This window comes from Glycine soja, chromosome 11, assembly GCF_004193775.1.
Source record: "Glycine soja cultivar W05 chromosome 11, ASM419377v2, whole genome shotgun sequence".
Classification (NCBI taxonomy): Eukaryota; Viridiplantae; Streptophyta; class Magnoliopsida; order Fabales; family Fabaceae; genus Glycine; species Glycine soja.
Window position 1 is genome coordinate 12,807,405 of NC_041012.1, and position 68,101 is coordinate 12,875,505.

The 68,101-nt window shown below is 40.7% G+C and overlaps 1 non-coding gene across 1 annotated transcript; it reads right to left on the bottom strand.

The window, feature by feature from the left end:
* Window positions 1–47,927: 47,927 nt before the first annotated feature.
* On the bottom strand, window positions 47,928–48,034 carry LOC114377696. Its single transcript, XR_003659135.1, has one exon. It is a non-coding gene; the product is annotated as a small nucleolar RNA R71 (small nucleolar RNA).
* Window positions 48,035–68,101: the final 20,067 nt, after the last annotated feature.

The following is a 68,101-nucleotide window of genomic DNA, read 5'->3' on the forward strand; positions in this document are numbered from 1 at the left end:
GATGCTGCCAGTGGTGGAGCCCTTGGAGACATGACCCCTACTGAAGCCAAAAATTTAGTTGAGAAGATGGCTTCCAACTCCCAGCAATTTAGTGCCAGAAATGATGCTATTGTCATTAGAGGAATGCATGAAGTAGCCACAAATTCATCTTCATCAGCCGAGACTAAGAAGCTTGAAGGTAAACTATATGCCTTGGTTAACCTGGTAACCCAGCTGGCCTTGAATAAAAAATCTGCACCTGTCGCCAGACTCTGTGGTTTATGCTCCTCTGCCGACCACCACATAGACCTTTGCCCTTTTATGCAACAATCTGAAGCAATTGAACAGCCTGAAGCTTATGCTGGAAAAATCTACAATAGACCTCCTCAACCTCAGCAGCAAAATTAGCCACAACAGAACAATTATGACCTCTCCAGCAACAGGTACAATCCCGGGTGGAGGAATCATCCTAACCTTAGATGGTCGAATCCTTCACAACAACAACAACAATAACCTTATTTTCAAAATGTTGCTGGCCCAAGCAGACTATACGTTCCTCCACCAATCCAGCAGCACAACAACAACAACAGCAACAACCCCAGAAACAACAAACAGTTGAGGCTCCTCCGCAACCTTCCCTTGAATAACTTGTGAGGCAAATGACTATGCAAAACATGCAGTTTGAACAAGAGACCAGAGCCTCCATTCAGAGCTTAACTAATTAGATTTGGCTACTGTCGCAACCTACCCTTCGGCGGGAGGGCGACGCGTGACTCGCGGGATGCATGTTCCACGAAAGGAATACGCGCGGAGTCGCCACCAACGTTTATTTGAGGAAAACGTCGGAAAAACCAGAAAAGACGCGATCTACGAACTTTTAAGTGAAAGGTTCGGGAGTTGTATTTACGCACGGGGAAGGTATTAGCACCCCACACGTCCGCCCCAAGGGACGACAGCCTTTAATCGAATGTGCAAACATGACTTTGATTTTTTATGTTCCCTTTTTATGTCCTTATATCCTTTATACCCTTTTTATATTTTTCTTTTTTGTGGTCGACAAGGGTGTTTCCCTTTGCTCCTACGTATTCCTCAATTTGGGATGAGAAAATCAGACCTACGTAGTTCTTTTGGAACAAAGTGTTTGGTTAAGTTGTTTTTTTTATCTTTTTGCAAGATATATTTTGATTGAAAAAAGGTCATTTGAGGTGTTGGACCATTAAATGATCTTTTGATTTTGAAAGGAGAGAAACGTTAAGGTGTTGGACCATTAACGATCTCTCGGGGTGGTCGACAAAAGTGAGGCTTTTGCTCCTACGTATCCTCAATTGCGATGAGGAAATCAGACCTACGTAGTTCTTGCAAAAGCGGTAAAGTCACATGTTGATTTTATGCTTTTGAACGGTCCATGTTAATCGATAAAAGCAAAGAGGACCGTTTAAGGCGTTGGACCTTAAAACGGTTTTTAGTGATTTTCGGACAAAACTTGATTTGTGAGTCTATTTTAGTCTTAGTTTCACTTTGGTTATTAATCAATTCATTCAAGGAAACTTCCAAAGAAAAACGTCTGATTGATTTTTTTAATTTATTTTATTCAAAGATATTTTGATTATTTTATTATTATTTTTCAAGATATTTTGATTATTTTATTATTATTTTACTTTTTTTGGTTTAACCGAGGTTATAGCGTGAACGATCGGTTAGATTTCGTTTTAACAGTGATTAAACGAGATTACAACACAAATGATCGGTTGAAATTCATTTTATCATTTATTAGACGAGAAAACGGCTTAAATAAATGGTTAAAGCACGTTAAAAACGGAAGAAAAGAAAACTGAAAGTAAACGAAATTAAAGTGAAAGTAGACAAAACAAGAAATGAATTGAAAGTCTCGAATTCGAAAACTTACCCGTTGAAGAACGAAGAACGAACGAAGAACGGATGAAGAACGGTGAAGAACGATGAAGAATTTCCACAGAATCGCTTACGGAAGCGTTTCGGAAGCGCCTCGGCTTAGATTTTCTTCACGGAAACGATTTTTCCAAGCAAATTCGAAAGAGAGAGAAGTGCCAAAGGGGCTGAATATTTTGAAACAGCTCCCCCCTCCCCTATTTATAGAAAAAAAGGGAGGTGCTTGCCGCCCAAAGACTTAATGAAGAAGATTTCTAAGCGCACCCGAATTACTAAGTTCACCCCCCTTTTCGTATTTTACGGAAAAGTTACGGAAGCCTTACGGAACTGTTTTCGAATTTGATTTTCATCTTTTTTCTCTTCCCTTTCACCAATTTTAAGTGGAATATGCTTACCCAAGGTTTTCGGAAATTTTACGGAAGTATTACGGAAGCCGCGGAAGCCCCGAAAACCATTTTTCAAAAACGTGGAGGAGCTTGCCGCCCAGTTGCTTCCTCCTTAAGCAACCCAACTTCCAAAATGTTCTAGAAGGGCCTAGATTTGAATTGCTATTTACACCCCTATCTTGATAAGTTCACCCCCTTACCTTTTTTGGTGATTCTTTTTTTCGTAAAGTTACGGAAACTTACGAATCTCGTAACGATACTTGTTTTCTTTTCGTAATGTTACGGAACCTTGCGGATTACATAATCATCCCCCTTTTGACTTACGGAATGTTACGGAACCTCACTTAATTATGCAACGATGCTTCCATTTGATTTCCGGTGTGTCACGGAAACTTACGGATTGTGCATCAATATATTTTTTTTGGTTTTTCGGCATGTCCTGGAATTTCACAAATTGCCCAATGATGGATGTCAAGCACCTCACAAGGACCAAAGAAAGGTCGCATGTCATCAAGCAAAGGTCCCCGGACGAAATTAGGGTATGACAGTTGCCCCTCTTTACTTGTCTTTTATTGGAGATAAAAGGAAAGTAAAGATAAGACACTAATTTCGTTCCTCTCGATCTGACGAGAGTCGCGGGTGACCATAAAATCTCCACATGCAAATGACTTGTTGTTCCCGGATTTTCACAAATTGCCTAATGATGGGTGCCAAGCACCTCACAAGGACCAAAGAAAGGTCGCATGTCATCAAGCAAAGGTACCCGGACGAAAATTAGTGTATGACACTAATTTCGATCCTCTCGGTTGACGAGAGTCGCGGGTGACCATGAAATTTCCGCATGTAAATGACTTGTTGTTCCCGGAGGAACAAAAGGTGCAGAAGACTATGTCAGCCTCTGCATGCTATCAAGCGTTCTGTCTTACAGATAGCAAAAGAATGTTTATACGGATAACCACTCGGGTATTTCCGCGTATCATCGGGCCCGCCGCCTCTGGATGACAAAAGGGTGCGGATAACCGTAAGGTATCTCCGCGTATCATCGGGCCCGCCGCCTCTGGATGATACAAGGGTGCAGAATGACCAAACTTGGTCTCTGCTTGTCATCGGGCCCGCCGCCTCTGGATGACAAAAGGGTGCGGATAACCGTAAGGTATCTCCGCGTATCATCGGGCCCGCCGCCTCTGGATGATACAAGGGTGCAGAATGACCAAACTTGGTCTCTGCTTGTCATCGGGCCCGCCGCCTCTGGATGACAAAAGGGTGCGGATAACCGTAAGGTATCTCCACGTATCATCGGGCCCGCCGCCTCTGGATGATACAAGGGTGCAGAATGACCAAATTTGGTCTCTGCTTGTCATCGGGCCCGCCGCCTCTGGATGACAAAAGGGTGCGGATAACCGTAAGGTATCTCCGTGTATCATCGGGCCGCCGCCTCTGGATGATACAAGGGTGCAGAATGACCAAACTTGGTCTCTGCTTGTCATCGGGCCTGCCGCCTCTGGATGACAAAAGGGTGCGGATAACCGTAAGGTATCTCCGCGTATCATCGGGCCCGCCGCCTCTAGATGATACACGGGTGCAGAATGACCAAACTTGGTCTCTGCTTGTCATCGGGCCTGCCGCCTCTGGATGACAAAAGGGTGCGGATAACCGTAAGGTATCTCCGCGTATCATCGGGCCTGCCGCCTCTGGATGATACAAGGGTGCAGAATGACCAAACTTGGTCTCTGCTTGTCATCGGGCCCGCCGCCTCTGGATGACAAAAGGGTGCGGATAACCGTAAGGTATCTCCGCGTATCATCGGGCCCGCCGCCTCTGGATGATACAAGGGTGCACGTCACATGACCTCAGGGTCAGTATGACAAAGATTATGGGGCGGCCGACAAAAGCAAGGCTCTTGCTCCTACGTATCCTCCAATGAGGAACTCAGACCTACGTAGTTCTGGATAACTTGTGAGACTTGAAAAAGTCTCGGTGTTTTCTCCACTAAAATGCAAACATGCTTTAGCAAAGAGACAAATATTCCAACTGATTTAGAGCAGCATATGCTTTTTTGAGTGAAAAACAATGCGTCTACCGGGGAAGGAGAGTCTGCTGATGAAATCTCCCGTAACCATAAATGAGATTTTGGATGTTAGCATTTCGTTTCTAAATGACCATTTAGAGGAAACACTGGGTTCGACAAAAATAGAAGAAATCCACTCAAAGTGTATCAATCTCGCACAGGTAAGTGTTTCATCCTAATTCCGAACAATAGATATGTCATGACTTGACTTTGCAAATTATTTCCTATCAAATCAAAAATTACATGCGTGATCATGGATCAAATAGGACTTCCCTTGGGAATGGGTTCTTTTGGTGGTTTTTTTTTTCGGCTTTTGTGTGTTTTTGCCCCTTTTCCTTTTCTGTTTTGGTTTTGCGCGTGGCGAACAAGTCACCGACGCACAGGATTTTGGTTGGTAATCAAAGGGAGAAGACCACTTTAGGTCATGGTTTCCTTTTCTTTCTTTTGTTCATTTGGTGACAATTCTGTATTGTTCAGATATTGTCTGGTCAAAAGACCTTTCTGCACATTTCTTCTAGTTTCTTTGATCAAGAACTTTCTTTCCTTCCTTTTTTTACTTTCTCCCATTCTTTGGTTGGGAATTTTCTTTCTTTTCTTTTTGCTTTCTCCCACTCTTTGATTGGGAATTTCCTTTCTTTTCTTTTTGCTTTCTCCCACTCTTTGATTGGGAATTTCCTTTCTTTTCTTTTTGCTTTCTCTTTGATTGGAAATTTTCCTTCTTTCCTTTTTTGCTTCCGAGGGTAAGGATTATAGTGAGTCATGATTTTGGCTCAAGGTTTGTAGAATGGCTAGACATGATACATGTCGGGGTTTGGTTTGGCTCAAGGATAAAAGGGGTGCCCCACATTATTTCCATGACACAAATGCAAAAATGATGATTTGGAAACTTTATGCAAAACTGGTCATGCATGCACCTATGCGGACACTCAAGTGTCAAATTTTTATGGTCATGTGATGCTAGGGCTCAGGATTCATTTCCTCTATTTTAGTCAACCCAATGTTTCCAAAATATGTTCTTTTATCCATTTGTGCATTCATCCAAGTCCATTTCGGGCGTCCGGGAAAATTTCACAGCATTCACCCTTCAGGTGTACACACATTTTTTTCCAAAAACTAGTTATGATCAATGAATTTTTTTTCAAAGAAAAGTTGGAAATCATCTCTTTTCAAAAGCATGTCGGTTTTTCAGCTAGACAACTTATTTTTCTTTTTTCTCCTTCTTTTTTTTATCATTATCATTTGTTTATTTCTTTTTCTTGTTTGTTTTTTTTCCCTTTTTTTTCATGAGGTATTTTGCTACCTAAACATGTGTATATTTTTGTGAGGTATTTTTGCTATATACATGCATATCCAAGGTATCTTGCTACCTAAACATACATATATATGTTTTGTAAGGTATTTTTGCTGTATACATGCATATCCAAGGTATCTTTCTACCTAAACATACATATATATATTTTGTGAAGTATTTTTTGTTTACATACATGCATATCTAAGGTATCTTTCTACCTAAACATACATATATATATTTTGTGAAGTGTTTTTTGTTTACATACATGCATATCTAAGGTATTTTCACTACCTAAACATACATATATATGTTTTGTAAGGTATGACTACCTTCCGAGCTTGCGCTTGTTTTATTTAAATTCCCAGGATCATGAGCAACTAGGTGCGTCCTACTATAAAAAGTGATCAAATAGCAGGCAGAAATTTAAAAGGTACTAGGTTGCCTCCTAGTAGCGCTTCTTTAACGTCTTGAGCTGGACGCGTTATGACTTGTCAGTCACTGACCTAGTACTTTGCTTACCTTTGGCTTTGGACTTGGTCGCTTATTGGTCGGCCATGGGTCGTAAGGAACGCTCTAACCTTTTTGTGGATGAGCTGAGGTGAACTCTAGAGGTGATGGCGGTGCGTCTGTTGCCCGCTGCCGGCCATCCCCAGGCTGCTGTGGTGTTTCGCCCTGCGCCTGCCTGGAGACGCAGTACTTCTTGATGAAAGCTCGATTAGTAGGGGGCCTGATGCCCTTGCTGGAGGTGACAGGTACTCTGTAGAACTGACAGAGACCCGTAATTAGAGCTTGACAACTCCAAGACCCTGTTGGACTTCTTCGGGTCCACTGGGTGTCTTGCAAGCAAACAATAGATGAAATCAGAAATCAGAAATCAGTTGGGGGAGGTGCATACTTATCTATGATGATGTGACCTTGCTGGGGGGGTACGGGCACCCTGTAGGATTGATAGAGGCCCGTAACCAGAGCTGGAAACCCCAGGGCCCTGTTGGACTTTTCCGGGTCCACTGGGTGTCTTTGTGGGTGCGATCCCTGCAAACAATAGATGGTATCAGAAATCAGTTGAACCATATGCATACTTACCCATGTCGGGACGACACAGACCAACTGATACTTTTGCAGGGGGAGATTGGCATTGCGGTCGCTGGGCAGAATGTTGCTAAGTAGCAATGTCATCTATATCTGTGTAAGAGTGGTCATGTTGGTGCGCATGATCCGCACTCGTCTCTTTGCAGCGGCACGGGTGAAATCTTGCCCCGGTATGCATAGTAGCTGTGTGATAGCCTCCCTCTCTGGTTGTGCTCGCGCAGTTGGCCGTCCTCCAATATCAGGGGGTGGCCCAGGGACCGTTAAAAGGAAACTACTGGTCCCTTAACCGGGAGTGCAAGTCTCGGTTAAACATTTAAGGACAGAGGACCTTAAATTCTTTTAAGGTGTGGATGTCGAGCACACTGAAAATGAGGACACGTAGCCCTCTAAAGGTGAGGGCGTGCAGCCCTCTCAAGGCGAGGAGGTGTAGTCCTCTGGAGGTGAGGGCGTGCAGCCCTCTGCTGGCGAGGACGTGTAGTCCTTTCAAGGTGAGGGCGTGTAGCCCTCTGACGGTGAGGGTAACTAGTACCCAAGGTGAGGACGTGTAGCCCTCTCAAGGCGAGGACATGTAGTCCTCTGGAGGTGAGGGCGTGCAACCCTCTGATGGTGAGGACGTGTAGTCCTCTCAAGGCGAGGACGTGTAGTCCTCTCAACGGTGAGGGTAACTAGTACCCAAGGTGAGGGCGTGTAGCCCTCTCAAGGCGAGGACATGTAGTCCTCTAGAGGTGAGGGCGTGCAGCCCTCTGATGGTGAGGACGTGTAGTCCTCTCAAGGCGAGGACGTGTAGTCCTCTCAACGGTGAGGGTAACTAGTACCCAAGATGAGGGCGTGTAGCCCTCTCAAGGCGAGGACATGTAGTCCTCTGAAAGTGAGGGCGTGCAGCCCTCTGTTGGCGAGGACGTGTAGTCCTCTAAAAGTGATAGGTACAAGTACCCAAGGGTCCACCCTTATGAGAAAGCAAGAGATCGACTCATCGAGAGGGCTGGTCATCCCAAATCCACAAGATTTGGACATTAGATGTAGGAAATCTATGCAGTTAACATGATTTTTAGGGATGCAGATGCATGCAACCTTTGTCGTGAAATTTGGTAAATGCGGACTTCATATGAAACAATGCAATGTAATGGAAAGTTGTACAATGACATTCTTTCCCTATTTTGTGATTTTGATTTTGATTTGATTTTTTTTGGAAAACATAGATTGACTGTCCTTTTGAAAGAGGTGATAATTCATGCGACCTTATCCTATCTTTTGCAAATCTCTCCGGGAACTCCCTCAAAGTGTATGTTCTTTTTGATTTAGTCACTTGACCATTTTGGAGTGACGGCAATGGAGCCATTTGATGTTTAATCAATCCATCGAAATCCTAAGGTTTGTCCCCCCTTTTTTTGTTGAAAACATCGATGGGTGAGAACTTTTGATCGGCCCCTATGTTAACTTGAGGCTCATGGACGGTGCCCCTCATTGCCCCAGTGTAAGGCTTTGAGGTACCAATCGTTGCCTTTCGTCATGACCTTGTAGGAGGGAACCTATTGGGTGAGAACTTCTAATCTGCCCCTAGGTTCGCTTGAGGTTTTTGCATGGTGCCTTTCGTTGCCCCAGTGTAGGGCTTAGAGGTACCAAGTGTTGTCTTGTTTTCACGACCTCGTAGTGAGGAAGAATGAAAGAAGCAGTTGATTCTTGCAAAAAGAATTTTCCAAGGACGGGAAATAGTTGAAGGATCTTTCAGTTGATGGATTAAGTCAAATGACTCCTATGTAGAAGCAAGATGTTTTGATGTCTTGATGATGCTAAAGGATCAAATGCTTCTAAGTTTTATTCAAGACAAGAATCCAAGAAAATCAAGATATATGATCAAGTTGATTTCTAGAATCTTTTGGAAGAAGTTTCCAAATTGAAAAAACAAAAGGTTTGACCAAAGAATTCTATCATTTCAAATTGAGATTTGCTCTCCGGTAATCGATTACCAGCAGCTGAAAATGTTTATAACAGTCACTAGAAATTTGAATTCAAAATTTATAATGTGTAATCGATTACACATGGATGGTAATTGATTACCAGCAATTTATTCAAATTTTAAAGCCTGTGATCTATTACACAAGTCTTGTAATCGATTACCAGAGGAGATTTTCAGAAAATAATTTCCAAGAGTCACATCTATTCAAATGGTTTATGAATGGCCATCAAAGGTGACTTGGAAACACGAATTTAAAGAGAGTTTTCATTGCCCACAAAGTTTATCCTCTCAAAAGATTAAGAGTTTTTCTGAACTGAACTGTCTTATCCTCTCAAAAAGATTCCTTGGTCAACCACTTGCATATTCAATAAGGAATTTTGATTGGTCTTCATTGTACAATCTATCCCTTTTAAGAGAGATTTCTTCTTCTCTTCTTCTTACTTCTGAAAAGGGATTAAGAGACTGAGAGTCTCTTATTGTAGAGGATTCTTGAACACAAGGGAAGGGTTGTCCTTGTGTGGTTCAGACTTTGTAAAAGGAGTTTTACAAAGAGAGTGGAAAATCTCAAGTGGGTTTCTTGAGGACTGGACGTAGGCGCGGGAAGTGGCCGAACCAGTATAAATCAAGTTTGCATTCTTCTCTTCCTTTAAACTTCTTTTATTGCTATTTATCTTTTGCTTTAAAGAAGTTTATTTTGATTTGTCTTTTGAGTAATTCATGTTAAGGGTGCATTGTTAATCCAAAAAGAAAGAGTGATAGTTCAATTGGGGAATAGTCTTTGCATCTTAATTCAACCCCCCTTTTTCTTAAGGTAACTGAGGCCATTTGTCCAACATCCTATTCTTGACAACTCGCTTCTCTAAGAAGACAAACTTTCTGGAATGATAAAATGAAGTCACATGAACGTCTATATTTTTACTTGAAAACACAGTCAATCAAATGCCTTTTTATTTTTTTTTTTTATTTTGAAACTTATTTTTTTATTTTGAAACTTATTTGTTTTGAACTTTACTCGTTGTTTTATGGCACCCGCACCAACATGCAAGACGAGTAATCTCTGATTGAACAGTCTTGGAAGTCAACACTCAGGAGCGCAGGTCGCTTGAGCAAATAGACCAATGGCTTGCACCCACATTCCGGTGAAAGTTGAATAAGCAAACATGCGTTTGTGAGAGGATGAGGGACAAGGATGTCCATTTTATCCATATCATTTAGCATTGTAACTGTGGTTTATAATAATGGCATAAACTTGAAAATCCTGATGAGTCATAACAACAGCTTCCAGAATTGCCCCATGTATGGTGTTGCTTGTCAATGTTATGATTCAACAAGCGATTCTCCTCAAATTTCAGCCAGCCCGTATCAATTAGACTTCACACTTTATGCTTCGGGGTCATACAATGCTCAATGGAATGCCCCAGGGCTCCTCCACGATAAGCACACGTTGCGTTCGAGTCGTATCCTCAGAAAAATGGAGGTTGAGGAACCTTGGTTGGGGTTATGGCTACCATTGAATTATTGAGTGGATATGGGATCAAGTTTAGCATATGACAACGGAATTTGGGGTGAACCCTACAGGCTTTTTGCTGCAAAATTCCTTTTTGTTGGTGTTTTTTTGGTTTGTGCTAAAGGTGGTCTTCGTCATTGGAAGTGCGGTAGACAGGCTTTGTGGTTGATTTAGGGATGGCCTTTGTGGATAACTGGGTGGTGGGTAAGGAGGTGGTTTGTTATTGACTGAGTAATGACATTGTTGGGTTTGGTGGGAAACTTGGCCGTATAGGAATGGCAGTCACAGCATGGGTTTCTCCCTCATCCTCACCCTCTTTATTTGCCCCAGTTTTCTCATTCGTCTAAGCAGGATGATTAAATTTGCCTCTTTTCAGATCCACTTCGATCCTTTCACTGGCGAAGACCAAATCCGCAAAGCTTTGAGGGTGCGTAGCCCACCATCTTTTCATAGTAGAGTATCGATAATGTGTCTACCATCACGATTATCGTCTCCCTTTCCATCATTGGGGGTACCACTTGGGCCGCCAGATCCCTCCACCTTTTGGGCGTGTTCTTTGAAAGATCCGTCCCCCTTTTTGCAAATGTTCTATAGTTGCATCCTATCCAGAACCATATCAAAATTGTACTAATACTGCCTAACAAAGGCAACCATTAGGTCCTTCCAAGAATGGACTCGGGAAGGTTCCAAGTTAGTGTACCAGGTAACAGCTACCCCAGTAAGACTTTCATGGAAGGAATGTATCAACAATTCCTCATCTTTTGCGTATTCCCCCATCTTCTGATAATACATCTTTAGATGGTTCTTGGGACAAGTAGTCCCCTTGTACTTGTCAAAGTCCAACACCTTGAACTTGGGAGGGGTGATGATATTGGGTACTAGGAACAACTCTTTTAGGTTAGCAAAGGCATAATCTTCACCTCCTTCAATGGCCCTGAGCCTTTCCTCTAGATGATCCAACTTTCCCATTCCTGCCATAGTCATGAGGGTTTTTAACCGCTGTGGAACGTGAGGGTTGTGGTTGTGGATGATATTGAGGGCCCTCCAAAGTGTTTTGCAGGGGTATACCACCAACTGCTTGCCCTTCAGCAGCATATCCGAGGCAAGGCTCGAAGTTGGCTAGATCGTGGTGGGGAATTTCATGTGTCTCCTCCATGGGTCGAGAGACATGTGCATGATCAGATTGAGGTTGTTGGCTCTTAATGAGTATGGGAGTGGAGTTATTGACATCCTCATTGGGAATGTACACCACATTGGGTGGTGTATAGTTTGGGAGGCAAACCATATGGCGGGAAGGCGTGCTTGTTTTGAATTTGCACATCATGGGGTCATCCGTACTTCCCAAATCTTTGCCTACCATATTTGAGGTTGGATGATTCATTTGCTTGAGGCCAGATGGGAGCATCGGGTTCACCTTAGCGACAGCGCTAGTAGCGGCAACTATAACCGCATTGGCTTCCATTATCTTCTTCATGCTCATCATGGCCTCCATCATTGTGGCCATTTTCTCTTTAATGGCCTCCATGTCGGCCTTCATCTTCTCTTGTATCTCCTCTACTTCACCCATTACTCTAGCTCTAGCACAAGTTCGGTGAGGACGCCGTAAAGCATGTTTTTTTTTTTTGATAACAATGATTAAGTTCATTTTATTTTATTTTATTTTATTTTTCAAGGAAAGAATGTAATGAGCAATGCAACCAATGAAAAGCATGGATGTATGCGAATGATGTACAGTTGAAGTATTGCGAATTTTTACGCAGGATATGGGGTTGAATCAATTTAGATTTTCAACATGGTCCATGACATCTTTGTCAAGGTGAAACTGGAAGTAACAAGGACATCAACAATCCTAAATATGTTTGGCAGTAGACGAAGCAGTGATGTGACTCGATTCATCTTTTGCCCCAATTTTGCAAGACGGTTACTTCCATATTTTGACTTGATGAACCTTTTTATAAAAGCATGAGCTTGGTTCAACCCTATAATCCAAGGAATGGCAATTCTGATCGCCAATACTTCAACAACATCTCATAGGGATGAATGACTCGGGCATACTTTAAGCTATGCATGGAAAATGTAATTATGAAATTGAGATGCCCGAAGAAACACCATTTCCTAGTTAACCATGCATTAGGTACCATGTTCAATTATTTTGTTTTGTTGTTGTGTGTTTTTTTTTTTTAGAAATGGGTTTATGATCCCAACATGGTTGGCTCATGGTGCCTAACACATGCAACTAAGAATGTAGTGTGAAGTTTCACGCTTCCCCTTTTTTGTTTTTGTAGAGGAAAACACAAGGATGAGCAAACATGAAAACAAATGGTATGCAATTTTGCAGATCAAAAAGTTTGTTGAACGCATATGCATGATGATGCCATGACTCATGCAAAATGTGAGGCTGGAATATGATAACGGACAAATGCAGGAACGATATGCTCATTATGATGTTATGAAGAGATGCTTATGCGATGCATGATATGAATGCATTTTACGGACACGGGAGCCCGGAAAATTATCTCTTCTTACTTGCGCATTTGGGGGCGCAGTGCCCCATGTGTACAATTAAGAAGGTGATATGGACCTTCCGGCTTCCCGTGACAAAGGACGAGACCAACATACAATGCATGCTAGAGATAAAATGCGGGAGTGACTTGATTCGCACTGATTTTTGGAGTAAAAACATGGGATAAACTCATTTTTTTCAAAAAGTTATAACTAGTCAAGATCTGAGCGACAATACAAACTTCCTAGCGGTTTCTAATCATATTGTCCATTAAGTCTATCATATGTTGACAATAGCTGAGAAGTCCGTGGATCTCCTCGGGGGCGGAGTAGGTGTCCGCCATTGCTTTGGCCTTGGCTAGCAATCGGGGAAGTTCTTGACTCCTGTTCAAAGTAAGAGCAAATCGGTCCGTCCACATTGTTGCCTCTTGGTGCAATGAATCAATTACCCTTTCCCTTTTCGACGCACGAGCGGTGACCTTGTAGCGGATAGACGGGCCTACCTTCTTGGAGAAAAAAGGTGTGAAACCAGCCACACATAGAGAGCCAGTGCACAACAAACAATTCTTGCACTGCTCTTTTCACATCCCCGGTCGAACGTGTCATACATGGCCAAAATGGCGACGACCGAGCTTTCCTTGCCATGATGAAAGGCGAGGAAAGCGTCAATCGCTGCTAGGTCCACTAACCCTTCCATATTCGGAAAGAGGACAACTCCAAAGATCAAAAGCGCCAAGATGTCAATAAAAGAAAGCCCATTCGCCTTGATTTTCCAAGGTCTTTGCCCTTTCCTCCAAACACTTCCTTGGTACTCCGACTACTCCATTTCTGTTTTGCTTTACACGGTCCAACTCTTGTGCTGAGATTTTCACTACCTTGGCAACTCTTGTCGTGGAGGGATAGAACCCAGAGAAAATATATGGCTTCCTTCCTCCCAGTGGGCATCCCCGGATTTCTTCAAACTCTTTCACAGTCGGCACTAGCTGGAAGTCCTCAAATGTGAAGCACCTTAGGGGCTGGTCATAATACTGGGAAAGGGATGCAATCGATTCCATGGAGACTTTTACCCTAGCCAGGTCCCAAATCTTACCATAGGCTTGCGGAAGGCTTGCCGTTGAAGTTGACCCATTAATTGCCCAACCTCTCGTAAACTAGTGACCTCTAAGCTCTTGATTTTGACTTGATAGAACCTCTTTTTAAACGAAGGCTTTTGACTTGATCCCATGTTTTACTAAAGTGAAATAAAATCTAGTGCGAATCAAAACTCCGACATCTATCATGGGTGGAATGGATGAATGCATGAAGAAATGCATATGACACAGATGCAATTTACGAATATGGGAGCCCGAGAAACTGTCTCCTTCTTAGATACAACGTCTAGGGGTAGCAAAGTGCCCCAACGTATGTATTTAAAACGGTGACACGGACCCTTCGTTGGTTTGTTTATAGAGGGGATCAAGACAGAACCCATGTGCGATGCATATGCGAAAGGCGCAACACGGGAATGTACATAGTATGACAATACTCACTGAATATAAGTAAAAGGGTATATGACACTTATGCATGGCAGTGTGAAAAATGGCACGCAGCGTGTTTGCTCCGTGCCCCTATTTAAGGGACCTATAAGGGAGAGAGCTAACTAGGCTTTTAGTAATAACCCCCAAGGTAGTCATATCTCTTTTGATAGTTTCTAGAGGTATCATTCTCTTCGAAAAACATATTGCAGCAGTAGGGACTACTAGCAACAATAAGTTTTCAAAGAAAAAAGCTCTAGATGAGGGTTCACTGTAATCAAGCAAGTCGGAGACCTAGCATGACCACAGATTCACCTCCGCTCCTTATGTTCCCATGAACCCGGGTATAGGGCCCTTTTTCACTCACAGTGTGTGCAAATAGTGTTGGTGTTTGTGTGCATCAAATGAATAAATATTTACCCCATGCATACATTTTAAAACGCACTAAAAGCAACAAAGAGTTTATATACATAAGAACATAATGAAGGAAAACCAACAAAGGGATAAGTCACGGTAAAACATTGCACAAGATTAAATGGCCTAACTCTCTAAAAAACAGTCCCCAGTGGAGTCGCCAACTGTCGCAACCTACCCTTCGGCGGGAGGGCGACGCGTGACTCGCGGGATGCGTGTTCCACGAAAGGAATACGCGCGGAGTCGCCACCAACGTTTATTTGAGGAAAACGTCGGAAAAACCAGAAAAGACGCGATCTACGAACTTTTAAGTGAAAGGTTCGGGAGTTGTATTTACGCACGGGGAAGGTATTAGCACCCCACACGTCCGCCCCAAGGGACGGCAGCCTTTAATCGAATGTGCAAACATGACTTTGATTTTTTATGTTCCCTTTTTATGTCCTTATATCCTTTATACCCTTTTTATATTTTTCTTTTTTGTGGTCGACAAGGGTGTTTCCCTTTGCTCCTACGTATTCCTCAATTTGGGATGAGAAAATCAGACCTACGTAGTTCTTTTGGAACAAAGTGTTTGGTTAAGTTGTTTTTTTTTATCTTTTTGCAAGATATATTTTGATTGAAAAAAGGTCATTTGAGGTGTTGGACCATTAAATGATCTTTTGATTTTGAAAGGAGAGAAACGTTAAGGTGTTGGACCATTAACGATCTCTCGGGGTGGTCGACAAAAGTGGGGCTTTTGCTCCTACGTATCCTCAATTGCGATGAGGAAATCAGACCTACGTAGTTCTTGCAAAAGCGGTAAAGTCACATGTTGATTTTATGCTTTTGAACGGTCCATGTTAATCGATAAAAGCAAAGAGGACCGTTTAAGGCGTTGGACCTTAAAACGGTTTTTAGTGATTTTCGGACAAAACTTGATTTGTGAGTCTATTTTAGTCTTAGTTTCACTTTGGTTATTAATCAATTCATTCAAGGAAACTTCCAAAGAAAAACGTCTGATTGATTTTTTTAATTTATTTTATTCAAAGATATTTTGATTATTTTATTATTATTTTTCAAGATATTTTGATTATTTTATTATTATTTTACTTTTTTTGGTTTAACCGAGGTTATAGCGTGAACGATCGGTTAGATTTCGTTTTAACAGTGATTAAACGAGATTACAACACAAATGATCGGTTGAAATTCATTTTATCATTTATTAGACGAGAAAACGGCTTAAATAAATGGTTAAAGCACGTTAAAAACGGAAGAAAAGAAAACTGAAAGTAAACGAAATTAAAGTGAAAGTAGACAAAACAAGAAATGAATTGAAAGTCTCGAATTCGAAAACTTACCCGTTGAAGAACGAAGAACGAACGAAGAACGGATGAAGAACGGTGAAGAACGATGAAGAATTTCCACAGAATCGCTTACGGAAGCGTTTCGGAAGCGCCTCGGCTTAGATTTTCTTCACGGAAACGATTTTTCCAAGCAAATTCGAAAGAGAGAGAAGTGCCAAAGGGGCTGAATATTTTGAAACAGCTCCCCCCTCCCCTATTTATAGAAAAAAAGGGAGGTGCTTGCCGCCCAAAGACTTAATGAAGAAGATTTCTAAGCGCACCCGAATTACTAAGTTCACCCCCCTTTTCGTATTTTATGGAAAAGTTACGGAAGCCTTACGGAACTGTTTTCGAATTTGATTTTCATCTTTTTTCTCTTCCCTTTCACCAATTTTAAGTGGAATATGCTTACCCAAGGTTTTCGGAAATTTTACGGAAGTATTACGGAAGCCGCGGAAGCCCCGAAAACCATTTTTCAAAAACGTGGAGGAGCTTGCCGCCCAGTTGCTTCCTCCTTAAGCAACCCAACTTCCAAAATGTTCTAGAAGGGCCTAGATTTGAATTGCTATTTACACCCCTATCTTGATAAGTTCACCCCCTTACCTTTTTTGGTGATTCTTTTTTTCGTAAAGTTACGGAAACTTACGAATCTCGTAACGATACTTGTTTTCTTTTCGTAATGTTACGGAACCTTGCGGATTACATAATCATCCCCCTTTTGACTTACGGAATGTTACGGAACCTCACTTAATTATGCAACGATGCTTCCATTTGATTTCCGGTGTGTCACGGAAACTTACGGATTGTGCATCAATATATTTTTTTTGGTTTTTCGGCATGTCCTGGAATTTCACAAATTGCCCAATGATGGATGTCAAGCACCTCACAAGGACCAAAGAAAGGTCGCATGTCATCAAGCAAAGGTCCCCGGACGAAATTAGGGTATGACAGCTACACAGTTAAATCAACAACAGTCCTAGAATTTTGACAGATTACCTTCTCAATCTATCCAAAATCCCAAAAATATGAGTGTCATTACATTGAGGTTGGGAAAGCAGTGTCAAGGACCTCAACCAGTAGCATCTTCCTTATCCGCAAATGAACCTGCCCAACCTCACTCTACTCCAGAAAAAGATGATGACAAAAATTTAAAGAGTAAGTTACCTAACAATTTCTATGTAGGTGAATCTTCCACTGGTAATTCTGATTTATAGAAGCAGCATATCCCTCTTCCATTCCCTCCAAGAGCAATTTCCAACAAAAAAATGGAAGAGGCAGAGAAGGAGATATTGGAAACATTTAGAAAAGTAGAGGTAAACATACCTCTGCTGGATGCAATAAAGCAAATTCCAAGATATGCTAAATTCTTGAAGGAGTTGTGCACTAATAAGCGGAAGCTTAAAGGAAGTGAAAGAATTAGTATGGGCAGAAATGTCTTCGCATTGATTAGTAAATTTGTTCCCCAAATCGCTGAAAAATGTAAAGATCCAGGTACATTCAACATACCTTGTATTATAGGGAACAGTAAGTTTGACAATGCCATGCTAGATTTAGGAGCTTCTGTTAGTGTTATGCCTTTGTCTATTTTTAATTCTCTATCTCTTGGTCATTTGCAGTCAACTGATGTGGTAATTCATTTAGCTAATAGAAGTGTTGCCTATCCTGCTGGTTTCATAGAGGATGTCTTAGTTAGAGTTGGTGAACTGATTTTCCTTATTGATTTTTATATTTTAAATATGGAGGAAGGATTTTCTCAAGGATCAGTTCCCATCATTCTAGGAAGACCTTTTATGAAAACTGCTAGAACTAAGATAGATGTTTATGTAGGCTCACTATCTATGGAGTTTGGTGATATAACTATTCATTTTAGTATTCTTGATGCTATGAAACACCCCTTTGAAGATCTTTCTGTATTTCGTGCTGAAATAATTGACCATATTGTTGATGAATACATGACTGATCTTTATTCTAATTTGCATGCCTGTCACTCTTCATGCATTGAATCTGAACTTGTACTTGATCATATGTCTGAATTTGATGCTGAGAGTGAATCTGAAATTGATATTGATTACATGTCTAGTGATGTTTTACCTCTTGAGATTGATTTTCTAGAGTCAGATAGAACTAACCATGTTTCAAGAAGTACACATACCTCTGACTTTCTTTATGAGGTACAGGCTGAGAAACCATCTCTTTCTACCATTATCCAGCAACCCACACCAGAATTGAAGCCTCTGCCATCAAATTTAAAATATGCTTACTTGGATGATAGCAAAAGTTTTCCAGTAATTATATCTGCCTCCCTTGCTTATGAGCAAGAGGAGAAGCTGTTATCAGTTCTCAAGAAGCATAAGAAGGCTATAGGTTGGACCCTGGCGGACATTCCTGGTATTAGCTCATCCACATGTATGCATCGGATAAATTTAGAGGATGGGGCTATACCAGTAAGACAGCCACAGAGAAGACTTAACCCGGTGATTCTTGATGTAGTAAAGAAGGAGGTAACCAAGCTTTTGGAAGCTGGAATCATTTATCCTATCTCCGACAGCCAATGGGTGAGTCCCGTCCAGGTAGTTCCGAAGAAAACCGGCCTCACTGTGATAAAAAATGAGAAGGAGGAGCTGATTCCTACTCGGGTGTAGAACAGTTGGAGAGTCTGCATCGACTATAGGAGGCTGAACCAGGTTACCAAAAAGGACCATTTTCCCCTGTCATTCATTGACCAGATGCTTGAACGCCTGGCAGGTAAATCTCACTACTGTTTCCTTGATGGTTTTTCTTGTTATATGCAAATCACTATTGCTCCTGAGGATCAGGAAAAGACCACATTCACCTGCCCCTTTGACACTTTTTCCTATAGGAGGATGCCTTTCGGCCTGTGCAATGCCCCTGGTACCTTCCAGCGGTGCATGATCAGTATTTTTAGTGATTTTTTAGAAAATTGCATAGAGGTGTTTATGGATGATTTCACTGTATATGGATCCTCTTTTGATATTTGTTTGGATAGTTTGGAAAAGGTTTTGAATAGATGCACTAACACTAACCTTGTTCTAAATTTTGAAAAATGTCATTTTATGGTTGAGCAAGGTATAGTTTTATGCCACATTATTTCCAATAAGGGCATTGAAGTAGATCCTGCAAAAATTTCTGTTATTTCACAATTGCTTTACCCCTCTTGCGTGCGAGAGGTGCGATCTTTTCTTGGTCATGTAGAATTCTACAGGCGCTTTATAAGATATTTTAGCAAAGTAGCCCTTCCACTATCCAACTTGTTGCAAAAGGAGGTGGAGTTTGACTTTAATGATAAATGCAAAGAGGCTTTTGATTGCCTAAAAAGAATACTGACTACCACCCCCATCATTCAAGCACCCGACTGGACAGCCCCTTTTGAGCTTATGTGTGATGCATCAAATTATGCATTGGGGGCTGTCTTTGCTGAGAAAATTGATAAATTGCCTAGAGTGATATATTATGCTTCTAGGACTTTTGATGTTGCCCAAGCGAATTATACTACTACTGAGAAAGAGCTACTAGCCATAGTTTTTTCTCTTGAAAAATTTTGTTCTTATTTGCTTGGTACTCGCATTATTGTTTATACTGACCATGCAGCTTTAAAGTACTTGTTGAAGAAGGCTGATTCAAAGCCTAGATTGATCCGATGGATGCTCTGGCTCCAAGAGTTTGACTTGGAGATCCGTGATAAGAGCGGAGCACAAAATTTAGTTGTTGATCATATGAGTCGGATCTAACGTGTGTCTGATGAGGATTCACCCATTCGGGATTATTTCCCGGATGATCATTTGTATATATTGTATAGTATTTCTGATTCTCTTTCTACTCCCTGGTTTGCTAACATTGTCAATTATTTAGTTGCTTCTGTTTTTCCTCCCTTAGCATCTAAGGCTCAAAAAGATAAAATTAAAAGTGATGCTAAGCATTTTATTTGGGATGACCCTACTTGTGGAAATTGTGCAGTGATCAAGTCATTAGATGATGCATTCCAGATCATGAGACTGACTCAGTCCTGCAGTTCTGTCATTCTTCCGCACCGGGAGGTCATCTGGGTGTTCAAAGGACATCTCGCAAAGTGCTTGACTGTGGATTTTATTGGCCCACCATCTTTAAAGATGCGTGGAAGATTTGTAGCACTTCTGAGCAATGTCAGAGAGCAGGAAGTGCACTTACATGGCGACAACAAATGCCTCAGCAACCTATGCTATTCTGTGAGGTGTTTGATGTCTGGGGCATAGATTTCATGGGCCCTTTTCCTGTCTCTTTTGGTTATGTTTACATTCTCCTTGCAGTTGATTATGTTTCAAAATGGGTGGAAGCCAAGCCCACTAGAACTAATGATGCTAAGGTTGTTGCAGATTTTGTCAGATCTAATATGTTTTGCAGGTTTGGAGTACCTAAAGCAATCATTAGTGATCAAGGAACCCATTTTTGTAACAAATCAATGCATGCCTTGCTTAAAAAGTACGAGGTTGTACACAGGGTATCCACACCATACCACCCCCAAACCAATGGACAGGCAGAAATTTCTAACAAGGAGATCAAGAGAATTTTAGAGAAGATTGTACAGCCAAGCAAGAAAGATTGGAGTACCAGGCTTGATGATGCTCTTTGGGCACATAGGACTGCCTACAAAGCACCCATAGGAATGTCTCCTTATTAGGTTGTCTTAGGAAAGGCATGTCATCTTCTAGTGGAGATTGAGCACAAAGCATACTGGGCAGTGAAGACCTGCAACTTCTCTATGGATCAAGTTGGTGAGGAGAGAAAGTTGCAAATGAGTGAGTTAGATGAGATCTGCCTAGAAGCGTATGAGAATGCCAAGTTCTACAAAGAAAAGACCAAGAAGTTCCATGATAGCATGATAATTAAGAAGGACTTCATGGTTGAGCAAAAAGTGTTATTGTATAATTCTAGGCTTGGACTCATGAGTGGTAAGTTGAGGTCTAAGTGGATTGGTCCTTTTGTTGTTACTAATGTGTTTCCTTATGGTACAGTTGAGATCAAAAGCGACTCCACAAACAAGAGCTTCAAGGTCAATGGACACCGACTTAAGCCATTCCTCGCAAACCCTTCTTTAGTGGACGTAGTGGTGGAAGAGACTTCCTTACTCCACCCTACTCTTCCTCCACCATGACTTAGGGAGTGTTTCTTTTCCTATCTCCTTCTTTACTTTTATTACATTTGTCCGATTCTATTTGATGGTTTAATTGCTTTTAATCTTTTACTTGTGCTACATTGAGGACAATGTGTTGTTTAAGTATGGGGGGAGTGTTCTTTGGTTTTGCTAGTTTTGTTAGTTTTGTTAATTTTGTTAGTTGTGTTAAATTTGTTAATTTTGTTAGTTTTGTTGGGTTTCTAGTTTAATATTTTAGGTCAATTCTGTTTGCATGTACAACTTTGCATATTTTTCTTTGAATTATAGGATATGTTCAAGTAATGGGTAATTGTTTTGAAAATAATAGTCGCTTGACATTTTGTGATTTGAAGTCCTTGTTTTTCCTCTACATGTCATGATAGTTTTGAAAGCTCAATTTGGAAGTAATAAGTTTACCTATGTGAGAATTTGAGCCATCATCATAATCATTTGGTGTGTTTTGCCCCATTGATTGCTTGCACAATAGCCTTGGCTTGATTCTTGTTGATGCTTCCTAATTCACATGCATATTTGGAAATGATTTAGGCAATTTTGTTCTTATAAGCCTCTAGCCAAATGGACTTACCTTGAATTAATCCCTTTGATAGCCCTTTGAGCCTATGTTTCCCTTTCTTTGTTTTGAAGCTCATTACAAGCCTTAAGTGAAAAACCATGATCTCACCTTAACCTTAAGGAATTTTGGATCTTTGGAATTGTTTTGGGAATAAGTGTGGGGGGTTTTGTTGGATAACATATTTCGTTGGCTATGCTTCATGATGTATTTTGGGCCATACTTGATGTACATTGTATACTGGTTAAATGTTGGACATGCTAAATGATATGCTATTTCTCAAATGCTACAGTTAAAAAAAATAACAAAAAAAACAAAAATAAAATTAGTTGAATCAATTCGAAAAAAAGAAAATGAAAAGCAATAAAGTTGAGTGAATAAGATCTTAAATGGAAAAAGAATGATGAGACTCTTGGCTCTACTCTTTGCGTTTAAATTTTATCTTTAGGTTTTCTTATTTTTTTCTTAATATGCACTTATTCCCCATTGCTCCTCTATTCCTTTGGGATTTAGCTACTTATTCCATATTTTTCCCTACCTTGTCCTTGGCCCCATTACAACCTTAAAAGACCTTTTGATCCTCATGTGCTTGTGTTTATGGGTTGATTGTCAATTTTAGAATCTTGCCAAGTTTATGTGGTGTTGGTTTTCATGGGTGCTTTGAGGGTAAATAGTAGCCTAGACACTTGAGAGAAAGAGTGAATATCTTGTGAGGCTTTATCACTTTTCATTCTTGAGCTGATTAACTATTTTTCCATGATTGGGTTGCTTGGATGAATTTCATGAATGTATTGACTCTTTGGATCTCTTCATGTTAGATGTTACCCATTTTTTTTTCATTCCTTGAGATTCATTGAGAAATATGTAATTGTTGTTGTGTCTGTTTGTTTCTCTTTAATGTCTCTGAATTTGTCCCTTGCTTTGTTTTTTTTATTTTGCCCAGGAGTGCAAAAGGCTAAGTGTGAGGGGATTTGATGTGTCATCATTTTCTCATATTTCTTAACCCTTTTTGTCACCATTTTAATTACTGATTAACCTTAATTGTCAAATTAATTATGCAGTTTTATCATTTGGGCCTACTGGATTAATTTTGTGTTTTTAATTTAATTTCAGGAGAATTATAAGCAATTGGGCTTAAATCCAGAATTGGGCTTGGACTTGAAGAGAGCAGACAATTTTATTCTACCAAATTTTATCTTATGTAGATTTTATCTTATCTAGATATTATTTAGATTTGATCTCATCTAGATATTATTTCATCTAGATCTTATCTTATTTTATCTAGATTTTATTTTATTTTTGGGCTTGGATTTAAAACAGATTTGTAAGCGTTGGGGCTGAAAACTATATAACAACACCAAGGTTCTAGTTTAGGCTCTCTTCTCTCTCTCCTCTCCTCTCTCTCTTTTTCGTTTTAGTTTTAGAGTGCTACTCTCAATTCGTTTTAGTTTCTTTTTCGTTTTGGAGAATAATTCTAGTTTTCTTTGTTTCTACTACAATTTCATTTTCTATTGATTAATGGAAGGCTAAGTCTCCAGCGTTGTTTTCTCTTGAGGATCAAGCACAACTCTCTTTGGGGTTCTATTATTACTATTAAATTCTGATCAGTTTTTCCTCTTCACCAATTACTCTGTATTTGTTGCTATTAATTCATGCATGCTTAGCGCTTGATTAATTGTCTCTGCGTTTAATTTACGTTCATGCTTAATGATCGTTTATGATTAATTGGTGTATGTGTTACTTAATCACATAATGAATGACTTATGTTAAATTTTGCTTAGTAATTTAATTTAGGGTTGGATTAAGTGGTTGAACTGATAAAGGATAACCTCTCGTAACCTAGGATAAGAGACTTGCTTGTGAATCAAGGGGAAGCAATGTGTTTTAATTCTGATATTTTCTAATTCACATATATTCGCTGTTTAATTTACAAAAGCAAACAACCCCCCCCCCAATTCGTTACTGTTTTATTACTATCTATTATGAACGTTTGGTTGACCATTGCTCGTTGGGAGACGACCTAGGATCACTTCCTAGATACTGCATTTTTAATGTTTATTTGATTTGGATACGGCCTCGATCACTCTTGTTGTAAAGGAAATCTGAACACAAAGGAAGGAAAGTCCTTGTGTGGTTCAGTACTTGTAAAGAATTTACAAAGATAGTGGATCTCTCAAGCGAGTTGCTTGGGGACTGGACGTAGGCACAAGGGTGTGGCCGAACCAGTATAAATCCGGTTTTGCATTCTCTCTTCCCTTTATCTCTTATATTTACTGTTGTTTATTAGCCTCATTTCAGTTTCCTCATTTGATTCATCATCTAAGTAATTTGTTATAAAGGGAACTTAGAACTTGCATAAAAATCTGAGTAGATTTTAATTGGGGGAATAGTTAGCATAATCTTAATTCAATCCCCCCTTCTTAAGATTTCTGAGGCCACTTGTCTAACATAAGGGTGTTTCCCTCACTCCTACATATCCTCAGGTGCGATGAGGAAATCAAACCTACGTAGTTCTTTAAGAAATAAACGCTGGTTAAATTGTTTTTTATCTTTTTTGAAAGATTGATTTTTAACCGAGCAAAAGTCGTTTAAGGCGTTGGACCTAGAAACGATCTTTTGATTTTTGAAAGGAGGAGAGAACCGTTAAGGCATTGGACCTTTGAACGGTCTCTTGATTTTTGAAAAGATGAGAAAGAGCCGTTTAGGCGTTGGACCTTGAAACGATCTTCCCAAGTTTGAAAGGCGAGAATCGTTAAGGCGTTGGACCTTTGAACGATCTCTTGATATTTTTATGAAATGAAGAAGTTTATGAGTTCGTTTTATTTGGTTTCGGCTCATTAATATTCAATCCTTTTTTAGAGATAACTTGCGGCGTTAATGATCAGTTAAAACTTATTTTACATTGATGAAAAGAGTTTACGACATAAACGATTGGTCGAAACTTATTTAAACAGTGGTTAAGTGAGATTACAAAACAAACAATCGGTTGAGATTCATTTAAACGGTGATTAAGTGAGATGACAACACAAACGAACTATCGCAACGTGCCCTTCACGGGCGAGCGAAGGCGAGGCTCACGGGTGCGCTTTCCAAAGGAGGAAAGGTGCGCGGAGTTGCCACCAACGTTTATTTGTGGAAAATGTCGGGAAAACCGAAGGAAACCGGTCAAAATGAAAATTCTAAGTTCGGGAGTTGTATTTACGCTTGAGGAAGGTATTAGCACCTCTCACGTTTGTCTCAAAGGACAACAGCCTATTTTTTAGAATTGTGGAAATTGTGTTACCTTAACTTTTATTTCTTTTTATTTTTTGAGGTCGACAAAAGCGGGGCTCTTGCTCCTACGTACCCTCCATCGAAGAGGAAATCTGACCTACGTAGTTCATTCTTAGGCGTGAATCAAGTGATTCTTTTTACTTGAAGGGTGATCATTTTAAGGCGTTGGACCTTAAAAGTGATCCTTTTACTTAGTAAGAAACTGAAATGATAAACTTTCAAAAACCTATTTTTGTGGACGAGCTTGACTAGGCGAGTTTGATTTTAGCCTTAGTTTCACTTTAGTTATTAATCAATTCAATTAAGAATGAGAAATCCCAAAGAGAAAACGTCCGATTGATTTTTCGCTTTACTTTACTAAAAGGTATTTTTTTATATTTATATTATTATTTTATCTCTTTTTTTATTTCCAACGTGGTTACGGCATGACCGAACGGTCGGAATTCATTTTAATCGAAATTAACGGATGATACAATTCAAACGATCGGTGGAAATTTATTTTATTTTTAGATTAAGCGAGGAATGACTTAAATAAATGGCTTAAGCACGTCAAAAGGGGGTATAAAAAGCAAATGAAAACGAGAATAAAAATACATGAAACAAAATGTGGACCACCACGGGTACATAGAATGAATTAAAAAGCTCGGTTTGAGGTACTTACCCGTTGAGGACTAAAGAAAACGAAGAACGAACGATGAATCTTGAAGAACGGTCGAGAATCTTCGCGTAATTACTCACAGAAACATTACGGAAGCGCCTCGGCTTGGATTTTCTTCACGGAAATAATTTTCCTCAGCAATTTCGAGAGAGGGAGAAGTGCCAAGAAGGCTGAACCCTTTTCTTCTTCACTCCTCCCCCTATTTATAGCAAAATAGGGGAGGAGCTTGCCACCCAGCTCGCCCAGGCGAGCAAGGTTGCTTCCTCCAGAAGCAACAGCCTTCTGGAGGAAGGATCTGGAAGGCCCAAGTGGGCCAGATTGCTATTCGTACCCCCCTTTTTACTAAATGCACCCCCCTTCTATTTTTTTTGGTAATTCTTTTTCCGTAACGTTACGAAACTTTACGAATTTCGTAACGATACTTATTTCCCTTCCGAAAGGTTACGAATCCTTACGGATTATGTATTTACTCTTTTTTAGCTTTCGAAGAAGTTACGGAAACTCGAATTGTGCAAAACACCTCTTTTCGATTTCCGCCACATTACGAAATTTCACGGATTGCGCAAGCCTGCTTCCTTTTGATTTCTGACACGTCTCGGGACTTCATTCATTGTGCAACAAAGGACACCAAGTGTCTCGAAGCGGCCAATCAAAGGTTGTATATCATCAAATAATAATCCCCGCACGAAATTAGGGTATGACATTTGCCCCTCTTTACTTACCTCTCATCGGAGATAAGAGGAAAGCAAAGATAGGACACTGATTTTGTCCGTCCTGCCCTTTCCGTGATGACGACTCTCGCTTTTACTCCTTCTTTTTTCTTCTGCACAAAACAAAACACAAACAACAACCAGAACAATGAATATAATATACATATACACATATACACATATACACATATTTGGCGAAGGAATCGATCCGGAAAACAACAGAAGAACGTGTTTCCCAGTCACCAGAGGCTTCGCGCTTGAAAATGGAGGACACATGAACAGCGCTAGGCAATGACATTCACGGGGCTCCGAAAAAAGGTGGAGAATGGAGGATTGCCTTGAGGGTTCACACTTAGGCAATCATGAAACACAGCTCCAAACTCGAAAGTGGAGGACACATGAACGAAAACGCAATTCATGGGGCTCCGAAAAAAGGTGAGAATGGAGGATTGCCTTGAGGGTCCTCACTTAGGCAATCATGAAACACAACTCCAAACTCGAAAGTGGAGGACACATGAACAGCGCTAGGCAATAACATTCATGGGGCTCCGAAAAAGGGTGAGAATGGAGGATTGCCTTGAGGGTCCTCAGTTAGGCAATCATGAAACACAGCTCCAAACTCGAAAGTGGAGGACACATGAACAGCCCTAGGCAATAACGTTCATGGGGCTTCGAAAAAGGGTGAGAATGGAGGATTACCTTGAGGGTCCTCACTTAGGCAATCATGAAACACATCTCCAAACTCGAAAGTGGAGGACACATGAACAGCCCTACGCAATAACATTCATGGGGCTCCGAAAAAGGGTGAGAATGGAGGATTTCCTTGAGGGTCCTCACTTAGGCAATCATGAAACACAACTCCAAACTCGAAAGTGGAGGACACATGAATAGCCCTAGGCAATAACATTCATGGGGCTCCGAAAAAGGGTGAGAATGGAGGATTGCCTTGAGGGTCCGCACTTAGGCAATCATGAAACACAGCTCCAAACTCGAAAGTGGAGGACACATGAACAGCGCTAGGCAATAACATTCATGGGGCTCCGAAAAAGGGTGAGAATGGAGGATTGCCTTGAGGGTCCGCACTTAGGCAATCATGAAACACAGCTCCAAACTCGAAAGTGGAGGACACATGAACAGCCCTAGGCAATAACGTTCATGAGGCTCCGAAAAAGGGTGAGAATGGAGGATTGCCTTGAGGGTCCGCACTTAGGCAATCATGAAACACAGCTCCAAACTCGAAAGTGGAGGACACATGAACAGCCCTAGGCAATAACGTTCATGGGGCTCCGAAAAGGGGTTGGTCGGCAGGACCGAACGATCCACTGGGTCTTTCCACCTACAAAAGCAAACATGCTTTTTGCAAAGAAAAATAAATCATTCACGAGAGCACCATATCTTAGAGAAACAATATACTTTTGCTAAGGGTAATCTTCCTTGTAATCGAGAATGAAGGGTAGGATGTCAACTTTTAGCTTTTAAATGAACATGCAGCTGAAACATCGGGCTAAGCTGAAAATAAATCACTCATAGTGTATAAAACTCCCAAGGCAAGTGTTTTATCCTATTCCCAAACCATAACTGCACCATGACTCTATTTTGCACACGATTTCCTATCGAATCAAAGATCAAACGTACGAACACGGACCAATAGGATTTTCTCGAGGGTGGTGTTTTTGGAGAGGAAGCTGGGTGTTTCGGTCTTTTCCTCTTTGTTCACGTGGGGTGGGATATTTCCAGTCGAAAAATGATTTCGAGTGGCAATCTGGCTTGAAGAATTTTTGCCCTCTTTCCTTCATTGATCGAGAATTGCTTCTTTTCCCTTTTCACTTCCTTTCGATCTTTGATCGGGAATCCTTCATTCCTTTCTTCTATTCTTTTCTTTATTTTCATTTTTCTTCTCCTTTTTTTTTCTTTTCATTTCTTCCTTTTATTTCTTTTCACTTTTCCTTCCCCCATCCCTTTCTTTGGGAAATCGGGTTTAGCATTCTATTTGCTCTCCCTTGAGGAGATTCTGCTGTCCTTTGCTTCAGGGGAAAGAATGAGGATTCCTTTTTTACAGGCCAAGGTTTAAAAAGGTCTAAGGTTGTGTTTCAATGGGGTCTTTTATCGTGGGAACCCAATCTTAATATCTGGGGCAAAACAAATTTGGGTGTCAAGGTGTCGGTCTCGGGCCGAACTCCCCTATCACTCCATAAGGCACGCGTGACAATGATGATTTGAAAACAACGTGCAAAATTAGTCATGGCTACATCCAGGTGGGCACTCATGCATCCTGTTTATGGCATTGTGATACTACGGTTGGGAATTTACACAAACAGACCCAACGTTTCCCAATTATGTTCTTTTATCAGTTCAATGAATTCATCCATTCTTATCTCGGTTTATTCTGGAAAATAAACTCTTAGCATCAGTCCCTTGTTTCCAGAAGATACGTTTGCTCTTTACGAATGATTTATACTTCTTAACTATAACATGTCGACCTTCACGGTCTTTCTTTCTCTTTACTTTTTGTTTTATTTTTATATATATTCACTAAAATTATACACCTGTGGTCCTTTATGAGGAAAACCTTCCTTTGTACATCTATATTTTTATACATGACAAACTTTTTCTGTACACGCATTGGAACCCTTCTCTTTACGTCACACGGCCTATATACAAACCTTATTTATATTCAAAGATTTTTCATTTTTCCCAACACACACTTATAGTTCACACAAAAGTTTCTTCATATACACTCGTTGCTCACCCACACAAGAATTTCTTTCCACGCATCATTTACACACAAAAACCTTCTATACACATTTTCCTTTTACATACATGTATAAATAAAACCTTTTCTTTTCTCTATAAACATGACTTTTATTCACAACACTTCTTTCTTTTTATTAGGATTTTTGGTTCATTTTATTTTTAGAACGACGTTCCTAAATGAAAACCTCTACACGGTTCTGGAATTTCAATGAACACTATTGACAACAACGAAACAAGTACCGACGTAACAACTCAAACGATATGTATGTACAAAACAAAAGTCAAAACATGAAACAAACGTTAGTCCCTTAGTCAAACAAAAATAAGATGATATGTAAACAGAAAAGAAAAGAAAACAAAAACAAATGGAAACAAAAAGAAATATGGATCAAGGAATCTCCCAATCATATGGCCCCGCTTCCTCCTAAGAAATCAAGTAAATTGGTCATCTCCTCGTCCTCGCGGGCCTAATCTGCCTCGTCGGGAGCCTCTGCTGGTGCCTCTCCTGCCCGGGCCTCAGGCCAATCTCCAGGCCATGCGACCTCTGCCCTGAACTGGTCCGGAGTAGGGCACGGAAAAGAAGTAAAACCCTGGCTCTGCAGGCTGAGGCTCATCTGATAAAGACAATCATGGGTCTGTACATGTGCCCGGTGGTTGGCCGCCTGCTGGCGAACCAAATGCCGCAAATACTGCTCCGTATCAAACAATCCGGTTGGACCGGCCTGATGAGGTGGCGGCGCGTCTGCGGCCTGCGGAGCATCCCCCTGGACCTGTCTCTGCGTGCAATACTTCTCAATAAAAGCTCGGGTGATGGGCGGCCGAATCACCTTGCTAGCTAGGTGCGACAGGGACTCCGAACGACTGGCAGAGTCCTGTGATCAAGGCAGGAAATCCCAGGGCCCTGTTGGACTTATCCGGGTCCAGAGGGTACCTATAGGCGCCATACCTGCAAATATATAGTTGGCATCAGCGATTAGCTGAGCCACGTGAATGCTCATCCGTGTCAGGATGGCGTACACCAGCTGACACTTCGGCAGGGGGAGGTCGTAATTGTGGTCGCTGGGCTGGATGTTGCTGAGCAGCAAAGTCATCCAGATCTGAGTCAGGGTGGTCATGTTGGTGCGCATGATCCGCACCCGTCTCCCGATAGCAGTCCGGGCAAAATCCTGCCCCGGTATACATAGCAACTGGGCGATGGCCTCCTCGTCGAACCCATCGGACCGGTTCCTCCTCTGGCCATACTCGCACTCCTGACCCTCTTCCAGCACTAAAGGATATCCTAGGAGCTGGCCGATAGCATCTGCATCAAACGGGATCCACTGACCCCTTACCCAAGACCTCATATGTCGCACGCCTTCCTCCGTAGGCCAAGCATTGGCATAAAATTCGAGGACTATGTCTGGATCAAACTTGGCCATAGGGGTAACCAGTGATGCCCACCGCCGGCGAACTATCTCTTCTTGGAAATCGGTATACTCGTCGTCCCTGAGCTGGACACGTCGCTCCCGGAGAAATGACCATCCCTTGATGGCCTCGAAGCGCTGCTGGTGTTCAGCGCTCCTAAAGCGGTGACTATCATATTCGGGAGCGGAACTAGTTCCTTCGGCCGCTTTATCCTTCCTGGACCTCTTTGAGGCAAGTTTCCTCGGGGCCATTTCCTGCGAGAACAAACATTTAGAAGTTAGTTTTACAAGATAACGCTTATCTTAACGCAAAAAGGTCGTGCTAATCCCTCTGATTTAGACCAAACTCATGTAATCCATTTATGCACACGTGTATGTGTAGAAAATATCCTATTACTCATGTCAACATGCAAGAACATCCAACATATTCTAACTGCCATACACCTATATACATTCTGAAAAAGAAAACACACTTTCATGCTCAAAGTGTTGCGTCAAACTTTACACCTAATTTATATCCTAAACATTTGCTATTTACAAACTACCTACATATGTTTGAAATATATATCATAAAAAAAAATTTATTGTTTCATTCACATTTATTCATATTGGCAAGCTATTTACATTATGCACACACTTGCATTCAAAAGGGAATTCCGTGCTATCATACATTCATTTAGGAAGACAATCATTCACACTTTGCTAGGAATTTCATGCTCCTTATATTTACCTATGTATACACACTATTGCAAGGTGTTTTCCACGCTGCCTCTATGTAAAGTATCAAACATGGGGCAGCCCAAATTCGAGCAAAAACTCTCACAAGCAAATCCTAATTTTCATGTTTTTCTAACTCTAAAACCAAATTTTGGATTCCTAGCCATAAGCATGTTTCCTTGCATTGAAGCTACAAGTTTGGGTTCCTAAGCTTGGAATTGCATTTGGGCACCTATTTTGAATCTCCTATGCTGTACCTACATATAAGAAACAGTCCCACTCTCCCCATTTTACAAAATCATATTCATACATCATTGGGGCATTTCATCGAGCACTTGGTGGGCGCACGTTTCGACATAAATTGCAAGAGAATGGGGACAATGTGGCATGCCCCATTGCTTCAGAATACAGCATAGGCCTAAGGCCTTCTCATTCAAATCCTCAACTCAAGAAACAAGCATAAAAACAAACCAAAACTGCCCCACAAATATAAGCACATTCTCACAATTTGGAGCACCAAAAGATGAAGAAAATATACCAATGGGAAGCTAAAAACATCAAGGATTGAATACTTACTTGTTGGAGTGAATTATAACACCAAAAATGAAAGCAAAAGGCAACCAAAAGTGGCTTGAGGGAGCAAGAACCGCAAGCCTTCGTGTTCTTTCTTTTGAATGAGGGGGGGGGGGAGTTTTTTGGATGCCAAAATGCTCCCCTCCATCGTTTTTATATTTTGAATGCAGGGGTTGCTCGCCCAGGCGAGCTAACCTGCCATTTTTTTTTTGAGGGGAACATTAACCATGTCCCCTCCTTCCTCATGGGTTAGCGTTTGCCCACTTGAACCTACTTAAATTAGAATTAGGCGTCGATTACTTATTTAAAACAAACAATAGTAAAAGAAACTGTGAGTGCAAAGGATACTGGGCTGCCTTGCAGCGACGTTCTCTGCTTGTTCAGCGCCGGGAAGGGGCAACGATCGGTCGGTCGTGACCCTATCCCCACTTGCATCCATCCCTATGTACCTGCAAGTAGGAAACAAAATCTGTGGCCACTCGTGTCCGGTCACCGTCTTACCTTGGTTGATTTCCGCAGCCAACTTGTCTTGACTTCTAACCGTGACCTAAGAAGGCCCTGCCCCTGTTACCACAAAATATGCATGTGTATGTGCATGTATGAATGTTCCTAATGCGATGACTTTCTTTTAGTGAGGGCTGGTTAGATTCCATTTTAAATAAGCGTTTAGGGCACCCCATACACCGAGCGAAGAGGGCTCAAGTTATAACAAATCTAAAACACAAGGTTTGAAGACAAAGGGAGTACTGAAACCTCGCCCATCTTTACTTCTTTTTTAAAAGAACGAGACTAATGTAGAGGAAGGGAATCCCTGGAGGAAACCAAGAAGAACAAAAACTCAGAATTAAAAGAAACTGCAACGGTCCCCTCGATTGCCCCAGACTTCAAGCGTAATATCGTTTAACTACATCGAAGTTCACGGGCGAAGGCAATTCCTCACCATCCATGCGGGTGAGTATCAGAGCACCCCCAGAAAAAGCTTTTTTCACCACGAAAGGTCCTTCATAATTCGGGGCCCACTTGCCTCGACTATCCTTAACAGCGTGGAACATCTTTTTCAGCACGAGGTCCCCCTCGTTGAACTTGCGCGGACGTGCCTTCTTGTCGAATGCGTTCTTTATCCTTCGTTGATACAAACGCCCATTTCTCATGGCTGCCAAACGCTTACCTTCAATGAGGTTGAGTTGGTCGTAGCGTGCTTGAGCCCATTCTGACTCTTCTAGGCCTGACTCCGCCATTATCCTCAGAGAAGGAACTTCCACCTCAAACGGGAGTACTGCTTCCATCCCATAAACTAAGGAATACGGTGTTGCCCCAGTAGAAGTTCGTACCGAGGTTCTATATCCGTGCAGGGCGAAAGGCAACATCTCATGCCAATCTTTGTATGACACTGTCATTTTTTGAACAATCTTCTTAATATTCTTATTCGCAGCCTCTACAGCCCCATTCATCTTTGGCCGATAAGGGGTAGAGTTATGATGCTGGATCTTGAAGTCTTCGCACATCTCCTGCATCATCTTATTGTTCAGATTGGTTCCATTGTCAGTAATGATCTTCCTGGGGAGTCCGTATCGACAAATCAACTCCTTCTTTATGAATCTAACTACCACATTCTTTGTGACATTAGTATAAGAAGCTGCTTCGACCCATTTGGTGAAGTAATCTATCGCCACAAGAATGAAGCGGTGACCATTCGACGCTTTGGGTTCGATGGCCCCAATGACGTCTATTCCCCACATGGAAAAGGGCCAAGGGGCGGACATAACATTCAGAGGATGTGGCGGAACATTGACATTGTCCGCGTATGCCTGACATTTATGACATTTCCTAACATGAGCACAGCAATCGCTTTCCATTGTGAGCCAATAATAACCGGCCCTAAGGATTTTTCTGGCCATAGCATGCCCATTGGCATGTGTCCCAAAGGAACCCTCGTGGATCTCCTCAATCATGAAGTTCGCCTCTTTGGCATCTACGCATCGTATGAGGGTCATGTCGTGGTTTCGTTTGTACAGGATGGTACCACTTAAAAAGAAACCAGTAGCCAATCTCCTCAACGTCTTTTTGTCATTGTCAGAAATCCCTGGTGGATATTCTTTGTTCTCGACATACTGCTTGATGTCGAAATACCACGGTTTCCCATCCCGCTCTTCCTCTATTGCATAACAATAGGCCGGCCTGCCTTGAGATTTGAATTCGATGTATGGCAGATCCCCGTGTGGGGCAAGTTGAAACATGGATGCCAGGGTGGCTAACGCATCAGCCATTTGATTCTCTTCCCGAGGTATGTGGTGGAAGGAAATGTCGTCAAAGTACTTGGCTAACCTCAAGATGTGAGTTTGATAGGGTATCAACTTTGAATCCCTAGTTTCCCATTCTCCTTTCAACTGGCGTATCACCAAAGCTGAGTCTCCATACACCTTGAGTAGTTTTAAATCAAAATCAATGGCCGCCTGAACCCCGAGGGCGCATGCTTCATACTCGGCCATATTGTTGGTACAATCAAAACCTAGCCTAGCCGTGAAAGGAATACACTGATCATCCGGGGATACAAGGACCGCCCCTACTCCGTGGTCCAAAGCATTGGATGCCCCATCAAAGCAAACAATCCATTTGTTTATGTCTTCGTGCGTCCGCTTCTCTTCAAACAGGGCCATGATATCTTCATCTAGGAACTCGGGGTGCATCGGTCGATAATCCTGGAAGGGTTGCTGGGCCAAATAATCCGCTAAGGCACTTCCTTTTACCGCTTTTTGGGTGACGTAAACGATATCGAATTCAGATAATAATACCTGCCACCTAGCGATTCGTCCTGTGAGGGCCGGTTTTTCAAAGATGTATTTCACGGGATCCATTTTGGAAATAAGCCACGTGGTATGGCTGAGCATATACTGCCTAAGCCGATGTGATGCCCATACCAGAGCACAACACGTCCTTTCCAGCATTGAGTAATTCATCTCACATGCGGTAAACTTCTTTCTCAGATAGTAGATGGCTTGCTCCTTTTTCCCAGAATCATCATGCTGACCCAACACGCACCCCATAGACTCGTCCAACACGGTCATGTACAGGAAAAGAGGTCTTCCTGTTACAGGTGGCATGAGCACCGGGGGATTTGCGAGACTCTGTTTGATCTTCTCGAAGGCCTCTTGGCAGTCACTGTTCCACAGGACCGCCTGGTTCTTACGTAATAGCTTAAAAATGGGCTCACAGGTAGGGGTGAGTTGTGAGATAAATCTCGCGATCTAATTCAACCTGCCCAAAAACCCCCGAAACTGCTTCTCTGTGTGTGGTTCCGGCATTTCAAGGATGGCCTTCACTTTCTCGGGATCTATCTCTATCCCTTTCTGACTTACGATAAATCCTAGCAACTTCCCCGACTTCACCCCAAAGGTGCATTTGGTTGGGTTTAGTTTTAATTGGTATTTCCGCAACCTTCCAAACAGCTTACGCAGATTGACAAGGTGTTCATCCTCAGTCCGAGACTTAGCAATCATGTCATCTACGTAGACCTCTATTTCCTTATGCATCATGTCATGGAACAACGCCACCATGGCACGCTGATAGGTTGCCCCAGCATTTTTCAGTCCGAAGGCCATCACTTTATAGCAGAATGTCCCCCATGGGGTGACGAAAGTGGTCTTCTCTACATCTTCGGGTGCCATCTTTATTTGATTATACCCCGAGAAACCATCCATAAATGAGAAAAGAGCGAATTTGGCTGTATTATCTACCAATATGTCAATGTGTGGCAGGGGAAAATTGTCTTTAGGACTGGCTCGGTTCAAGTCCTGGTAGTCTACACACATTCGAACCTTGCCGTCCTTTTTCGGGACTAGGACAATGTTGGCCACCCACTCCGGGTACCGTGCCACAGCTAAGAATCCTGCATCAAACTGCTTCCTTACTTCTTCTTTAATTTTTAAAGACATCTCGGGTTTCATTCTTCGTAAGTTTTGCTTAACCGGAGAAGACCCAAGATTCAAAGGCAACTTATGCTGCACAATGTCGGAATCCAGACCGGGCATGTCTTGATATGACCACGCAAAGACATCTTGATACTATTCAAGAAGGGTTATCAAGCCTTGGCGGATAGGCGCGGTCATACCAGTTCCTACCTTTACCTCTTTCTTTTCCTCCGTGGTCCCCAAGTTTACCAATTCGGTTTCTTCTTGGTGAGGCTTCATTTCACATTCTTCTTGAGCGACCAGCCTCTCCAACTCTGGTGATAGGATGTCCTCTTCCTCTTCCTCATTTATTGTTTGGCTTATATCTCGATCGAAATCGATTGTCAAACCCTCGTTGTCAGGATCCTCAAAGAATCGACCCTCATATCTATACCAAACAAGACAAAAGAAACAAAAAACATGCAAAATGATATGAGAAAGGGTGGTACTGCAAGAACAGATGAAACAAGATCTCTTTGTTTATTTAATAAGGTAGGTTTCACAAAACAAAAGAGAACGGAAATCTATAGGCTCTAATTACATTAAATCAGCGGTATAGACTTCTGACTGGCTTATCATGCGCCAGTTCCCCACTTGGGAATCAGGGTGACATGGTTGCACAAAACTTGGTGGGTCTTGAGGGAACTCCTCCTCTATTGTGGCCACCTCCTCCTCGGACACCATTCCAGCGCTGGTGAAACACTGGCTAATACCGCCGGGCCATACCCTATCCGCCCGAAATCTTGACGGCACTTTCCTCCTCCCCGGCATCCCGGGTTCATATCCTAATCCATACTTGTATGGATTTCCCTTGATATCGACCACGTCGGCATTCCCGAGGCAGTCCTTGCCTAGACCCATTCCGGGCTCAAATCCGTTCCTGAGCATAATGCGCGCCACCATTATGGCCGCTTTGGAGAGAGAAGGTAGCGACGAACTGGGTTCCACAGAGGCGCAGCTCACCACTTCAAAGGATTGGAAAGCCGTTTCCAATGATTCTTCCGCCGCTTCTACGTATGGTGCGGAGGAGGGGCAGCTCACTAACATGTCTTCTTCACCCGACACTATCACTAAAAGTCCACCCACTGCGAACTTCAATTTCTGGTGAAGCGTCGAAGGGACCACTCCCAGGGCATGAATCCACGGTCTTCCCAAGAGGCAGCTATAGGCGGGATTTATATCCATTACTTGAAACACCACATTGCAAGTGTGGGGGCCTATCTGAATGGGAATGTCGATTTCCCCCATTACTTCCCGCCGAGTACCATCAAAGGCTTGCACCACCATCGAGCTCGGTTTTAAACGTGATGCACTAAAAGGAAGCTTTTCCAAAGTGGTCTTCGGCATTACATTTAAACTCGATCCATTGTCGATAAGTACCTTTGCGACAACGTGGTCCATACATCTCACCGACACATGTAGAGCCTTGTTGTGTCCTCTCCCTTCAACGGGAATCTCTTCTTCCGCAAACGCGATATAATTGTTGGTGGTTATATGATTAACGATGCCTTCGAAACCCTCCACTGAGATATCATGTGCTACATGGGCATCGTTAAGGACCTTCATCAACAGCGCACAATGAGGCTCAGAGTTTATGAGTAGTTCAAGCAAAGAGATCCTTGCTGGAGTTTTATTCAGTTGCTCGACTACCTTAAACTTGCTTTGTTGGATGAGGCGGAGGAACTCTTGGGCCTCTTCCAAGGTCACTGTTTTCCCTTGAAGACCTTCTTTCTTTTCGACCCCTCTTGCCACTGGAGGATCTATTTCTTTTGAGGGGGTGGCTATATCTGTGGGCTCTTGGACCATGGGCGCTTTCCCTTTAGAGGGCAATTCCGCCGGGTGAGGGGAAGAGAACACTCGATCACTGCGGGTTACGCCACTGAGGCCGGTGATGTTGGTTACTTTAGCTGATAGGGAGTCAACTTCGGTTGCAACTCTTTCGCTGGACGCGAGAGGGGTATACTTCCACGGAACGGCCTTATTACTTTGATACGCAAATGGCGTTGGCTTGGGCGCCGCCCGGGGGTATATGGGTGTGGAGCCGGTCCCTTTTCTAGTAAAGCATATCACTAGGGCCTTGGGGTTAGAGGAACCCTCTTCTCTTCCGACTGCATGCAAATTTGTGGTTCTTCCCTCCCTCCTATGGACACTTCAAGCTTCCCGCAATCCATGAGCCGCTGAAGCAATTCTTCTACCGCGGGACAGGTTTCTATGTCATGCGACTCCCCGAGGTGAAACAAACATTCATCCCTTTCGTCTCCACCACGGGAGACCATGTACGCCGCTTGCAGCGATTGATAGATGAAGCGTCTAGAAGTAGCCACCTCTCCTAATCTCTTTGCCCGTGATGGGCCATCCTCTTCGACGGCGTTCACGCTAGCCCCTCCATGACTCGCTAGCGGGTTGGTTTAAACATTTGGGCCTTCCTCCTGAAACGATAGCCAGCCGGCATCAATCAGGTGTTGCACCTTATACTTGAACGGGATGCAGGAGTCAATATTGTGTCTGGGAACTCCACTATGGTACACACACTTGGCACCCGGGTCATACCACTTGGGGTAGGGTGGCTGGAGAACCTTCCCGGGTATGGCCACTACCAAATGATTCTCCAATAATGAAGGCCATAACTCGGAGTATGCCATGGGAATAGGAGGGAAGTTGTCTTTCGGGGGCGGGTGTTGTGCATATTTATAGGTCGCGCTGGGGGCTGTATTATTAAATGGCCGGGGAGCGGCTGGAGCTGTGCGTTGGACCGGCGCTCTTTCTGCTACGGGTGGTCCTTTTATTTGAGTCGGGAGAGAATTCCCGGCTCGGATTAAAAAATTTAGGGGATTGGGCTGGTATGAGCTTTGGATATTTTGGGGTGCTTTCATCCATGTTGGGGCGGTGGTGACCGCGTGGGCATCTTCTTCCGTTTTCCTCGCGCCCACTACTGGGGCTCTTCTGTTGTTGTTGGGGGCCATATTGGCAGCATATTCGAACTTGCCTTTTCATAGTCCGGATTCAACCCTTTCTCCGGCGAAGACGAGATCCGCAAAGTTAGCTAGCATGTAGCCTATCAGCTTTTCATAGTAGAACGTGAGTAACGTATCTACCATAATTGTGATCATCTCCCTCTCCGTCATGGGCGGTACGACTTGGGCTGCGAGATCTCTCCATCTCTGGGCATATTCCTTAATGGACTCATGCTCTCGTTTAGTCATACCCTGAAGCTGGTTCCGATCGGGAGCCATGTCCGTATTGTACTGGTACTGCCGAATGAAGGCAGTTGCCAAGTCCTTCCATGATCGGATCTGGGAAGCCTCCAGATTGGTATACCATGCTACAGCTGCTCCGGCCAAGCTGTCTTGAAAGAAATGGACCAACAATTTCTCGTCCGCAGAATACGCCCCCATCTTTCGGCAATACATCCGAAGATGCCCCTTCGGACATGTCGTCCCTTTGTACTTATCAAAGTCCGGTACTTTGAACTAGGGAGGAATGACGATATTGGGCACGAGACATAAATCCGTTAAATCCGAGAATGGGTAATTGCCAAGGCCCTCGACTGCTCTTAACCTTTCTTCAAGCGCCTCAATCTTTCCCTTATCTTCCACGAAGGGAACAGATTCTTTTACGGGTGTGGGTGAGGCCGGGATATGGCGGACTATGTTCGGTGGGGGTAGTTCATGGGGGGACGGATCTTTGAGGTGGAGCAGGGGGCCAAGATGGGTATCTCCTTCCCCATCGTCTTGTCCGGGATAGTCGTCATAAGGCGGGAGTTGCCCCTCAAAAGTAGGGGCTTGGCTTAGATCTTCCAGGGTGGCACGGGGAGTGAAATCCGGAGGCAAGCCATAAGGATAAGCTTGCGGACTATACCTTCGACCGAACACGGCCGTGTTTCTGTCTAGGCCCGGATTCAAGGCGGGCTGCAGCACCGGCTCCGCTTCCCTAACTGTACTGGAGGCGGTTGTCGTGGCTTTATCCTCTATGGTTTTCTGGAGTTTTAACATGACCTCCGAGATGGAAGCCATTTGATCTTTTAAGGCCGATAGATCGGCCTTCATCTGTTCCTGCACGCCCTCTTCATTATCCATTTTTCTGGATCGAGTGTTATAGGGGTGCCTTGGTGTTTTCTTAGTTATGATGAAATTCCTAAGGAAATAAACAACGGTGAGTATGCCACCAAAACATGAGTATGCAAATGGATGATCGGAGCACTTGGATCCACCCCAAGGTTTTTTAGATAACATGATGAGTTCAGAACTTCTCATTTTATAAAAAGAACAAAGCTTTCATCTAGCCAAGATTATACAAAAGGTATTACAAGAGAACCTAACGATTCCTAATTATGTGGGCCATCAAATCTATCATGTGTTGACAGTAATTGATTAGCCCATGAATCTCCTCGGGGGCAGTACACACTTCGGCCATGGCTTTTACTTTGGCTAACAGACGCGGGAGGTCTTGACTTCCATTCAAGGTCAAGGCGAACCTATCCATCCACATAGTCGCTTCTTGATGCAACGCATCAATCACCCTCCCTCTTGCTTCTTTTTCGGCATACACTTATGCAAAATCCTCCACTAGCTTTTGTTCATGGGCCATGGACTGGTTCAATTCTTCCTTGTATTTCCCTATGATAGCTAGCATGCTTTGCTCCGTGGCTTCCAAGTGTTGAGCCAAACTCCTTTTGGACCTCGTGCAAGCAACTAACTCTTCTTTTAAGATCATGCCATGCACCCGTGACCGATCTCTCTCCTCTCTTCGGAGCTTGAGCTCATTGTTACTACCCCACAATGCTCCTCGGAATTTCTCTCGGCCATATTCCTCATTGCAGGCCCTTTTGGTTTCTTGTTCAAGGGCTTTTGCAGTGGCCGCGTTTTCCTCTTGTAACTCGGTGCACTCCTTCCGAATGTGTGTAGCAGCTGACTTGAACTTCTCCTTGGCGAGTCTTGCCTTCCCTAACTCTAATTTTAGAGCTCAGACTTCTTCATCTTCCTCCGGAGCTTCGAAGTCCTCCTCATCGATAACTTTCAACTTGGAGAGCCAATCTAACCCCCGCGTGTGAATTCTTAGCCATCCATGATAACCTCCGATGACGCCATTACGGATGCCCCTAAGCTCTTTGTCTTTCCTCAACGGACTTCTCCACGCCTTGTGGACTCTTTGTATCGCCTTGAGACTTTGTGCGCCTAGATTCCTCACAAGGAAAGGCGAGAGACTTTCTTCAGTTGGCGCTCCCCTCATGGGGTACCCTAGTTGTCTTATGGCGAGTGCGGGATTATAATTAATACACCCCCTAGTCCCTATCAATGGAATATTAGGGTAGTCCCCACACGAGAAAAGAACTCCTTCCTTGCCTTCCTTCCAACGAGGAAACCAATTGATCGCGCTGCCCCCTATCCCAGCCAAATGTTGGTCCCAATCGACTCTTCCTTTTTCGGCGCATGAGCGATAGCTTTGAAGCGGACACGGGCGACTCGTGTCTTGTTGAAATAGGTGTGAAATCAACCACACACACAGAGCGGGTAAACAACAGACAATCCGCGCACTGTTTTTCTCACACCTCCGGTCAAAGGTGTCAAACAAATCTGCCAAGATAGCCACCACTGGACTTTCCTTGCTATGGTGATACGCGAGGAAAGCATCAATGGCGGCTAAGTCTACCAAACCGTCGATGTTCGGGAAGAGGACAACCCCAAAAATCAGCAAAGCTAAAATATCTACAAACGGACCCCACTTCTCTTGGCTCGCCATATCCCTTGCCTTGCCTTCCAAGTATTTCCGTGGCAGGCCCACTATTCCATTGCGAGTTTGTTTCATGCGATCCAACTCTTTTGCTGAATCTCCAATCACAACTGCAATCCTGCTCAAGGAAGGAAGAAATCCAGAGAAAAGATACGGTTTTCTCCCCCCAAGAGGGCATCCTAATATCTCCTCAAACTCTTCAATAGTTGGTACCATTTGGAAGTCCCCAAACGTGAAACACCTCAACGGCTGGTCATAGTATTGGGCGAGGGATACGACAGCTTCCGTAAATACCTCCGCTGCGGCCAAATCTAGAATCTTCCCGTACACTTTGCGGAAGGCTTGCCTTTGGAGAGGTCCCATCAATCGTCCTAATTCCTTGAGGCTAGTGACATCTAGACTTTTAACCTTGACTTGATAAAACCTCTTGCCGTTTTGATTTGTCCCCATCATTTACCTAAAAAACGGGTGGATCAAGACTCCGACATGAATGATGCGATGCGTATGCATGAAACGGAAAGAAAACAAGAAAAAGGGGTAATTCATACGTACGAGACCGCAGAGACCCAATTTTAATGCTACGTTTTGGGCATGATGGTTACGTATTACTCTAAAGAAACCAAACATCACTAGCAAAAACTATAAACCAAAAATGCATGAGAACGAATGGCACAGGAGCGTGTTTGCTCTTTGCCCCTATTTGGGAACCTATAGGACAATATCTAGGGGTCTCTAATAACTACTTCCCAACAATTTATAACTCACACGGTCGTTCTCTAGAGGTATCATCACTCAAGATAATAATATTGTGGCGGTATGGAATACCAGCGACAACACATTATAAAGAGAGAAAGCTCTAGATGAGGTTTCACTATTATCAAGCAAGTCGGAGACCTAGCATGATGATAGATTCACCTCCACTCCTTAAATTCCCATGAACCCGGGTGTAGGGCCCCTTTTTTTTACTCAAACCCGTGGGTGCTTAGAATGCAGTGTAAAGAATGCGAAATAGACAACAATTATTTACATTTTACACAGTTCAACAAATGCACACACGAAGTTTCACAAATCCACAAATCCTTAAAATAGGCCTAACTCACAAAAAAGTCCCCAGTGGAGTCGCCAACTGTCGCAACGTGCCCTTCGTGGGCGAGCGAAGGCGAGGCTCACGGGTGCGCTTTCCAAAGGAGGAAAGGTGCGCGGAGTCGCCACCAACGTTTATTTGTGGAAAACGTCGGGAAAACAGAAGGAATTCGGTCAAAATGAAAATTCTAAGTTCGGGAGTTGTATTTACGCTTGAGGAAGGTATTAGCACCTCTCACGTTTGTCTCAAAAGACAACAACCTATTTTTTAGAATTGTGGAAATTGTGTTACCTTAACTTTTATTTCTTTTTATTTTTTGAGGTCGACAAAAGCGGGGCTCTTGCTCCTACGTACCCTCCATCGAAGAGGAAATCAGACCTACGTAGTTCTTTCTTAGGCGTGAATCAAGTGATTGTTTTTACTTGAAGGGTGATCATTTTAAGGCGTTGGACCTTAAAAGTGATCCTTTTTCTTAGTAAGAAACTGAAATGATAAACTTTCAAAAACCTATTTTTGTGGACGAGCTTGACTAGGCGAGTTTGATTTTAGCCTTAGTTTCACTTTAGTTATTAGTCAATTCAATTAAGAATGAGAAATCCCAAAGAGAAAATGTCCGATTGATTTTTCGCTTTACTTTACTAAAAGGTATTTTTTTATTATTATATTATTATTTTACCTCTTTTTTGATTTCCAACGTGGTTACGGCACGACCGAACGGTCGGAATTCATTTTAACCGAAATTAGCGGATGATACAATTCAAACGATCGATGGAAATTTATTTTATTTTTAGATTAAGCGAGGAATGACTTAAATAAATGGCTTAAGCACGTCAAAAGGGGGTATAAAAAGCAAATGAAAACGAGAATAAAAATACATGAAACAAAATGTGGACCACCACGGGTACATAGAATGAATTAAAAAGCTCGGTTTGAGGTACTTACCAGCTGAAGACTGAAGAAAACGAAGAACGAACGATGAATCTTGAAGAACGGTCAAGAATCTTCGCGTAATTACTCACGGAAATGTTACGGAAGCGCCTCGGCTTGGATTTTCTTCACGGAAATAATTTTCCTCAGCAATTTCGAGAGAGGGAGAAGTGCCAAGAAGGCTGAACCCTTTTCTTCTTCACTCCTCCCCCTATTTATAGCAAAATAGGGGAGGAGCTTGCCACCCAGCTCGCCCATTCTGGAGGAAGGATCTGGAAGGCCCAAGTGGGCCAGATTGCTATTCGTACCCCCTTTTTTACTAAATGCACCCCTCTTCTATTTTTTTTGGTAATTCTTTTTCCGTAACGTTACGAAACTTTACGAATTTCGTAACGATACTTATTTCCCTTCCGCAAGGTTACGAATCCTCACGGATTATGTATTTACTCTTTTTTAGCTTTCGAAGAAGTTACGGAAACTCACGGATTGCGCAAAATACCTCTTTTCGATTTCCGCCACATTACGGAATTTCACGGATTGCGCAAGCCTGCTTCCTTTTGATTTCTGACACGTCTCGGGACTTCATTCATTGTGCAACAAAGGACGCCAAGTGTCTCGAAGCGGCCAATCAAAGGTTGTATATCATCAAATAATAATCCTCAGATGAAATTAGGGTATGACACGAGCGGTTGAATTTTATTTTAACAGTGATTAAACAAGATTATGGCATGAACGATTGGTCGAAACTCGCTTTAAACAAAGAAAAAGATCACCAATGATCGAAGAAGGAGATGAAGATGCACTAACAATAAAGGGGGACCCCTAAGGGTCCATAAATCAAATTCAAATCCTTAAAAGTAAACACTAACCGGATGAAGAACGAAGAACGAATGAAGAACGGTGTCGGAATCGATCATGGATGCAATTTGAAATTGTTTCAGCCTTGTTTTCCCTTCTTTCTTCCTCTATTCTCTTCTTTCTTCTTCTTTCTGGACCTTTGGACTTCAGGGAAATCAGGGACCCTTTACTTCAGCCTTTCCACACCTATTTATAGCAAAACAAAGCATTTGGGCTGAAGGTAGCTCGCCCAAGCGAGCTGGTTACTTCACCTTTAAGTTTTCTAATGGGCCCAAGGGCTAGAGAATGTCCCTAAAATGACCATTTTGCCCCTCTTTTGAAAATTTTTGCACATTTCATTCCGAAACATCGCAAAACCCTTTGGAATGTGAGGCAATTTGTGTTAAGCGGCTCAATTCGGCAGGAAAGAATCCAAATGTTTGCAAATGATCGTCCCCGGACGAAATTAAGGTATGACAACATCCATACTCTCCTGATCAAAATCATTGGGTTCCAGGTTAAGGAATGGCAGTTGAGCTTCAATGGAAGCAAGAGAAGTTGTGTTAGAGATAAGGGGAGCAACATGAAGATTAAGCTATGGAGCTTGAAGAAGTTTTTTCCTTTTATATGACCAACTCTTTGAGTGGCATTTGTATTGATTCTTACATCTTAGTTTTAATCTATCCATATGTACATTGTATCGCCCTGAAATTTCAAAAACAGATGTTTGATGTATTAGTTGCATTATTTGATTGATTTGGATTAGTTGAGGTGTTGTTTCAAATTATATGTGTGCAATTGCTTGGTGTGAATGTTAGGATTTATGGAGTTTGTTTGACCTGTGTTGGATTTGAGTGATTTTAAGATAGACCCAAAACCTGTTTCGGTAAAACCACGATCTTGGACTTGTTAAGCATTGGATCGCCTTTAAATTTGGATTGTAGGTTTTCAACCCAAGTCTCCATGTTTTGACCATTGGGATTTGGGAATAATACCTTTGGACATCTCACTTAGCAAGACATGCGTACTAAGCGCAATTCCAACCTGACAAGGTAATTCACTTAGCGAGACAAACGCACTAAGCGATATTCCAACTCGAGGAGGTAATTCGCTTAGTGTGAAATGTCACGCTCAGCGGCAAAAGTGGAGTTTTGCTTAGTGAGACGAGCTCGCAAAGCGAGATCTACAGATTATAAATACATTCTTTAGTGTGAAAAAATACGATTTTCACTTTTCACTCTCTCCAAACCCTCGCTGATGTGTCATTATTTTCTCCTATTTCTTAACCCTTTTTGTCACCATTTTAATTACTGATTAGCCTTAATTGTCAAATTAATTATGCAATTTTATCATTTGGGCCTACTTGACTAATTTTGTGTTTTTAATTTAATTTCAGGAGAATTATAAGCAATTGGGCTTGAATCTGGAATTGGGCTTGGACTTAAAGAGAGCAGACAATTTTATTTTATCAAATCTTATCTTATCCAGATTTTATTTCGTCCAGATTTTATTTCATCCAATCTTATCTTATCTTGTCCAGATTTTATTTTATTTATGGGCTTGGACTTAAAATAGATTTGTAAGCTTTGGGGCTGAGGACCCATATAACAGCACCAGGGTTTTAGTTTAGGAATTTTTGGGTGAGGAGAATAATTTTAGGGTTTTGCAATTCCATTTTTTATTACTATTCATGCACACTGTTCACGTAGAATAAAATTCATTTTCTGTAATTTCGTTTCTGCTTCAATCTACAATTTTGTTTTCTGCTGATTAATGGAAGGCTAAGTCTCCAGCGTTGTTTTCTCTTGAGGACCAAGCACAACTCTCTTTGAGGTTTTGTTATTACTATTGAATTCTGATCAGTTTTTCCTCTTCACCAATTACTCTGTATTTGTTGCTATTAATCCATGTATGTTTAGTGTTTGATTAATTGTCTCTGCGCTTAATTTATATTCATGCTTAATGATCACTTTCCTTCATGATTAATTGGTGTATGTGTTGCTTAATCACATAATGACAGCCTTATGTTAATTTTCTCTTAGTAATTTAATTTAGGGTTGGATTAAGTGGTTGAACTGGTTAGGGATAAATCCTCGTAACCTAGGATAAGAGACTTGCTTGTGAATCAAGGGAAAACAACATGTTTTAATTCTATTATTTTCTAATAAAAATTTGCTCACTGTTTAAATTACAAAAACAAACAACCCCCCCCCCCAATTCGTTACTATTTTATCACTATCTATTATGAATGTTGGTTGACCATTGCTCGTTGGGAGACGACCTAGGATCACTTCCTAGATACTGCATTTTTAATGTTTATTTCATTCAGGTACGACCTCGATCAAATTTGGTGCCGTTGCCGTGGAGCAGTGGGCCAAAGGTTCATAATAGTATTTAGTTGTTTTGTTTTGTGTACCATTCTGTTTTGCATTTCAGTTGCGTCCCCTGTTTAGCGACTGTTTAGTGACTGATTCAGTTGGTGTTTTGCTTTGAACAATGATTAGCGACTAGGAATTAGCGACTAATTTTGCAATTTAATTAGCGATTTTTGTTTTGATAGTTAGAGTTGTTATTTTTGGCAGATTTTTTGTGTGGTAGTTTCTTTTGATCCATATTTTGTGTGAAAAATACCAAGAGCACTTGGTGTGGTTGAATTGGAGAGAGAAAAAAAATTATGGGAACTTGTTTTTAGCAAAACTTAAAACGACCATAACTTTTGCTCTGGGTATTAGAATGACTATTATTATATATGCATTTGGGGTAGAAAAAACTCTCCCATATTGTTGCGACCTGCTTTAGCTGGTTGAAGTCTCCCAAACTCGAAAAATCAGTTGTTTACTAAGTTTTTTTTTATTTTTCAAGTATTATTATCCTATTTTTCTAAACTTTGCTTAAGTAGTTTTCATAGTTAGACTTTGAATTTTTGTTTGAAATTTTTTGTGCTATCTTTTCATGATTTTAGGGTGTTGTTCACAAAATTTCAGCTCATTTGGATACCATTTGACTATAGTTGTAGTTTTAACCCTCCCCTGGTGCTTGTTTGAGAACACATTTATTTGCTGCATATAGTGCATGACTAGGGGCAATCCAGGTTATTTAGAACCCTTTGATCCTGAAATAGATAGAACCTTTCATAGATTAGTTAGGCATAGTGTGCATCCTGATAATTATGTGCATTTTGAGCATTGTGAGCATTTTGAGCATTCTGAGTATTCTGTTGCTGGTGATTCTGAATATTCTGATTTTGAGCATTCAACTACTAATTTTCATATTGAGAACATGGCTCAACCTCCACCTTGTGAGAGGACTCTTAGGGAGATGGGTGCACCTGATTTCATTTATGAAAGCTTATGCATTCAATACCCTGATGAGGGTGTTCCATATGTTCTTAAGACTGGACTAATACATTTGTTGCCCAAGTTTCATGGTCTTGCAGGTGAATATCCTCATAAGCATCTTAAGGAGTTCCATATTGTTTGTTCCACCTTGAAGCCCCCTGATGTCCAAGAAGATCATATCTTTCTAAAGGCTTTTCCTCATTCTCTAGAGGGAGTGGCAAAAGATTGGCTCTACCACCTTGCTCCCAGGTCCATTTTTAGCTGGGAGGACCTTAAGAGGGTGTTCTTGGAGAAATTCTTCCCTGCATCTAGGACCACTGCCATCAGAAAAGACATTTCAGGCATCAGGCAACTTAGTGGAGAGAGCTTGTATGAGTACTGGGAAAGATTCAAGAAATTATGTGCAAGCTGCCCTCACCACCAGATTTCTGAGCAACTCCTTCTTCAATATTTCTATGAGGGACTTAGAAACATGGAGAGGAGTATGATTGATGCTTTCAGTGGTGGAGCCCTTGGTGATATGACTCCAGCTGAGGCTAGGAGTTTGATTGAGAAGATGGCTTCTAACTCCCAATAATTCAGTGCAAGAAATGATGTTATTATCCTCAAAGGAGTCCATGAGGTGGCCACAGATTCATCTTCATCTGCTGAAAATAAAAAGCTTGAGGGAAAACTTGATGCCTTGGTCAACCTAGTAACTCATCTTGCCATGAATCAGAAGTCTGCACCTGTTGCAAGAGTCTGTGGTCTATGTTCTTCTGCAGATCACCATACAGATCTTTGTCCTTCTTTGCAGCAATCTGGAGTCAATGAGCAACCTGAAGCTTATGTTGCAAACATTTATAATAGATCTCCTCAGCAGCAAAACCAACAACAACTGAATAATTATGATCTTTCAAGCAACAGATACAATCCAGGTTGGAGGAATCATCCAAATTTGAGATGGGCAAGTCCTCCACAACAACAACAGCCTGTCCCTCCTTTCCAGAATGTTGCTGGTCCAAGCAAGCCATATGTTCCTCCTCCAATACAGCGGCAGTCACAACAAATACAACAAGCAACTGAGGCTCCTCCTCAACCTTCCTTAGAAGAGTTAGTGAGGCAAATGACCATCCAGAATATGCAATTTCAGTAAGAGACAAGAGCCTTTATTCAGAGTTTGACAAATCAGATGGGGCAGATGGCTACTCAATTGAACCAAGCTCAGTCCCAAAATTCTGACAAATATCCTTGACAAACTGTGCAAAATCTGAAAAATGTGAGTGCCATCACCTTGAGGTCTGGAATCCAAATTCAAGTGCCTCCACCAGTAGCAGCACCTGCACCTGAACCTGTCAAGCTTCATTCTACACCTGAAAAAGAGGATGAGATAGTTGCACAAAAGAGAAAGCTTCCTAACAAAAATTTTCATGCAGGTGGACCTTCCTCTAGTAATTCTGACTTATCGCAGCCTCCTACCCCTCTTCCATTACCACCTAGGGCAATTCCAAACAAAAAGATGGAAGAAGTGGAAAAGGAGATCTTGGAGACGTTCAGGAAAGTAGAGGTGAACATACCTCTGCTAGATGTCATCAAGCAGATTCCAAGATATGCCAAGTTTCTAAAGGAGCTGTGCACCCACAAAAGGAAGCTCAAAGGCAATGAAAGGATTAGCATGGGTAGAAATGTGTTAGCATTGATAGGTAAATTTGTTCCTCACATTCCTGTGAAATGTAAGGACCCAAGTACTTTCTGTATACCTTGCATTATTAGGAACAGTAAATTTGAGAATGACATGCTAGATCTAGGAGCATCAGTTAGTGTCATGCCTCTGTCCATTTTCAATTCTTTATCTCTTGGACCCTTGCAATCTACAATTGTGGTGATTCATTTGGCAAACAGAAGTGTTGCTTACCCCGTAGGTTTTATAGAGGATGTGCTGGTTCGGGTTGGTGAACTTATTTTTCCTGTTGATTTTTATGTTCTTAATATGGAAGAGGGATTTTCCCATGGTTCAGTTCCAATTATTATAGGAAGACCATTTATGAAAACAGCTCGAACCAAGATATATGTTTATGCTGGCACATTGTCTATGGAATTTGGTGATATTGTTGTTCACTTTAACATTCTTGATGCCATGAAACATCCATCTGAGGATCATTCTATTTTTCATGTTGAGATAATTGATCAGATTGTTGATGATTATATGTTTGATTTTGATTATGTTCTTCATGGTAGGAAACATCCATTTTTATCTGATCTGCATACTTGTCATTCCTTATACATTGAATCTGAATTTGAGTTTGAATTTGATCATGTATCTGATTTTTATGCGGAGAATGAATCTAAATTTGAGTCTGGTTCTAATTTTGTGGGTGTTGTACCTCTTGATGTTGATTTTTTAGAGTCAGAATGCACTAACCATGTTGCAGGAAGTACATATACTTTTGACTTGCTTTATGAGGTACTGGCTGAGGAACCTTCTTCTTCTCCTACCCTGGTTCCTCCCACTGTTTAGCCACCACCCACACTAGAGTTGAAGCCCTTACCAGCAACCCTCAAATATACTTACTTGGAGGACAAGGAAAAATTTCCAGTGATCATCTCTGCCTCCCTTGATGCTGGGCAAGAGGAGAAGTTGTTGCTAGTACTCAAGAAGCACAAGAAGGCCATTGGATGGACTTTAGCAGACATTCCTGGTATTAGCCTATCTACCTGCATGCATAGGATACTTTTAGAGGATGGAGCTAAGCCAGTGAGGCAGCCATAGCGGAGACTCAACCCCGTCATTCTAGATGTGGTGAAAAAGGAAGTGACCAAGCTCTTACAAGCTGGAATCATCTACCCCATTTCTGACAGCCAGTGGGTGAGTCCAGTCCAAGGGGTTCCTAAGAAGACAGGCCTCACTGTGATCAAGAATGAGAGGGATGATCTTATCCCCACAAGATTGCAGAACAGCTGGCGAGTCTGCATTGATTATAGGAGGTTGAACCAGGTAACCAGAAAAGATCATTTTCCCCTGCCATTCATTGATCAAATGCTTGAGCTCTTGGCAGGTAAATCTCATTACTGTTTTCTTGATGGTTTTTATGGTTATTTACAAATTCATATTGCTCCTAAGGATCAAGAAAAGACCATATTCACCTATTCCTTTGGCACTTTGGCCTATAGGAGGATGCCTTTTGGCCTATGCAACGCCCTTGGTACCTTCCAGCAGTTTATGCTTAGCATTTTTAGTGATTTTTTAGAGAGCTGCATAGAGGTGTTTATGGATGATTTTACAGTTTATGGATCCTCTTTTGATGCATGTTTGGATAGTCTGGATAGAGTTCTTAGTAGACGAATTGAAACTAACCTTGTGCTGAATTTTGAAAAATGTCACTTCATGCTACAACAAGGTATATTTTTAGGGCATATCATTTCCAGTAGGGGCATAGAGGTAGACCCTGCAAAAATAGCTGTTATTTCACAATTGCCTTATCCCTCTTGCATGCGAGAGGTTCATTCTTTTCTTAGTCATGCAGGGTTTTATAAGAGCTTTATCAAGGATTTTAGCAAAGTGGCCCTTCCACTATCCAATCTGCTGCAAAAGGAGGTGGAGTTTGATTTTGATGACCGGTGCAAAGAGGCTTTTGATTGCCTTAAGCGTGCGGTGACTACCACCCCTATCATTCAGGCACCTGATTGGACAGCCCCATTTGAGTTAATGTGCGATGCATCCAATTACGCATTGGGGGTTGTCCTTGCTCAAAAGATTGATAAGCTGCCTCGGGTGATCTACTATGCTTCCAGAACTTTGGATGCTGCTCAAGCAAATTACACTACCACAGAGAACGAGCTATTAGCGATAGTTTTTGCTCTTGAGAAATTTCGTTCATATTTACTTGGTACTCGTGTTATTGTTTATACTTACCATGCAGCTCTGAAGTACCTGTTGAAGAAGACTGAATCAAAGCCTAGATTGATCAGGTGGATGCTTTGGCTCCAAGAGTTTGATTTGGAGATCCGTGATCGGAGCGGTGCATAAAACCTCGTGGTTGACCATCTGAGTAGGATTGAGCGCGTGTCTGAGGACTCACCCATTCGGGATGATTTTCCGGATGACCATTTGTACATTCTGTATAGTATTTTTGATTCCTTCCCCACTCCCTGGTTTGCTAATATTGTGAATTATTTGGTTGCTTCTATTTTTCCTCCCTTAGCATCTAAAGCTCAAAATGATAAAATTAAGAGCGATGCTAAGCATTATATTTGGAATGACCCTTATTTGTGGAAGTTGTGCAGTGACCAGGTTATTAGGAGATGCATTCGAGACAATGAGATCGACTCAGTCCTGCAATTCTGTCATTCTTCCGCACCAGGTGGCCATCTTGGCATACAGAGGACAACTCGCAAGGTGCTTGACTGCGGTTTCTATTGGCCACCATCTTCAAGGATACGTGGAGAATCTATAGCACTTGTGCGCCTTGTCAGAGAGCAGGCGGCTCACTTTCATGGAGACAACAAATGTCTCAACAACCCATGTTATTCTGTGAGGTGTTTGATGTCTGGGGTATAGATTTTATGGGGCCTTTCCCTGTCTCTTTTGGTTTTGTTTATATTCTCCTTGCTTTTGATTGTGTTTCAAAATGGGTGGAAGCCAAACCCACCAGAACTAACGATGCTAAGGTTGTTGTAGATTTTGTTAGATCTAATCTGTTTTGCAGGTTTGGAGTCCCTAGAGCCATCGTTAGTGATCAAGGCACCCATTTTTGTAACAGATCCATGTATGCCTTGCTCAAAATGTATGGGGTCATGCACAGAATTTCCACACCTTACCACCCCCAAACTAATGGGCAGGCTGAGATTTCAAACAGGGAGATAAAAAGGATCTTGGAGAAGATTGTGCAGCCGAACAGAAAGGATTGGAGCACCAAGCTGGATGATGCTCTTTGGGCGCATAGGACTACCTACAAAGCACCCATAGGAATGTATCCTTATTGGGTTGTCTTTGGTAAGGCTTGTCATCTTCCTATAGAGATAAAGCACAAAGCCTACTGGGCTGTAAAGACCTGCAACTTCTCTATTGATTAGGCTGGAGAGGAAAGGAAGTTGCAACTAAGTGAGCTAGATGAGATCCGTTTAGAAGCCTATGAGAATTCCAAATTCTACAAGGAGAAGACCAAGAAGTTCCATGATAGTTTGATCGCTAAGAAGGACTTCATGGTTGGACATAAAGTTTTATTGTATAACTTTAGGCTCAAACACATGAGTGGTAAGTTGAGGTCAAAGTGGATTGGTCCTTTTGTGGTGACTAATGTTTTTCCTTATGGTACAGTTGAGATCAAAAGTGAATCCACAGATAAGAGCTTCAAGGTCAATGGACACCGGCTGAAACCATTCCTCACAAATCCATCCTTAGTGGATGTAGTGGTGGAGGAGACCTCCTTACATCACCCTACTTCTCTTCTGCCATGACTTAGGGAGTTTTCTTTTTGTATCTCCTTCTTTACTTTCATTGCACTTGTCCAAATTTATTGATTGTTTTGATTGCTCTTGATCTTATGATTATGCTACATTGAGGACAATGTGTTGTTTAAGTGTGGGGGGGAGACTGTTCTTTTTTTTTTTGTTCTTTATTTGGGGTTTTTTAGTTTAATTTTTTTAGGTTTTCTAGGTTAATTTTGTTTTTTTGGTTTATGTTTTATGTACAACATTGTATGTTTCTCTTTGAATTATAGGTTATGTACAGGTAATGGGTAATTGTTTTTGAAATAGGAGTTTCTTGGCATTTTATGAATTGAAATCCTTGTTTTTCTCTGCATGTTAAGTTAGTTTTGAAAGTTCAAATTGGAAGTGATAGATTTACCTTTGGTGAGAATTTAAGCCATCATCATCTATTTTATTCGGTGTGTTTTGCCCCATTGATTTCTTGCACAATACCCTTGGCTTGACTCTTGTTGATACTTCTTTCTTCACATGCATGTTGGGAGATGATTTAGGCATTTTGTTCTTATAAGCCTCTAGCCAAATGAGCCTACCTTGAATTAATTCCTTTGCTAGCCCCTTTGAGCCTATGTTCCCCTTTATTTGTTTTGAAGCTCATTTCAAGCCTTAAGTGAAAAACCATGATCTCACCCTACCCTTAAGGAATTTTGGAGCTTTGGAATTGTTTTGGGAATAAGTGTGGGGGGGTACGTTTCATTGGATGATATGTTTTTGTTGGCCATGCTTGATGATGTATTTTGGCCATGCTTGATGTATTGATGCAATCCTACCCCGCAAGGGCATTGGTTTGAAGACTCCAAGTAGATTGGGCTAGAGATCCAAGGAAAGGCCCTAGGGTTCTCATGAGCCTTAGGGTAGATTTCGAGCCCATGGGCTAAGTATGAGCCCGCTTATCTTTGTAAATATTAGAATAGGTTTTTCCTTCGTCAAGGCCTTGTATTTTGGCCATTCTAGTAGTATAGGGTTTTAGCCTTGTATTTCGGGGCATTTTGAGTTGTCTTTGTAATAAGGACTTTTTTCTTATTTTCATGTTTTTTGTCATGGGGGTGAGCTTAGCTATTATAGGGGGTGTGTAGCTAAGCTCTAGCTTCTCATCTAAAGGAGGTGAGCTTAGCTATTAGAGAGGTATGTGTAGCTAAGCTCTAGCTTCTTTAGGAATCTTCTTAAGGAAGCTTCTCAAGGAGGTGAGCTTAGTTATGAGAGCGGTGTGTGTAGCTAAGCTCTAGCTTCTCAAGGAAGTTTTCTCAAAGAAGCTTCTCAAGGAAGTTTTCTCAAGAAAGCTTCTCAAGGAAGCTACCTAGTCTATGAATAGAAGCATGTGTAACACTTGTTGTAACTTTGATGAATGAGAGTCTTGTTAGACATACTTCAAAGTTCCACTTCTCTCCCTCTTTTATTCCTTCAATTTCGTGCTCCCCCCTTCTCTCTTTCTTTTCCTCCATTAAAGCATCCTCTTCAAGCTTCTTATCCAAGGCAATTCTTGGTGGTGAAGCTCCTTCTTCCTTGGCTTATTCCCTAGTGGATGGTGCCTCCCCTCTCCTCTTCTCCTTTGCCTTCCGCTGCATCTCTATGGTGAAAAATCACCATTGAAGGACCTCATTGAAGCTCAAAGATCCAGCTTCCATAGAAGCTCCACAAGCAAGCTTCCATCAAGTGGTAATCAGAGCACAAGAGCTTCAAGTAGGTGCTCCTTAAACCTCCATTAATTTTTTTGCTTTACCTTCTCTTCCATTGTTGTTTCTTCATTTTTTCTCCATGTATCTCCTCACATGTCTTGTGCTAAATGTTGTTAACATGATTCTTTAGAGTTTCCACCAATTATACTTGCTATAGAAGCTAGATTTGATTTTCTATGGTTCAAATTTCTTGTTCTTGTTCTTGAACCATGAATTGTGTTGAGTTTAGGTTCCTTTGAGTTTTGTCTTGTTATTTTTTGTGGCTGAAACCTAAATCATAAAATTCTTACAAAAATATTAAAGTAGAAGAAAACCTCAAAAATCTAGAGTGACTTGTTCACCTATTGTAGTTTTGTCATAGAAGTCATGTCTAGTCATGAAACTTGTCACATAAGATTTCTTATGTTGTGCTGAATTTTATTTTTCTTGTTTCTTTGTCTAACTCATTTGTTCATGAGTGTATGAAATTCTTTTAGCCTATTAGTTGATTTGAGTCAAATCTTTCATGTTAATTAGTCCTTAACATGTTCATGCAAAATTCTTAGAGAGTCTTTGATTGTGAACCTTTTCTTGAACTTTTAGATTTCCTTATGATTGTGTCTATTGTGAATTTGAGTTTTGATGATTGAATTGTTGGCTGAAATGTTGATCCTAAGTGAATATTGAACTCCTAAGACTGTGGTAAACAATCATAGTGAGTTCAACATACATAGGAAGGTTGAAAGTAAGCCTAAGGCAATCAATATACCATGCTTAAAAAAAATCGCTGGTGTTGGCAACTTGGACATACAAACTTGTAAAAATTACTGAGAATTGGTTACTTCGAATTTTGAGCTGAAATTTTTACTGAATTTTCTAGACATCTTGAAAAAAGTTATAAAAAAAGAACCAAGTGATTTGGGTAAAATAAAAAAATAATAAAAATCACACAAGTTTTCAGAAAAATCAGTATCCAGGAAAAAAAAGTGAAAGGGAAGTGTGCTTGTTGTTTTGGCTCAAAATTTATTCTATAATTGGAAATTTCAATTCAAAATTAGTGTGAAGACAAGTGCCAAAGCTAGAGTTTTGTTGAGTCTTTTTTTTCAGTTTTTTTTACTCTACTCTAGAGCCATTCTAAGTTTCTCTTTGAGTCCTAGCTTGCTTCTATGTCCTTTTCATTGCTTTAATTGTTGAATAATCCTTGAAAAATTGTCTTGTTAAAACTCCATTGGTTTAGCTTTCATTTTATTTTTTTTGGTCTTTGGTTATTGCTTGTCTCTTTGTTTCCTTGTTTGTGGGTTGCCATATAGGAATTGGAAGGAGGATTGGTGTCATCCCTTGAAGAATTTGAGTCCAGAAGTAAGGGGCCAACCACCTTAAGAGCTATTGGACTAAGAAGCACTCCAAATTGAGTGAATCACCAAAGAGAGAACAACCACCAAAATTGAGGACCGTTTTGTAATTTTGTAATTTGCAATTTACTTACCTTCATTGCTTTCAAGTTTTTGTAACAAAAAGGCCTTTCATTGGAAGTGTGTTGGGAGCCTCCAATAGGTTACCAAACTTCCATTTGTGTGTAATAATTTTAGGCAATTTTTACTTAGGATAGTGAGTGTTTTGTTGGGAACCTTGAATGTGGTCATCCAAACACTCTTAGGATTCACCTAGTTTACATTTCTTGCTTACTTTCATAGCTTATTTCTTTTACCTTCCATTGTCAAACCGCCTAGATAGCTTGCATTTTACCAATTAGTTTTTTTACCTTATCTTTCACACCTCTTTTAGTGTTTATTTGGCTAGTTTCAACCATAGTTTCTTTTACCTTTTCTTTTCAAACCTCCAACAAGAAAGAACAACAAATTAGGAACCAACATGAGTCATCATTCATCTAGTGTTAATGGCGAGGGTACTAGTCATAAAGACCCTTTATCTAGAATCTTAGATGAGTTGAGTTCCCTCAAGTTATGGAAAGAAAAACAAGAGAGAAAAGAAAAAGGAAAAAAACAGTGGAAGAAATAAGTCAAGATGAAAGAAAGAAAATAAGAGAGGAAGAAAGAAGAAAAATAATGAAAGAAATGAAAAGAGAAAAACATGCCTCCTATAGTAGTCATAACTCTTGCAAGAGCCTAAGTGAAGAACTTCGTGACTATTACGAAGGAAGGCATAGGTCACATCTTAGACCTCACTCCCATAGAAGAGAAAAGGAAAGAAAGCCTCAAGAGGCTAACATTAACCTCTCATACTTCCATGGGAAGGACAATGTAGAGGCTAACTTAGATTGGGAAATAAGGGTAGAGCAACAACTTAAAAAGAAGTCTACTTCAAAATCTTATGGCTCTCACTCTTATCCAAAGAAAGACCAAGGTCAAGGCATCTTTGGGGTGACACCTTCTAAGCCCAAAGATGATAAGGGGAAGGCAATAGAAAAGCAAGCCCCTAAGGCTAGTATGCATGAGAAAACTAGCTCTATAAAGTGCTTTAAATGTCTTGGAAGAGGACACATTACTTCTCAATGCCCCACCACAAAAACCAAGATTATGAGGGGCCAAGACATTTATAGTAGCCAAGATGAGGCTACTACTTCACCTTCCTCTAGTGAAAGTGAAGAAGCAAAATGGGAAGAATCTAGTGAAGAAATCTACCCCCAAGAAGATGGACAACCATTAGTGGTTAAAGAGAAGTGTAAGGAGGTAAGTGTCTCCTCCAAGAGGTTAGCTAAGAAGGAAACTCATTTTACAATAAAGACAAACATTAAAGAAACTTTTCCTCTTAGACAACCTCCATATTTTCTCTTTTGTAAAAAGACACTTGCTAGCATTGCCACACCTCTTGGGCTTGAGTTTATTCCTCAAGTAAAGAAGTTGTTGGATGAGGGTTTGGTTCGCAAGAGCTTAAATCCTTGTGCTTTTTTGGTGCCCAAAATAGGTATTATTAGGCACCAAGTCCCTAAAATAGGTGGTATGATGAATGTTTTGAGTGGTGCAACCCTCTTTTGTAAAATCACTCGTACACCTAACATGTTCATGGTGTGTGTACATAGGGACCCATTAGGTAGGTTTGTTCTTATTTTTAGTTTCAATACAAACTTAGGTACTCATATGGGACACCTTAGGTTTGTCATACTTTTTGGTAGGAATAATCAATATGAAAATACAGAAAAAGGTATGTTTTATTGCGTTACTTTTCTTAATTTTTCAAATAGTGATCAACGGGTTCCCATGAACCCTAAGAGAATAAAGGTCATTCCTGAGTGGCTCACTCCACCAAGTATAAGAAAAATTTGGGGCTTCCATGACTTAACAAACTTTTACAAAAGGTTTGTCCCATATTTTTCTATACTTGTAGCACCACTCATTGAGTTGGTGAGAAACCATGTTCCTTCATGGGAAGATGCCCAGGAAATGGGTTTTCAGACCTTACCTTACTTCAACATACCAAACACCACTAATACATGTGTTTTTGTTCTTTTTACAGGTGTTGAGGGAAGGAGCCCAGAGTATGAAGAACCTCGGGATTTGAGGTCAAATCCTTTCCAAGGTGGAGGGAATGATGCAATCCTACCCCGCAAGGGCATTGGTTAGAAGACTCCAAGTAGATTGGGCTAGAGATCCAAGGAAAGGCCCTAGGGTTCTCATGAGCCTTAGGGTAGATTTCGAGCCCATGGGCTAAGTATGAGCCCGCTTATCTTTGTAAATATTAGAATAGGTTTTTCCTTCATCAAGGCCTTGTATTTTGGCCATTCTAGTAGTATAGGGTTTTAGCCTTGTATTTCGGGGCATTTTGAGTTGTCTTTGTAATAAGGACTTTTTTCTTATTTTCATGTTTTTTGTCATGGGGGTGAGCTTAGCTATTATAGGGGGTGTGTAGCTAAGCTCTAGCTTCTCATCTAAAGGAGGTGAGCTTAGCTATTAGAGAGGTATGTGTAGCTAAGCTCTAGCTTCTTTAGGAATCTTCTTAAGGAAGCTTCTCAAGGAGGTGAGCTTAGTTATGAGAGGGGTGTGTGTAGCTAAGCTCTAGCTTCTCAAGGAAGTTTTCTCAAAGAAGCTTCTCAAGGAAGTTTTCTCAAGAAAGCTTCTCAAGGAAGCTACCTAGTCTATGAATAGAAGCATGTGTAACACTTGTTGTAACTTTGATGAATGAGAGTCTTGTTAGACATACTTCAAAGTTCCACTTCTCTCCCTCTTTTATTCCTTCAATTTCGTGCTCCCCCCTTCTCTCTTTCTTTTCATCCATTAAAGCATCCTCTTCAAGCTTCTTATCCAAGGCAATTCTTGGTGGTGAAGCTCCTTCTTCCTTGGCTTATTCCCTAGTGGATGGTGCCTCCCCTCTCCTCTTCTCCTTTGCCTTCCGCTGCATCCCTATGGTGAAAAATCACCATTGAAGGACCTCATTGAAGCTCAAAGATCCAGCTTCCATAGAAGCTCCACAAGCAAGCTTCCATCATGTATATACATATATTGCCTAATTGTTGCTCTATTTTTCAAATGCTTTCAAATATGCTACTGTTCACGTTAAAAAAAAAACCAGAAAAATGAAAAAAAAAATGAAGTTGAATAAATGAGGTCTTGGTTTGAAGACTTGGATTGGTTTGAGGACTTGGTTGATTTTGTTTTGGGTTTACTTTTTATGCTTAATTTTTAATTTTGGTTTTGGGGTTTACTACTTTCTCTTAGTTCCCACTTATTCCCCATTGCTCCTCTATTCCTTTGGGTTTTAGCTACTTATCCCATACTTTCCTCTACCTTGTCCTTGGCCCCATTACAACCTTAAAAGATCTTTTGATCCTCATATGCATGTGTTTGTGGTATGGTTGTCAATTTTAGAGTCTTGCCAAGTCTATGTGGTATTTGTTTTCATGGGTGCTCTGAGAGTAAACAGTAGCCTAGACACTTGAGAGATAGAGTGCATATCTTATGAGGCTTTGTGACTTTTCATTCTTGAGCTGATTGACTATCTTTCCATGTTTGAGATGCTGGGATGATTTTCATGACTGTCTTGATTCTTTAACTCTCTACGTGTTGGATGTTGCATATTCCTTTCATTCCTTGAGATTCATTGAGAAATATGTAATTGTTTTTGTGTGTTTGTTTCTCTTTAATGTCTCTGGATTTGTTCCTTGCTTTGCTTTTTGATTTTTCCCAGGAGTGCAAAAGGCTAAGTGTGGAGGGATTTGATGTGTCATTATTTTTTCCTATTTCTTAACCATTTTTGTCACAATTTTAATTATTGATTAGCCTTAACTGTCAAATTAATTATGCAATTTTATCATTTGGGCCTACTTGACTAATTTTGTGTTTTTAATTTAATTTCAGGAGAATTATAAACAATTGGGCTTGAATCCGGAATTGGGCTTGGACTTGAAGAGAGCAGACAATTTTATTTTATCAAATTTTATCTTATCCAGATTTTCTTTCATCTAGATTTTATTTCGTCCACATTTTATTTCATCCAATCTTATCTTATCTTGTCCAGATTTTATTTTATTTATGGGCTTGGACTTAAAACAGATTTATAAGCTTTGGGGCTGAGGACCTATATAACAGCACCAGGGTTTTAGTTTAGGAGTTTTGGGGTGAGGAGAATAATTTTAGAGTTTTGCAATTCCAGTTTTTATTACTGTTCATGCACACTGTTCACGTAGAATAAAATTCGTTTTCTGTAATTTTGTTTCTGCTTCAATCTACAATTTTGTTTTCTGCTGATTAATGGAAGGCTAAGTCTCCAGCGTTGTTTTCTCTTGAGGATCAAGCACAGCTCTCTTTGAGGTTTTGTTATTACTATTGAATTCTGATCAGTTTTTCCTCTTCACCAATTACTCTGTATTTGTTGCTATTAATCCATGCATGCTTAGTGCTTGATTAATTGTCTCTGAGCTTAATTTACATTCATGCTTAATGATCAGTTTCGTTCATGATTAATTGGTGTATATGTTGCTTAATCACATAATGAAAGCCTTATGTTCATTTTCGCTTAGTAATTTAATTTAGGGTTGGATTAAGTGGTTGAACTGGTTAGGGATAAATCCTCATAACCTAGGATAAGAGACTTGCTTGTGAATCAAGGGGAACCAACATGTTTTAATTCTGTTATTTTCTAATTAAAACTTGTTCGTTGTTTAAATTACAAAAACAAACACCCCCCCCCCAATTCGTTATTGTTTTATCACTATGTATTATGAACGTTGGTTGACCATTGCTCGTTGGGAGATGACCTAGGATCACTTCCTAGATACTGCATTTTTAATGTTTATTTGATTCGGGTACGGCCTCGATCACTCGCCCAAAACCCCAACTCTCCTCATCCACCACCCACAACCACCGCTGACCGCCACAAGCCATCGTTGTTTGCCGCCGAACCACCACACAAAGAGGAACGCTTTAATCGAAGCAGAATCCTCAAAATCCACCTCAAGGATTCGGTAGAGAATGAAGCTCTCAACTCTTCTTTCTTGGTTTCTTCGAGGTAACCATGATTTCCTTGTCTCCTCCTAGTTAGTTTGAGCCTCTCTTAGTATTTCTTGTGATTTGGGTACCGTAATAGGATGTTTTTACACTTCCTTTGAAAAAAAAACATTGAAAATGAGATGTTGTAAAAGTTACCCTTTTATAAAATTGATGTTGTTTTCGTGATCTTCGCTGAACCCCAATCACATTGGCGTGATTAGAATTTCAAAATGACGTCTCTTTGATCTAGACCTTGAAACACCCCTTAGCCAATTTTTAATTTGGATGGGTATTTGACTCCAAATGTTGATATTAACCGTGCCCTTGAAATCTATACTAAATTGTCTTCGATTTGGTATATAGAGCTCTGCGATTAGATCGATGGATGTGAACGTAAGAAACCTCTGAGAGACGCAAAGAGGAGCTAACAGAGAGACATCGATAGGTGAGGGGAGTTTATTTTTGGTTTACAGATTTTGATACGGTAGTTTGGGATAGGGAACCCAACTATGGGGATGTATGTATGTCCCTGTGCATGCTAGTTTTCAAGAAAAATTGAGTTTTTGACTAATGGAATGTGATATATTAGTTATTAATGAATGAAGTTGTGAATGATATTTGTTGTTGTATGAGACTTGTGCTATCTCAAGACCTGAGAAATGTGAATCCCAGACATGAAATTTATATGTATATATATGTATTTATTTAAGTATTTGTGCAATGTTTGGTGAATGTATATCTTGAAAAAAAATTACTCTTGTTTTTCATAATCAAATTAATGGAGTTTTCACTTAAAAATTGAAATATCGCGTTTTAGAGTTAGTGATATCGTAGCGACGAGGCAGGTCATTACATACATCATGCATCATCATGTAGAGGTAAGAAGATTGTTTATAAAGTTATAAACCTCTTCAGTGCATAAAACTCTCTGTTTTAATCAATTACCAGGCTATTCGTAATTTATTACACAAGTTGTTTGGAGCTTGCAGAGAGATTTTGTGTTTGGTTTAATCGATTACCTGTTATCTGTAATCGATTACACAGTTTAGTTTGAGACCGCGTCTTGATCTTGCCGAGTTTAAAGAAAATTCCTTTTTGAAAAGAACTTTAACAAAAGGATATTGTGTACGAGTTATTGATTAGATATTGGTTTTAACAAAAGTTAATGATACGATCCTTGGAAGCGAAAGTTTTTCAAAACTTTGTTTTCAAAAGTTTTTAAGTTTTTCACCTCTTGGTTTGTGAGTTTCATCATCTTTTTCAAGTTGAACCTCCAATTGATGGAAATTTAGATAGAAGCTAAGGCAAAACAACAGCAGGAGAAGCTTGAATTTGACGAACAGTTCAACAATCTTCATGCGCATCTTGAACCTCCTCTGTTTGATATTACTTCACAACCTCCACAAGTTATGGAAGATACCTTGCCACCATTGGCACTTCCAGTACTCCTCGAGAGATAGCTCTTTTGACCACCATTGCTCCAAGTTGTGTATCTGAAGAAAGGATTCAAGAACTATTGTGTCTTCCACAGACCAATTGGAAGAGACTATGGAAACAAGGTTCATTGTTGAACGCATTGAGACTAACTTGTTGATCTAGAACACTCTGGAGTCTTTGCTCAAATCCTTCAACGATTCTATTCTCTACAACGTGAAACTGATGATGCAACAAAGGCTGCCTCCTAACTTGGTTCCACTCCATCAATCAATTGTCCAACACCAGTATGCACCCATACCTCAACCACCTCTACCACCACCAACCACTGTTGTGAAACCTCACCCTGGGGTTCCCGTACCAATGGTTCCTACATCAGAGGCTGCCATACCTAATGATCCTATGCCTGAGCCTCCACCTACGCCACCAAAATCACCACCTCCTATCCCTCAACCTCTGTCCACTGAAGGTTGACAGTGATGATCAAGTCATTTCCTTTTTCTTTTTAAACCCGCATCTTTTGATAATTGTTGCAACCTACCCTTCGGCGGGAGGGCAATGCGGGGCTCATGGGTGCGTCTTCCAAAAAAGGAAAATGCATGGAGTCGCCACCAACGTTTATTCGTGGAAAACGTCGGAAAAACCAGAAAAGGTGTGGTCTACGAACTTTAAGTGTGAAAGGTTCGGGAGTTGTTTTTACGCATGGGGAAGGTATTAGCACCCCACGCGTCCGTCACAAGGGACGACAACCTTTAATCAAATGTGCAATATCATGTCTTCAATTTGTTTTATTTTCCCTTTTTACGTTTTTATGTATTTTTATGCCTTTTTGTATTTTTTATCTTTTTGTGGTCAACAAGGGTGTTTCCCTCGCTCCTACGCATCCTCAATTGCGATGAGGAAATCAGACCTACGTAGTTCTTTTAGAACTAAATGTTGGTTAAGTTGTTTTGATCTTTTTCCGCAAGATCGATTTTGATCGAACAAAAGTCGTTTCAGGCATTGGACCTTCAAACAATCTTTTAATTTTTGAAAAGGAGAGAAACGTTAAGGCATTGGACCATTAACGATCTCTTGGTTTTGAAAGGAGAGAAACGTTAAGGCGTTGGACCATTAACGATCTCTTGGGGTGGTCGACAAAAGCGGTAAAGTTAGATGTTGATTTTATGCTTTTGAACGGTCCATGTCAACCGATAAAAGCAAAGAGGACTATTTAAGGTGTTGGACCTTAAAACGGTTTTTAGTGATTTTTGCGGACAAAGCTTGATTTTTGAGTTGATTTTAGCCTTAGTTTCACTTTGGTTATTAGTCAATTCATTCAAGGAAACTTCCAAAGAAAAATGTCCGATTGATTTTTTTTGTTATTTTATTCAAAGATATTTTGATTATTTTATTATTATTTTGTCTTTTTTTATTTAACCGAGGTTACAGCGTGAACGATCGGTTGGATTTTATTTTAACAATGATTAAACGAGATTACAACACAAATGATCGGTTGAAACTCATTTTATCTTTTATTAGGCGAGATAACGGCTTAAATAAATGGTTAAAGTACGTTAAAAAGGGGTATGGAAAACAAACGTAATGAAAAAGTACACAAAACAAGTAGGGACCACTAAGGGTGCATAGAATGAATTAAAAGATTCAATTTTGGGAACTTACCGGTTGAAGACCGAAGAACGAACGAAGAACGGTGAAGAATCTCCACGAAATCGCTTATAGAAATGTCTCAAAAGCGTTACGGAAACACCTCGGCTTGGATTTTTTTCACGGAAACAATTTTTCACACCAATTTCGAGGGATTTCTTGATACCTGAAGTGGTTGCCCCTTTCCTTTTGCCCTCTTTCCCCTATTTATAAGAGAAAAGAGGGAGGTGGTTGCCGCCCAGCTTGCCCAGGCAAGCTGGGTTGCTTCCATCAGAAGGCATCACCTTCTTTTGGAACACTCAGGAAGGCCCAAGTGGGCTTGGTTGCTATTTGCACCCCCATTTTCACTAAGTACACCCCCTCTTGGTGTTCTTTATTGATTTTTTTCCAAAATGTTGCGGAAATTTACGAATTACGCAATGACGCTTGTTTTTCCTTCCGGAATATTGCGAAACTTTATGGATTATGCAACGATGCTTGTTTTTCCTTCCGGAAGGTTGCGAAACTTTACGGATTACGCAATGATGCCTGTTTCAAGGGTTCCAAAGGGAGCAAACAAGGTTCAAGGACCGACTGCAAGTGCTCTCGGACGAAATTAGGGTATGACAGTTGCCCCTCTTTACTTATCTTTTATTGGTGATAAAAGGGAAGTAAAGATAAGACACTAATTTCGTGCGTGCGGAACATCATCTGGCCGATGAACATCCCAACCAGCGGAACCTGTCATTCAGAAAGAAAAAGGCGTTAGGGGCGTCAGCAAAACTTCAATGCCTTGAAAGCGATAAAACGGGATAACCATGACGTTTCCACATGCTATCAAACACGATCGTCCCTGCCTAGCAGAGAAAAATCTTGTGTGTCGTCGGGCTTGAATGTCTCTGGATGACAAAAGTAAAACCTGCAAAAATTTTCAAAAATAATCATAATCGGATGACCAACATCACCCCAATGAAGGACAAAATGGAAATCAAAGGTGACCGAAGGACAAAATGTCAAGGTGATCCCCACACCGGACGAGGATGTTCCGACAAAGGATTTTGCCCAGGGAAGAGAGGGTTGCGGCAAGAAAGAGGTATCACTCGAGGATCTTCAAGAAAGAGGTATCACTCGACCAATTTAAATGTTAATATGTTTTAAAAAAATTATTCATACCTGAGAACTAAGTGTAAATTTTTCTATTTACTTTGATTGAAAAAATATTTGTTTTTGTAACTTTTATTGTATTTTTTAATTTTGGTTTGCTTGTAAGAGAGTTATAGACCATAGAAGCATATTATCCAACCTTATACTTCTAAAGCAAGGGGTTTGTTTGGATGTATTTTTCTAAAAGAATTTCTAAGAGAAAAAATAAGAAGAAAAAACAAAAATGAACTTATTTATAAGCAAAAATGAATGTTTCATTAGCTAACAATTAACTAATTTGTAAAATCTTTCTCATATAACTTCTCTAAAAGATGAGATGATATCTACAAGTTAACTAATGATTAGTTAATGGAAAGCTTATGTTAGCCTATGGAGAAGTTTATTTCTTTTTTTTTTCTTTTTTTTCTATAAGTACTTCTAGAGAAACTTACCCAAATAGATCCTTTAATTATTAGTCAATTTTTTTGCTTTTTATTTGAAATATACATCTTGGTTGGTTTATTGATCCCTTCGTTTTAAAAAATAGCATATAGTCCATCCACATTGGAAGTTACATATTTAGAGAGAGAGAGGAAAATGCTAATATGAATATTCATCTTAGTTGGAATACATTAGTATTCAATACCAAAAATTTGGGACTATAAATCATTGGTTGTTTTGTTTTCCAAAATTTAATTTGATGATTTTATGGTATTTTATCATTTAATTTAAAAAATAAAAATTAAATCTTTTTTTCTCTCTTCTATCTAGTGTTGTGAAAACCGATCCGATCACTAACTCAATCAAGACAGTGGGTCAGTCATCAAACCAATGGGTCACTAGTTGGTCTGACTTGCCCAATATATATTATAAAAATAAAATTTAATAACCTACTTTAAAATAAGTCCAAAAAATCATATTACAAATTAATATAATTCACTCTAAAACATATTTATTTAATTTTTATTCTTCTTCTGCTTTAGTTTATTATACTATTACATTTTTTATTTTATTATTATTATTTAGTTTATTATAGGCTTAAATATGTTTTATATCCTTGTAAAATACCTAATGTTCATTTTTAGTCCCTGCAAAAAAAGTTGTCCATTTTTCATTCCTGCAAAATGAAAATGTGTAACTTTTTGGCCCAAAGTTGAGTTTGGACGAATCAAAACCTATCTGAACCTACATTGCATTTATTTTTAATTTAAATTTTAAAATATAATTTGTTGGAGGTATGAACTGACACAAATTGCAGAAAAATTTAAAAAAAAATCAAAACACAATTTGTTGGGATTAAAATCTGCCACAAATTGCAAGAAATTTTTTTTAAAAAAAATGCAAGAAACCTTATTCCCTAACAACACAACACCCAACCCATATCCAAATCAAGGAAATTTCTTTAAAAAAGCCCATTCCATCAAATTGTCTCCACTAAAACAAACTCTACATTTTTATGATCATAACAAGAGTAGTAAGTGAAGCAAACATATAGACAAAATCAAATAAAAAAAATCCACCCAGTTTCATCAAATTGTCTTTCACATCTAAATCAGCCCAACAAAAACAAACAACTACCGAAAACTAAAACCAAAGTTTGAAACTTTGAACTACTCAAAAGCAACCCACAAAGCATATTCCTCAAACCCACCCAAAACAACAAAAGATCAAAAGCTTTTATGAGTGGCACGTTTCAGAGTAGTAGAGAGGAAGTATGAGTGGATTTGGGCATTTTAGGTTCGAATTTAGACAAGAATGAAGGCATGGGCTATGGTGGTGTGTTTTAAGGTGGCTTGGTTGGTGTTTGGGGTTGTTGGTGAGGGAGAGACACGGAAGGAGAGTGAGGTTGTTGTTGGTGTTGAGTGTGATGGCGGTGTCGGTGTGCAGTGTGGTGGACAGTAAAGGTGAAGGTGCGGTTTGCGACAGTGGTGTGTAGCGGAGAGATGGGGTCAACGACGAAAGTGACATTGTGCAGGATGACACTTTTAGGGTTAGATGCAACAGAGAGAGTAGCAACCAAGTAGTGACACATGAAAAATCCTTGACACATGTTCACAACTTACCATAGGTTCGGTTGAAACCAAACCTACCTCCAAACCAAAAAGTTACATTTTTATTTTGTGAGGATGAAAAATGGACAAAATTTACTTCGTTTATTATGATATATGTTTATTATTTTTTATTTGATTTATGATAATTTATTTGTTATTTAACTATTATTTCATTTATTATAATATATGTTTTACTATTATTCCTTTCACGGTTAAATATGTATATATATTAAATTGGCTAGTAGCGTAACAATTATCACATGTTGGCTTAGTAGCAATTGGCAAGTGGTGCTAGTTAATTTGTGGGAGTTGTTTGACTCGTTTTGGTGCAATGTCTTGTTCACAATCGGGCGAATTATTTAATTACCTTATTGTAATTCAATTTTGACAAAATTTGGCACTCACAATCTTGATAATATGTAGATATAATTCAACGGTTAAATAGATAAAAATTACATTTTATATCAAGTTATAAAATGTCATAATAGTTGATTAAGTTATACTAGTATAATTTGATTTTTCCTATCTCTCTCTCTATATATATATGTGTGTGGGGGTGTATCAAATGAGAAAAAAATTAAAATGAAAAATGAGAAGAATTGATTTTAACCGTTAAATTATAATTAAAAAATTGATGACTGAGATTAAAACCCCAATTTTCCGTAAAAGACTTTT